This window comes from Hevea brasiliensis, chromosome 1 (genome assembly GCF_030052815.1).
Source record: "Hevea brasiliensis isolate MT/VB/25A 57/8 chromosome 1, ASM3005281v1, whole genome shotgun sequence".
Classification (NCBI taxonomy): Eukaryota; Viridiplantae; Streptophyta; class Magnoliopsida; order Malpighiales; family Euphorbiaceae; genus Hevea; species Hevea brasiliensis.
The window spans coordinates 24,969,395-25,021,009 of NC_079493.1; the positions used below are offsets into that span (position 1 = coordinate 24,969,395).

Consider the following 51,615-nt stretch of genomic DNA (forward strand, 5'->3'; position numbering starts at 1 on the left):
CACGCCATGAACAAAAATTAATAACAATTACATGAAGGTAAAGTAGAAATCAAGAAAACAAAGCATAATGGGTTAAATAAGCCAAGGCCACAACGATGAATGACCGAAACGGGAAATGACTGTGAGACTAGTCGCTACTCTATTTTCGAATGGGACCTTATGGCACCTCAGGCTTAAGAATTATTGCGAAACTAGTGGAAAAAAGATAGAAAATAATGGCGGGAGAAAATAAAATGTTTTTGTAGTTTCAGTCACTCATATCTGATTCTGATATGATAGATTGTGACAAGTCTGTTGCAATGCTGTTTTGCAATATATTTGTGTGACTGCCTGAAGCTGCAGGTCAACCTTTGGGTTGCTTGCCAAATGGAGAAAATGGAGAACTTTTCATGAGGTCACCCATTCTAGGATTTATCTCAAGCGAGTACGCTTAACTCTGAAGTTCTTTCAACTCTCCAGGCCATTTCACCAAAAGGCGCCGCTAGTGATTAGTTTCTTCATTTTATAAATCATTACTTTTTGAACCCAAGACTATCTCCATGCTTTGCCGATGTGTGATTTGCTTAAGGGACCTTTCTCCCACCCTTTCGGGACTCAGCGTCCTCGCTGAGGTTTGCCCCACCATCGCTCAAGAGGATATGCGAGCAGCTCTGATACCAATAAAACATGTTACACCTTACCCCTCCATAACGCATAACATAATCCCGTAGTATATCTAATAGATTACCGAACTTCGCCTACCGATAGACTATTAAATATCCTACTAGGGATTTTAAAATAATTTCCTTTCATTTCTAAATTTGTAATTATGGATAATTATGTACATAAGAGACAAATAAAAATAAAAAAAAATGAAAAGGAAATTTTAATTTAGTGACTTATGACATCACGCAAGCATAAAAAAAATAATGAAATACTACCAAATTAAAATTTAACAAAACACTTAAATGATATATATATGAAATTAATTAAAAGGAATTAGTGTCATCTTCCTCATTCCTTAGGAATGGCCGAACCATCTCTAGCTTTTAAAATTTGGACAATTTCTCGATTTGTGCATATCATCCTTGCGCAGGAGCCATACTAATCTTCTCTGTATCGTTTCAATTTTTTATATTAACTAAAAATTTGATTTATGATTTGACTTCAATTAAAGGTTTTTAATATCTGTTAAAAATTACCCACCACTTTAAAAATGAAAGAAAATTGTTTTAAAATTTCTAATAGTATATTTAATAGGCTATCAGTAGGCGAAATTCGGTAATCTATTAGGTATATTACGGGATCATGTTATGCCTTACGAAGGGTAAAGTGTGACATTGTTATTATAAATATCCAATAAAGAGTTATCAAAAACAAACTAATTGTCTATTTTGCTTACATTTACTTGGTCAATCTGATAATTAATGTCACATTTAACATATGCGAATTACTCTAAAGAATTTTAACAAATATTCTCACAAGCTTTTAATTGTTGTGAGAGTACGAATAAAGAAACTAGCTAGGCAGCCAAGTTGCAAACAGTAGCAGAGTCCATGGAAGAAGGAATGAACATGCATTCACTTTGAAACACAAGTAGCCCTAGAAAGGGAGAAATGAAAATAGCTAGATATATATAAATATTATGCATGCAAGGTGGTCTACCCAACATGAGGACGACTTTGACTTGGAGGAAAAGTGCTTTCAATGATCACATCACTTGGATTTGCATTAGATTTTATATGTTCTTCTCCATAATCTCAATACTTTTGGTTGTGATTCAAGGATTTTAATTGATTATACACCTTTAATGGTCCTAGAGGTCAATAAAACGGATAAAAAAGTACCTTTAATTTGAAATAAATAAATAAAGAAATAAAAGATAAACCCCACATGTTTTGCTGTGCACTTGCATGCTAATTATTCCGCACTTTATTTATTTATTTCTTTTGTATGTATGCAAGGGTTCTAGATATGGGTGGAAATAGGTTCTGCTATTTTGTTCCATTTCATGTAGTTGTTAATTTCATTGAAAAGATTAAAATATATACGTAATGTTGTTTTTAAAATAAAATTTGAAATGTTTTTGACTTCTAATTAAGAGGTTGTCCAGTTTAACTTATAGAAATCAATTTATTACTAATTTAAGATTATAAACATTTAAAAGTTTTGGTAATTACATATTTGATTAACGAGTTTAAAAGTAATTGATAAGTAATTAATATGTTTAGTAAAAAATAACTTATAAATAAATATATTATTAAAAAAATATTAAAAAAAATTTATGATAAAATTTTTAAAATTAAACGAGAAATGAAAAAAATTTATGATAAAATATTCTTATTAAATTATCTTATAAGTACATGGTTTATGAGAACCAAAATGAAAAGTTTAGCTTATAGATTCAACTTATAAACTCAAAAATTATTATAAGACTTATTTTTATAATTTATAAGTTGATTTGACTAGTTTATAAGTTAAGACAGATAACCGCTGAAATAGCCTATTAACAGCAATCCATTTCAGCCGAAACAAAATATATATTTTGATAATTTTGTTTGAAGATTAAATTTAGAATTTTAATACTTTTAATGAATTCTATAAACTAAAGAAGCAGGGTTTGGAATTTAATCCCAGAACTTCTTTGTGCTCAAGTGATTAATTTAACTTTAGGCCTTGATTTGCTAAATCAATGACTGGTTGGATATTATTGCATGTGGAATCCAAGACTTCATAGGTCCACAACATAAATCGAACATCTTTATTATGAAAGACATAATTAAAAATCATGGATTTTTATTTAGCAGTTTGGTAATATGGACTCTCTCTCTCTCGCAAAGAGCGAGAGCAGTCACCAAGGTGAAGCACAAGGACTCTTCATGGCAAGTGGGAAAGATCTCTCAGGCTGCTAAGATCTCTTTACGAGATAGTGTTTTGAAAGTATTGGATGAAGACAGGAATATGGTGGAATTGAGTGATTTGGACGGGAATAGTCCATCTGTATAAAAAGAGTGTTAAGAGCCATTGGTGATGTTCTGGGGAAGGTCATCAAGATATAATGTATCCTTTTAAAAAACTTACAATTTAACAATCAATTAGCAATCGATTGATAAATTTTGAGTCATTAAAAAAGACTCTACTTAACAATTGATTTTAGTAATCGATTTATAAATTGTAATTGATTTGTTAAATTTTTAATAAATACTTATTTTATTAAAAAAATCAAAATCACAAATGGATTACCAATAACAATCAATTTTTGTCTATTATAAATATCGGATGCAATTTTTTTTTTTTAATGAGATTGATTAAATCAATCTATAAGTATTAGTTTTGGGTCTAATTACATGATCAGGATCAAATTAAATATTTACTACTTTTATTATATATAAAAATAAGATTTTATTAATAAAAGAAAGTGAAGTGAAATGAAATCACTCAATTTAATTATCATTTATCATTAATCTAATACTTATACTTTTATTATAAATCAACATAAAAAATAAGATTTGTTGTTAAAACAAGTTGCCTATTTTTGTCATGGATTTTTACTAACGAGACACACTTATTAAATATATAGGTTCACATATTTATATATTTAATGTATAATAGACCGAATTTAAACAAGAATTTTTCTTTTATTATTTACTTTATTATTAGAAAAAATGGCTTCATCGATCAAAACACAATATGTATAATGAGACCCGCATATTAAATATATAGATTCACATATTTGTATTTTTTATTTATAATAGACCGAAATTAAATAAAAATTTCTCTTTTATTGTTTACTTTATTATTAGAAAAAATGGTTTCATTAATAAAATATTTACCCTGTACAATAAAATATTAAATATTTTATATAATATTATCAATTAATTACACAATTTTTTTCTTACATTGCAATCAAAGGTTAGGTCAAAAAATTAACTCTCACATTTATCGACTCCAAACAACACGTCCGGTTAAGTTCTTTCTATTTCATTGCCCAAATTAAAGTCTATCTATGTCTCCTTGACCATGGAGATCCATCTTCTTCTTCTTCTTCTTCTTCTTCTTTTTATTTTTTATTCTATTTTATAATATCAATATATGTTTTGCTTGCTTTATTTTTTATATTTCAAAAATATTTAAATTGGCATCCTAACCTTCTTTAATTAGTTAATATATACTTATAAAGTGGAGATAGCATATTTTAACTTAATCTGTTTGTCCGACTCAAAATCATTCATAATTCATTTTAACTAGCATATATTTAAAATATTCAAAAAAAAAAATTAAAGATTTAAATAAGGATTAATATGATAACTCATATAACTCGAGCTGAAGTAGACTATTTTGAATTGAGTAATGCTATTTACTCTCACAATAACATGTCTCAACTGTGTTCCAATAATTATATATATAATCCTAAAAATTTAAAATTTAAAATTTTAAACCCTAAACTCTAAACTCTAAATTTTAAACGATAAACCCTAAACCCTAAAATTTTAGAATTAGGCTTAGATTTTTAGAATTTAAGTTTTTAGGGTTTAAAGTTTAGATTTTTGGGATTTAGAGTTTAGATTTTTAGAGTTTAAATTTAGAATTTTGGGTCTAGATTTTAGAGTTTATGTTAGGGTTTAAATTTTTAAAATTTAAGTTTTTAGGATTTAGAATTTAGATTTTTAGGATTTTGAGTTTAAAATCTTAGAATTTAAATTTTTAGAATTAGTTGAGATACAACTGTAACATGTTATTGTTGGAACAAATTTTAATTAAAAAATACAAGAATAAAGTTATTTTTTAAAAAACTAATTTACATGTTGAATTGAAATGATTTCCAACTCACAAATCAATTTAAAAATCATTTCTATATAATGATAAGTAAGAAATGTAAAATAATCCGCCTTCCTAAATGACTCCAAATTAGTTTGAAAATTATTTCTAAGTTATGCAACATCACTGTTTCTATCCTGACCATGAAAGCTCATAATCAAAAGGTAAGAAATTAAATTAAATTAAATTAATTAAACATCGATCAATATTTAATTATCAAGTTCATCTTTTTACTATGACTATATATATTGTCAAGATCCAACATTGGCTTGAAATAGGGGTAATATGCTCTTTATATAGCCTTGGACACTCCTCCCCCTTGAACTGACTTTTGAGTTTGAGCTAAGCTCAGTTCATTTTCTTAAAATAGTATCCGAGCCTCCCCAATCAATGTTTGAGCCTCTCTCATAAGTATTTCACACTCTAAGTATTCAATCTTGGCATGAGGGAGGTGTGCTAAGATCACACATTGGTTTATAACAGAGTAACGTGCCCTTTATATGGTTTTGAATACTCCTTCCCCTTTGAGTTAGGTTTTGGGGGGTGAGTTAGACCTGACTCATTTTCTTAAAATATAATAAATTAAATTTGCATGATGAGCTAACTTTTATTTTTCAAACAATTACCCATGTAATTTCACTAAAATCATTTTTTTATTACATGAAAACCTTTAAAGCATTATTATATTTAATAATTTTAAACTTGTTATTTTGAGAAATGTTGTATTTATATAATTCAATAATTATTGCATGTAATATATTAACCATCTATTGTATCTATTAATTTGTTTGCTTATGATTAGCTATTATAATTACAAGTGTTGAGATAATATTTTTTTTGCAATGAAAATTGTGAAGACTCAATTTTGAAATTAAATTAAAGATCAATTGTTAATGATTATTTGATTATATATATATATTAAAAAATGTGATTAATTTCTAATTTTCTTTCATTAGATAATTTATTATTATATAAAATATTTTATTTTTTTTAATTAAATAAAATAAATTTTTATTTGACCCATTGATCCAATTCTTTTGTTCTATCCTTAAGCATATCAAAAAGCTGTATGGCCTTTTCTTATATTTATACAAGAATGCAGGCATATGCAAGGGATACTAGAATTAAAAAAAAATTATTTTGCTCAATTCAATGAAATAAGTATTATGCATTATAATAAACTATTCATTGAAAAAAAAAATTAATACATATAAGTTTTTAACATATAAAAGTAATTGAATAGAAAAATAAAATAATTTCATAAAATAGTAAATTTTTTTATAATATTAAATTTATAATTATCCTCGATAAATTTTTCATTTTCTACAAACGTTGTATGATAATTAATATTTCATCCTTCCACTTTTATTTGTCAAATTTATTTGTTATTTAAGTGTTTATATAATAATTAAAAAATAATTAAATCACTTAAATATAATAAAATATTTTTTAATTTAATTAAATTGCCCTTTACATCGCCTAATTAAAAGATACATGTGGTAAAATATTTTTTAAAAATTTATAAAAATAATTATTATATTTATTAAAAATAAAAGTAAAATTAAAAAAAAAATTAATTAATATTTCTTAATCTTTTCAAAATAACATATACTTTTAGATAAAATAATTTTTAAAAAACAACATATAAAAGTAGACGGAATAAATAATTAATAATTTTATTAATAAATTAAATAATTTTTTTAGTAATAAAATTTAATTATATATTTCATTATTGTATAATAAAACATTTGTAAATTTATATATAATATTACAGCTTTACATGTAATTCACATAGCTCTATTTAAATGTAGGTGTAAATTTGCTTAAAATGGCTTCTTTCATGAGGAAAGGAGTTTATAATTGGAAATTAGGAATAGAAAAATAAATAAATTAATTATAATTATTCAATAAAACAATTAAATTCTAACTCGAAATGTGATTATTACAAGAAAATACTTCAAAAGTTAAATTCTCTCCCTATATCTCCTCTCTCCAATGTTTCTTTCTTGAACTTATTGGTCAAAAATGGTCTGGGACAGAGTAACGTGCTCCTTATATAGTATTTGACACTTTTCTCCCTTGAATTAGCTTTTAGAATGAGTTAGACTCGGCTCACTTTCTTAAAAATAGGCTATCTTTTTTCCTTATCTTGTCTCGTCTGTATTATATATTTATTTTATTTATCTCTTTTCAACATATTTTTAGTATAATTATTTTATTGTGATGTTAAATTAATAATATATGTTTATATTATATGCATATAAGTATTTTTATATTTTAATAAAATTATTAAAATTTATAAAATAAAATATAATTTCTTTTTTAAAAAGAGAAATTTATTTACTTAAAAATTACTTAATTTAAAAAAATATATTTTTTGTTATTTTTTTTATTATCCTACACATTTTTTGTAAAATAAATGGACCTATATCTAATTATTTTAACAAGTTGAAATTTAAAGAGTGATGCTACTTGGCTAAACAAAAATATGTTTGAATTGTCTCAACTAACCTTCAAAATTTAAATCTTAATATTTAAAACTCAAAACCCTAAAAATTTAAATTCTAAAACTTAAAAACTTAAATTTTAAATAGAATTTAAATTTTAAAAATTTAAACTTCTAAACCCTAAACTAAACTGTAATCTTTAAATTCTAAATCCTAATAAACTAAACCCTAAATTTTTAAAACAAAAAATTTAAATCTTAAAAATCAAAATTTTAAAAATTTAAATCTAATTATAGAATTTTAGAGTTTATGGTTTAAATAAAATTGTTGGGACACAGACGTATTATTATTGGCCAAGCAGTATTACTCCAATTTAAATAATTTATTTAAGTTGATAAGACTCAATTATTAAACTTTTTCTCCAGGGTTGAAGTGGGCCTTCACAAATAAATAAATAAAATAAAATTTTAATTCCGTCCCCCCAAAACCCAAATGAGTCTCGCCATTTTGAGAAGTCCTTCCTTTCCAACAGCCATCGGGCGATTCAAATGTAACAAAATGTCAATTACCGGATTCTCTTCCAAAAAAAAGATTTCCGCTTTGGACCCAATTCCAGGTTACACTCAAGCAACGATCTTTTATGCTCATTCCTTTCCAAAAAAAAAAAAAAAATTGTCAAAATTTCATCTTTCTTGTTCAAATTTCAGATTCTGATGAAGTCTCTCAGCCAGAAACTCGTGTTTTTGTGAGGAAAAAGAGAATGAAAAAGACTCTGGAGGTTGCAGTAAAGCAGCCTAGAGTAGAACCTAAGAAGGAGAAAGTATGATTTCTTTTTTCCTTAAATGTTTTCATATGGGTGTGTACTGTGTATCTTTTTAATATCTGAGCCTCATTTCTTGCAAGTTACTTTTAAAAAAATAAAAAAAATAAAAATGGGTTTCATCTTTAAGTTTCCCCATACATTCAATGTAGCACATTACCTGGGTTGTTGATATTGTCCTTCAATGCTTATCTCTTTTGAATGCTTACTGAGTGTTGATTAATGTTGAAGAAATTTTAACTGTGGATTAATGTTGAATTTTGGGCTTTTGTTGTTTAACTGATCTATTCTTGAATCATTTGGAAAAGAAAAGAATTGTCATGAATGAGTCTTTCACGCAATAATGTAACTTCACATTTTTCTGAGTGGGAAAGACAATACCTTCATTTGTTATTATCTTTTTCCTTTTGACAAACAATGCGTTTAATTTACATTTTACTGATTGTAATATGTAGTGTAATTGTGTTTGCTTGAATTGTTGCCGCATGGATAAATAGATGCATGCTTGAGCATTTAAATTTTAAATCTGTTAATTACTTTATACGGTGCCAAAAAGAAAGTAGCTTAACCATGTTAGATTTTTGGCTTTAGATTGGACTTATAATTTTCATTTTCTTGATTGTTGTTCTTTTGCCTTATATAAAAACTTTCAGAATGTTGCTCCAGTTTTTTATGCTCTTTAAAAACTTTGCTATTGTTTGGACTTCATATTTGTAGCTAGATCTTCAGTGGTACATGACTATGAACTTCAACTAAGGCTTTTTTTTTTTTTTAAATAATCCAATTATAGAATGGTCGATGTATATAAAACTGTAGAAGTTGACATCATGATTGATATTATTGGTTTAATTTGTTTTGGTAGTTGATTAAAGGGAACAAAATATTTGCCTTTTCTCTATGCAGCTACCTGACATTGAAGATTTTGCATATGAGAAGGCAGATAGATCTGCACACTCAGGTAAGTTGCTTCACTAGCAATGTTATCTTAGCATGAATAACACCTCAAGACAATTAACTTCTTATGATACCTTTTAGGACAGGCATCTGCTCTTTATCAGGTGAAAGCTTTTAATTTAGTAATGGATCTGAAGCCCCAATATTTGTCCCTATGTATTTTGTGATAAGAAATTTCAAACAGTGATTGAAACTGGTTCAGCATATTTAGCATCCAACCTCTTCATAAAAGGGGAATAAATTAGTTACTGGAATTTTGATGATATGCTATTCACAAATTGATTCATCAATGTCATTGTGTTAGCATTTTGTAGATATGCTTCGCCAATTAGGTATAGTTCTACAGCCAAGGCTCTCCGTTTCAACCTTGAAGTTTCATATGACTGATTTGCATTTCTGATGGATAATTGAAAACCTTTTATGAAAAAGTAACTGCAGTTTCTCTGCATGTTATGTGAATTTTGGTTTCTGATAAGCTAAATAGTATATTTGGCACATTAGATGATGAAGAGATATTTGAAGGTGCCCACTGAAAATGAAATATACAGGAGTTAGGACAGAATGTGGTGGTGTGCAAAGCCTGGCTTTTCCTTAAATCCTTGCTTTTTACCTTCCTTTGCAGCCAATTTTTCAGTTGATCAAGAATAATTTAATCAGAAAGGAACGATAAGGAATTACAGTTGAAGAGCATCAAAATAAGGGGTTTATTATCTATGCTATGAATGTGATGGTTATTTCAGAATGCTATCTCTCTCTCTCTCTCTCTCTCTCTCTCACACACACACACACACACACACACACACACACACACACACACAAACAAACACATGCAAAATAAAAAAGGAGAAAATGTGCTATAGCATCTCTTGGCCCTGTAAAAATAGTCCAATTTTGGTTGTTTTGCTGTCATAAAATATTTTGCCGTGGATAATGGTCAAAGCTTAGTTATTGTGGAAGTTCCACTTTTAACTTTTATCATTAAACTATCAATGTGAACTACATATTAAAAACTTGATCATCAATAAAAAAAAATTGTAAAAAATCTAATGAACAAAATTGGATAATATAATGTTTCAAATGGATGTGAAACTATGAATATATTTGAGGTAGATAGTAATATCCATTTTCTTTACTTCTCATTAACCATCGTCCAAAGCTTGAATTTAGACTTCTTTTTAATTTTTTTTTTTATTGCAAATGGTTTTGCAGGGAAGTCAAAACTCATCGCAGATGTGCTTCCTATGAATACTGAAATTGCTTCTACTATTAGACCAATAGGTATGTCCGTATGTGGAAGTTTATTGACTCAAATTGGTTTCAAACTTAGCAGATATAAGAGAGGAAGTTAAGAAGAGCCACCGGTTGAGCCAAATTCTTATAGCTTGAGCTGATGACAAATGGCAACCAAAACTTGCCTTGACTGGGGATGACCTAGTACATAGGATTTGGGGTGTAGAGTTTATGGAAGTTACTTCCTTGGATTAGTGCTATTTGGCTTCAAAACTGTATCTACTAAAATACTTCAATCAAACCATATATCTACATCTCTGTGTGTATGTACTTGTGGATACGTACACATTTTTGTTGTCTATCAAAAATAATTTTTGCTAACCAGATAGAGTAATATTTCAGTGGGTGCAGCAATCAGTTGAATGAGGCATTCTTTTATTTTTATTTTTTTAAATTTTTTTAATCAGTCCGTATATGGTTTCTGTTGTCTTTGCCATTCAAGGGTCATGTTGGTTGACATTATAAGTTGCCAAGTGGAGAATTTTCAACTGTTATTCATAGATCTGATCCTAAGATGAGTCAAGATGTTGATGCCAACATTCCACTTGATGGATAAGTAGAGACGGTGTTTCTTTATCCTCATGGCGTTTGTCTTCTAATACATTTTATTTGAAGTAGATGAACCCCCTGCCAACTGGGAAATAGTCCTTGAAGGGATTCGCAAAATGAGGTCCTCGGAAGATGCACCAGTAGACACAATGGGATGTGAAAAAGCTGGATCTTTTCTTCCTCCAAAGGTATGCCCTTTAACAATTCAGTGATGGCTTAGTGAATAGAACAGATATACAATAGATTGTTAGTAGAATGTCTTTGTTAGACATTGATGCAATCTTTAGCAAGAATGTATTTTTCTTTTCTTTCTTCACTTTGATAAATAATTTGGTGCTTCTTTCCTTCATAAATTTTCTTAGCTTACAGCTTTTTCTATGTTAATATAGTTTTGCATAGATAAAGTTATTTGGATTGTTAAAAGTCCCATTGGGAGGCATATTGTAGCTATAGTATTGAAACTCTGCACATTTTGGTCGTACAGATTGCCTGTTACCTAGTTTAGAAGCTCGTTAAGTATTGCTAGTATGGTAAACTTACATATCTACATGCATGAACTGTCTTGGTGGGTGCCTCCTGAATTTATAACTCAATTTTGCTGAAGGAGGTGGCATGACTGTTCTTTTTGGGAGATCTTTCATTTTACAGCAGTTTAGAGTTTTCATTTATTGAAAGACCCTCTTTCCTCAGTAAAGCTCTTCCTTCTTTATGGGCTTTCTGTTTTAATATACTATTGATTGGAATAAGTCTTTCTGTGATCATCTGAATGTCATATGAAAAGATCGTAGTACTCATGATCATTGGAGGAAATGAAAAATAACCTAGTTTGACATAAGATCTGCATTAGGAAAATTCCATGTATTTTCTGTTGGATATCTAGTTCTTGTGTTTTGTAAGGTTAGTGGTTTTTTTTTTTTGGCCAATCATTATCATCCAACTTGTCTGTTGAGAATTTAGCTCAAATATTGTAATTGTCAATTTCATGTCTTTCCAAGGCCATCTGCTGGTTTTGCTTTCTGGCAGCTTGTTAATATCATAAGTTCTTACTATGATATTTTAATCCCATGCATCAAATTCCTTTTAATTTTTTTTTTCTCATTTTATTTAGGAAAGAAGATTTGCTGTGTTGGCATCTTCACTTCTGTCAAGCCAAACCAAGGATCATGTAACGCATGGCAAGTTCTTACTGATAATATTATATCACCATTCACCAAAATGCTTTAGTAGACTTGGTTTTATGTTCCTATTTCCTACCTATAATTTATATCATAAAACTCTATCAGGTTGTGGTTGATATGTGTTATGACATCAAGATAGATTTACTATGCATATGATTACCATCATGCATGAATCCTAAATTTAGTTATAAAAACACTAAAACTATTATTACACAAGCTGTCGTGGGAAGTATAGAAATGAAATAAAGACCACATGCTGAGGCCTATAAATTCAAAGCTAGGACAACTGATTTGTGAAGAATTTTGTTCACATGCATGACTTGGCTAGCTGGCAAGCAATTGAGTATTCATCTAGAAATTTACTTGATGAACTCTAGGTGATGGGATACTCAAATTTTGCTTGAATATGACCATGGACTAAACTAACTCTTGGAATGATAAAAAAGAAAATGTAGGTAGAACCTTTAGAATAAATCAAGGATTGGGGAGGAGAACTCACCAATTTCCGAGATACTTTCGTCCTTCTAATACAAAGGCTTGCCTTATCTATAGAGTGTGTTTATTTGTTCTAGTCCTTTCTTTTTGGTTTTATAAGACCCCCCTTTCACTCAGAAAGGTCTTTTTGGAGCACAGGAGCTATTCAGCGTCTTCATCAAAATGGTCTGCTTACTGCTGATGCCATCGATGTAGCCGATGAAACAACAATTAAGGACTTGATTTACCCTGTATGTTTTCTCGAGAAACACATCAACGAATGGTGAAAAGCTATCTTGTTTTACCTGAGACATTTAATTTCCAAATAATTATGACCATTATAATAGGCTTTTCTTTGTAGTCATATATTCCTGCTGCAGTGGTTAATTAAACTTGTATTATGATTCTATTTTTAGGTTGGCTTTTATACCAGAAAAGCTAGTAATTTGAAGAAAATTGCAAAAATTTGTCTCATTAAGTATGATGGAGACATACCTAGCTCTTTGGAGGACTTGCTAGCACTTCCAGGGATAGGTCCTAAGATGGCTCATTTGGTAGGGCTTGATTGCATTCTTGATTACAATAATATTGTTGGCTTAGTTTCTAAAGGTACTGGTTAGTACTTCTTTTAGGTTATGAATATTGCATGGAACAATGTTCAAGGAATATGTGTAGATACCCATGTGCATCGCATTTGCAATCGGCTTGGATGGGTGTCTCGGCCAAGCACAAACCAGGTATTTTCCCTTGTATTGTCTCATGATGGAATTCCAAACACATATACCACAGTTTTTCATTATTTGTTTCTTTTCTCACATAGTTTTTGAAATATTTGACTCATAGAAATTTTGGTAATTACCCAATTTTGTATTTGTTGCCATGAAATCAACACTGAATAGCTCCAAATTAAATTGTTCAAGAATCCAATAGAGCACAAATTTAGTTGGAGGGCTCAATAACAAAAACTCAAAAAGTTCTAGGGCTTTGTAATGGATTACTAGATTTTGCCTAAATTATATCCTAGGTTTGTGTCATATCATCAGCAAGAGGACATGGACCACTCTCAAAAGAGAGATGGTGGTGGAATGAGGAAGTACAAAAGGCAGTGAAGAGAAAGAGGGAATGGTATAAGAAATTACCTAAGTGTGATAATAATGAGGCATATGAACAGTACAAGATAGCAAAAAAAGAGGCAAAAAAGGCAGTTAGTCAAGCAAGAGCGCAGGCCTTTGAAAAGTCATATGAGAAACTTGAAACTAAAGAAGAGGAGAAAGATATTTATAGATTAGCAAGGAGTAGAGAAAAGAAATGTCAAGATATCAATCAAGTTAGGTACATTAAGGATAAAGAAGGAGGAAAAGTATTGGTGAAAGATGAGGACATTAAAGAAAGATGGGAAAATTATTTTGATGATCTCTTTAACAATAGTCAAAGTGGTAATAGCGTGAATATAGACTACAGAGCAATAGAAAAGAATGTGAATTATACTAGAAGGATTAGATCTTTAGAAGTAAAGGAAGCACTTAAAAGAATGAAAGTGGGTAAAGCTTGTGGACCCGATGGAATACCAATTGAAGTATGGAAGTGTTTGGGAGATATGGGAGTGACATGATTAACTAAATTGTTTAATAAGATTCTAAACTCAAAGAAAATGCCTGATGAATGGAGAAGGAGTATTTTAGTACCTATTTTTAAAAATAAGGGAGACATACAGAGTTGCTTAAATTATAGGAGAATTAAACTCATGAGCCATACTATGAAGTTGTGGGAGAGAGTTGTGGAACATTGACTACGTCATGACACTTCTATCTATCCCAATCAATTTGGCTTTATGCCTGGTCGTTCAACTATAGAAGCGATATTTCTCATTAGAAGCTTGATGGAGAAATATAGAGATATGAAGAAAGATCTACACATGGTTTTTATCGATTTGGAGAAGGCTTATGATAATGTTCCAAGAGATGTCTTATGGAGAGTGTTAGAACAAAAGAGGGTATCTATTAGGTACATACAAGTATTAAAAGATATGTATGAAGGAGCAACTACTATTGTGCGCAGAGTGGGAGGGGACACGAGATTTTCCTATTTCAATTAGATTACGCCAAGGTTCAGCTGTAAGCCTTTACCTTTTTACATTAGTTTAAGATGAATTGACGAAACATATACAAGAGAGTATCCCTTGGTGCATGATGTTTGCAGATGATATAGTTTTAATAGATGAGGCGCGAGAATGAGTAAATAGAAAGCTAGAACATTGGAGAAGTACTCTAGAGTCAAAGGGTTTTAAGTTAAGTAGAACGAAAACAGAATACATGCATTGCAAGTTCGGTGAAGGCCAAATTGATAGAGAAGGAAATAGTTTGGATGGAGTGGTATTGTCTCAAAGTAATTACTTTAAATATCTCGGCTCGATCCTTCAAATAGACGGGGGATGTGAGGAGGATGTTAGTCATAGGATTAAAGCCGGATAGTTGAAGTCGAGAAGTGTAACGAGAGTTTTATGTAATCGTAAGATTTCCAAAAAGTTGAAAGGAAAATTTTACCGTACAGCCATACGACCGGCCATGTTATATGGTAGTGAGTGTTGGGCACTGAAGGAGTCGTATGTGTGTAAGATAAGAGTTGCGGAGATGAGAATGTTAAGGTGGATGAGTAGTCATACTAGACTAGATAAAATCCGTAATGAGAGTATTAGAGAAAATGTAGGAGTGGTGCCAATTAAGGATAAGTTAAGAGAAGAGAGATTGAGGTAGTTTGGTCATGTGAAGCGTAGACATACGGAGGCTCCAGTTAGACAAGTAGAGCTTATTAGGTTAGAGGATAGAAAGAAAAGAAAGGGTAGACTTAAACTGATTTGGAGGAGAATAGTACAACATGATCTAGAAGCATTACACATTTCTGAGGATTTAACCCAAAATCGTTTAGAATAGAGAAAGAGAATCAATATAGCCGACCCCAAATTCTTGGGATAAAGGCTTAGTTAAGTTGAGTTGAGCTAAATATTCTGCAATTATCTTGATGCAAAATGGCCAAAAGTAGGCTAGGATGATAGGACTCTGGAAGGATTAGATAGATAATAACTCTTTGACCCAAAAGGGAATTTAATAGATGCTTGAATTTCTACTTTTGTACAAAATGCATTTAGATAGGTGGGAATCTGAAAGGGGGAATTTGAATTTGATATATAAGTTTAAATGTATATATTGTATGTTTTTATTTTTGATTGTGTAAATTTGTTGAATAAAAATTTGACTTCATGAATTGGATGAAATTTGTTTGAATATGAATATAAAGTACGTGCAAAAAAGGTTTCGTTTTAAATGCACTAAGATTTAATTTAAGCATTTTTTTCCTCTTAATTTAAGCATTTTTTTCCTCTTCTAATTTAGCTATTAAAATTATACATTTTGAATTAAAAATGCAATAAATTTTTGGATTTCAAACTATCCTATCCAAAAGCAACCTTATTTAATTTCGAATGGTAAACTTAGGGATTGCTCATGATCCTGAGTTCTTAAATTCAGGATTCAATAACATGGAAGTTAATGTTTCAAGATTGACCACTTTCATGATTCATTTGTTTTATGAGTTTCCTTTTTCTGTGTTTATGTTCACAAGGGGCATTATGTCAGTTTGCTTGTCTCTTTGTTAGAAAACTTCAACTCCTGAGGAAACAAGAGCATCTTTGCAACTATGGCTTCCAAAGGAAGAGTGGGTTCCAATAAACCCTCTTTTGGTATGTATAGAACTTCCAGATACGCATGAATACACACTACAGAAGTGCATATATATGCAAAGGTTATGCATGAGCAATAACGAAATTTTTACATAGCAAATTCTGCACAATGCCAAACTTCCTCGAGTTTTTGGCTTGTGTACTTTACTCTTTCAATCTTCTGCAGCTCTGCATATCTGTAATGTAAATCGGCAAACTTGCTAATGTCAACTGAAGGTCCTTTGTTGCTTGCAATTGAACAGGTTGGATTTGGACAGACAATTTGTACTCCACTCAGACCTCGCTGTGAATTGTGCAGCATAAGCGAGTTCTGCCCATCTGCGTTTAAGGAGACCTCAAGTCCAACATCCAAGAAGAAGCTGTAAATCATAATTAGTTCCTGGGAGGGAACTTGGTTACTCATTTATCCCTCCAGCATATCTTGTGCATGCTTTGTAATGGCTAATGGAGTAGAGTTTTAAGGTTCACTTTGTGGTATGTCATAGATTGTTTATGCAGCATTTGAGGAGGATGGGTTCCTGGGGAGAACAATGCGATTCTGGAAGGGATTATTCATTTTGGTAAAGATCAAATAGGTGCGATCTTGGAAATGTCAAGTAGGATTCGAAATTATGTATCTTTAGGATGTAACTAAACTAAAAAACAAAATTGAAAATATCTATTTCTCATTAGGATGAAAGAGAACTTTTTCTCATGCATACGTGCATAGAAAATGTCATTAGTTGTATCAACACTTGACCAGATTCAAAAGTTGACATCTCCATGCTCGAATGAGATCATGTGCACTTCTGTTATTCATTAACATTTTCATCTCCCTGACATCTCCGGCCAAAATCTGCCCTGGAGGGCGACACTTCACAACAAATGATAAATGCATCATTTCATCACTTAAAATTGGTAGACTCAAAGATGAACTTAAATGTCTACCCTACCTGCATGATTGACCATCAGTATAAAAGTAACAACTACAGTACAAGATTTACTCAATTTTGAAGTGTCATCTTACAGTGAATTGACTGTCGAAAATACACGCTTGTATGCTCAAAGTTGAATTAAATAGGGTTTTATCACAATACAAATTACAAGAAATGAATATTCAGAACCGTGTCCTCACATCTGCAAATCTATTCCTTGAAAACTAATCAACCCAAGAAGCCACAATGATGCTTAACCCAATAATTAGTTAGGCTGACACTGGCAGCTTGCTCTTGCGAAAGCTCCAATAGTTAACTCGCAGTGGATCGACATGCTCCAAGACAGAACATACTGCTTTAGCCAAGTCAGTCTCTGGTGGATCTGCATTTGATGTCCTCAGAGCATTAACAGCATCTCTAAACTCTTGGTTTGCTTGAAAACCATGGCAGAGAAGATCCAAGAGCATGCTCAGAGCAAATACATGGTTGGTTTTGCCATTCAAAACCTTCAAACATACAGAAGAGACTTGAAGATCATTAAGCAAAGATTGGGTGTCCCCTTTGTACAGGCCTCGAAGATATCTCCATGAGCTCTCATTCTCAGGGTTAGCTAAAATGGCCTCAACTGTATATTTCACTTCAGACTCTCTCATGGTTTTTAGGCCTCCAAGGAAGGGAGATCGAGTTATAACAAAATATCTCTGTTACAATACAAATACACAAATTTCTTAGCTAAAAAGGAAATGAGAAGAAAATTTGAAGTAGAATCAAATATGGAAGTGCATAAAAGGTATAATGTGCATGACAACAGGAGTTGGTCCTGATAAATTTGTCGTATTCAAAATAAGTAAGCCAATCATATGAGTAGTACATGATTATGACGTTCTATTTATGAGATTAAGTGACAGACGGAACATCTTGTCATTGTCATAATGTTGTTAATACATAAATAGCACGTGCTAGAATGTTTAATGCATTATCCTTGCCTGATTCCAAGCAGAGTTGTTAAACACATCATCTTCAAGAAGCTGCCCACAGTAGTCAAGTTCATCTTCCCATCCTCCTAAAGCCTGCAGTACCCACTGCACAAAGGCAGGGGCAAATGCAACAATTCATATAAAATAATAAAAGGTGATAAACCCAAAACAATGAAATAAAGAAATAAAAAGGGTAAAATTTCATATAAACGAGAACAATGCATTCAGCATACAGGGAGTAATAGAAGCACAACCAACCTGCCTGTGGGACCAGGCATGATAATTTTTAGCATCAAGGGAAAGAATCTTCCTGGTAAACTGAAGTTCCTTAGCTGTAGCATAAGTCCCTAATTTCTCAGAAACCCACCGCCTATGATGCCTGCAAAACATCTATCATTAGGATTAAAATTATCTTACTGGCATGTTAATGATAACAAATCAGAACATGTAAATTCAGATATGGCATGAAAGTTAGCTAAATAAAAACAACTACACTAGACTTCAAATGATAACACCTAAAATAAATACCAAACAAAAATGTATAGGAACTAGAACAAGATCCATTAATAATTGACCTACAGAAGTAAAAAAGGTATTACCAGTTAAGTTTCCTATTATCTACCCCTTAAATGAGTTAGACTTTGGAATCTAAGGCATCGTTCTTAGACTCGTAACAGAAGAATTATAGGAAACCTCGTTTATTCCATTAATCTACGTTCCTTAATTTTATTAAAAAAGCCTTCTACTTCACGGAAAGCAGACACCTTCACCGAACAGACATCTTGTTAAGCAATAAGCATCAATAAGTTACACTACCATTTGTTTCAACTCTACAAAAAGAAATACATAGAAGTTTCTAAACACAAAAAATATCCTGGGAACTGACAGAAACTAAACAGCAAGAGGGTGGATAAAAGTGCCAATGCAGCACATCTATGTATCACACAATAAACAGACACTCCGTTCACAATGCTTAACACTTAACAAGTTTCATTAGCGAATTCATGCTCAAGTTCAGCGTAGCAGTTACTAGCCTAAAAGGAGTACAAGCAGAGGTCAGTATGTGTGCAATTCCCTGGAAGAAAGCTGTACAAGGTGTAATCGGAATCCAGTTGCTGCCTTTTCTAACTAAACAAAACAAAATTAAGAGCTTTCCTGATCCATAATTTGGGTCATTAAAGATGCTCTTTTGATCCGTCAAAAGAACTTCACTAAGTTCAACCCTTCCTCTTCTCATTAATCATTATCAACAACTTGCAATCATATAAGCAAAATCTCCTCACCATATCTGATAGTTTTTGCTGTTTTTCTTAGCAATCCGTTCAACGTAATCCAGCTCTTCATCCAAGTCTGCATTGAGTGCCTCAAGTACTAGACGCCTGAAATGCCAAACCTTCCCCCCAAAAAGTGGTGGAATCAATTCAAATTCAATTGAGTGCTTCAACAGATAGATTGATGGATAACAAAATTGATTAAAAAGAAGAAAAAGGAAAAGTGGGTTACAGTGTAATTGCCGGGATTAAGGAGGATGACTAGGTGGGTGAGCTGGAGGGCGCGAGGGGATCGCTCGTCAGAGAGATAGAGAGCGCGGAAGTAGTTCATTGCCTCCTCAAACTCTGGCTTGTAAGCTATGGGCACCACCGGATTGGGACCGTCGTCTTGGGGGACGGGAACGACGTCCGACCACTCCGGTCTCTGGCTCAGTGGCACCATCTCCTCCGGCCGCAGGTCGTCGTCGGAGTCCATCGCTTGCCTCTTCCACTCTTGCTCTGTTCGGGATCAGGATACTTGAGACTTGGGAGCGTATCAGCAACGCTGCCAAAAGGCGAGAAATAGAAATATAAAAAGAAAATTCTAGAAGTAATTCAATTCATTAACTTAAAAAAAAAAATTGGGGAGGAAATTATAATTCATTAGCTTTAAGTGAATTCTTTTGCAATTAATTATAAATATAAAAATCGTTGTAAATAATTTTATTTTTTTATATATAATTTTTTAGGAAATTAGAAAACAACTGGCTTTTTATTTAGATAAAATAGGTAGTAGATTTTTTATGTTAAGAAAGGAAATTTAATGATTATTTTATTTTTAATAAAATAAAATTTTTTTTGTAAAGAATAGTTATTAGACTAATTAATAATAATTTGTTTAGTAATAAAAATTAATAAATATAAATAAATAAAATTAAAAAATACAATAATTAGGCATAAAAAACAAACAAAAATATTATACGTTAAAGTGAATATTCAATTAATTGAACTAAATTTTCAAGTAATTTTATTATTAATAAATTCTAAAATTATTAAATAAATTAAATCTAAATTAAAAAATAAAATTAATTGAAATAAAAATATTTGATCTATTATTGATTATTATTAAATTAAAAAAAATTAAAAAATTATTAATTATTTAATAAAATATATTAATATTTTTTTATTTATAAAAAATAATAAATATGTTTTTATATTAATAAGATAATAATTATAAACAAAATATTATTAATAAAATTATAATTAATATATTAATTAATAAAAATTTAATTATTTCAATTACCAAATAAAAAATAAAAAAATTTTATTATTATTAATAAAACTTAAATTAAATTAAATTTACTCTTATTAAAATAATTAAATTTTATTTATTAATTTAATTATTTAATTATAATCGAATAACACACATCCCCAATTATATTTCAAGTAAAAAGGATAATATAGGGATATGATAATTTTTTTTTTCATAATTTAAGTGATACATGACTTATTTGTAAATCAATTTTCATATATTAATTTCTTTTGAATGTATATCAATATTTATATATCTATTTTCACAATTTAATATATTAAAATTATAATTAATTTAATAAATAATTCAAAAAAAAATTAAAAACTTTTATATAAAACCTTTATAAATAAAATTATATTTAAATTTAATTTTAAATAGTTCTCCATATTAATATTCTATATTATTTTTTTAAATATTTTCAACTGAAATTATATAATAAAAAATAAAAGTCTTCTCTTTTCATAAAATAAATTTTATTATATTTATTTTTATTGTTTATAAAATGACAATTCCGTTTACACTTTAATATAATTAATTAATAAAAAATAATGAATAATTTACATGCTTAAGTAAATTAAAAATAAATTATTCATTATAATTTTGATCAAAATTTGATTTATAACAAATATTATTTTAAAATATTATAGTCTAAAATGTAACAAAATTTTATATTTTTTGATAAAAAATTTCCAAATATTATTATTTTTTTAATTAAAATTGCATTCTAAATATTTTTTTCAATAAATTTTATTTATTTGGGGTTGTGCTTTTTAGCAATTAGCTACCTCGGCTTTACCACGCACAACTTTCAGGTGAGAAGAGAGGAGGGAAAATGACGGTAGCAGCAGGAATCGGATACGCCCTGCTTGCTTTAGGACCTTCTCTTTCACTCTTCATCTCTGTTATCTCCAAGAAGCCGTTCTTGATCCTCACTGTTCTCTCCAGGTTCATAATTTACTAACGCACCACCGATTTTCACTTTAATATCTCTTCTTTTACTCTGTTATATGATTCATTTCTTTTCTTATCAACATAAACTAAAAAAATTTGTCAAATTGAAAGGAAATTTCAAGAAAAGATTTTTTTTTGGGTACATTGTATTTTGGGGTAATTTGACTTTTAAAAGAGGATTGAATTTTTAGTTGCTAGGGTTTTCTGATTCTTGTGGGTGCAATTCCACTCAAGTTTATGTAAAATTTTCTTTTTGGGTGAGACTGATTGGGGCTAGCTACATCACATACTGCTAGCCTCTATCAATCTCGTATATAAAAACTGAAATGGGCATTGTTTAATTTCCTTTTTTTAATTCATTTCAATTTGTTTTTGCTGGCCTCTCATGGGTTTCTGCAATCAATTCATGTAGTACTCTGTTATGGCTTGTAAGTCTCATTGTGCTTTCGGGAGTTTGGAGGGCATTTCTTCCTCTAAAATCAACAGTATGGTGGCCATACGCATTACTTATAGTTTCATCAGTAAGTTTCCAGGAAGGGCTTCGGATTCTTTTTTGGAAAGTTTACAAGTAAGTTTATATCCTTGTACCTTTTCCTAGTCTGGTTTTTGTTATCCTTGTATGTGATGATGCCCTCAATACGTGTTTAATTACATTCATAGGTTAGAGCATTGGTTCCGTGTTGGTATAGCGGAAATCATTTTTGTAATGGGATGTGAATGTGATGCATGTGCTTGTTCCATGTATGTTATGTTTACGGATGAGGCTATCTTCCTGGTGAAACATATGCTTTTAGTGAAATTTGCTAACATACTGTGAGCTTTTGTACTTTATGTTCATAATGTATTTGTGAAGGATGATATTGGATGAATCATGAGGTTATTGGGTTCTACGAGTAATATTCATGATTTGCGTTTAATTGAGAAATCAATTTGACCAACTCAACTCAACTTAACTAAGCCTTTATCCCAAAAATTAAATTATTGGGGTAGGCTATATGAATTCTTTTTCTTCACTCTAAATGATTTTGGGTTAAATCCCTGAAAATGTGTAATGCTTCTAGGCCCTGTTATACTACTCTCCTCCAAGTCAATTTAGGTCTACCCCTTCTTTTCTTTCTATACTCTAACCCAATGTGCTCTACTTGTTTAACTGGAGTCTCCATATGTCTCCGCTTCACATGGCCAAACTACTTTAATCTCCCTTCTCTCAACTTATCCTCAATTGGCACCACTCTTATCTTTTCTCTAATACTCTCATTGCGGACTTTATCTAGTCTAGTATGGCCGCTCATCCACCTTAACATTTTCATCTCCGCAACTCTCATCTTAGACACATACGACTCTTTCAAAGCCCAACACTTACTACCATATAACATGGCCGGTCATATGGCTGTGCGGTAAATTTTTTTTTTCAACTTATTGGTAATCTTGCGATCACATAGAATTCCTGTGGCACATCTCCACTTCAACCATCTGGCTTTAACCCTATGACTAACATCCTTCTCACATCCTCCATCTACTTGAAGGATTGAGCCGAGATATTTAAAGTGATTACTTCGGGGCAATATCACTCTATCCAAACTAACTCCTTCCCTATCGCCAGTTCGGTCTTCAATGAACTTGCAATGCATGTATTCTGTTTTCGTTCTACTTAACTTAAAGCCCTTTGATTCTAGAGTATTTTTCTAAAACTCTAGCTTTCTATTGACTCATTCTCACTGCTCATCTATCAGAACTATATTATTCGCAAATATCATACACAAAGGGATACTCTCTTGTATATATTTCATCAATTCATCTAGAACTAATGTAAAAAGATAAGGGCTCACAATTTGAGCCTTGATGTAATCCAACTGAGATAGGAAAATCTCTTGTGTTCCCTCCCACTGTGCGCACAATAGTAGTTGCTCCTTCATACATATCTTTTAACACTCGTATGTACTTAATAGATACCCTTTTTTGTTCTAACACTCTCTATAAGACATCTATTGGAACATTATCATAAGCTTTCTCCAAATCGATAAAAACATATGTGGATCTTTATTCATATATTTATATTTCTCCATAAGGTTCTAATGAGAAAGATCGCTTTCATAGTTGAACGACCGGGCATAGAGCCAAATTAATTGGGAGAGATAGAAGTGTCATGACGTAGTCAATGTTCTACAACTCTCTCCTATAACTTCATAGCATGACTCATGAGTTTAATTTCCCTATAGTTTGAGCAACTCTGTATGTCTCCCTTACTTTTAAAAATAGGTACTAAAATACTCCCCCTCTATTCCTCAGGCATTTTCTTTGAGTTTAAAATCGGATTAAACAATTTAGTTAACTATGCCATTCTTACATCTCCCAAACACTTTCATATTTCAATTTGTATTTCATCGGGTCCACAGGCTTTATCCACTTTCATTCTCATAAGTGCTTCTTTTACTTCTGAAGATCTAATCCTTCTAGTGTAATACACATTCTTTTCTATTGCTCTGTAGTCTATATTCACGCTATTACCACTTTGATTATCATTAAAGAGATCATTAAAATAATTTTTTCATCTTTCTTTAATGTGCTCATTTTTCACCAACACTTTTCTTTCTTTATCCTTGATGCACCTAATTTGATTGAGATCTTGACATTTTTTTTCTCTCTTCCTTGTTAATTTATAAATATTTTTCTTCTCTTCTTTAATTTCAAGTTTCTCATATAACTTTTCAAAGGTCTGCACTCTTGCTTAACTAACCGCCTTTTTTGCCTCTTTCTTTGCTACCTTGTACTGTTCATAAGCCTCATTATTATCACATTTAGGTAATTTTTTATACCATTCCCTCTTTCTCTTCACTGTCTTTTGTGCTTCCTCATTTCATCACAATCTCTCTTTTGAGGGTGGTCTTTGTCCTCTAGACTCTCCAAATACTTTTTCTAACTACTTCTCTAATCTTTGATGCCATATGTATCCACATACTATTGGCCTCCACATCCAGATTTCATGCTTCAGACTCGATAAGCTCATTTTTGAATTTCACTTGTTTTACTCCTTTGAACTCCCACCTCTTTGTTCGAGGTATAATATTTTTTATAGCCTTACTTGAACTGTTCCTAAACTTGACATTCGGGACTACTAACTAATGTTGACTTGTTAAAGCTTCTCTCAGAATAACCTTGCAATTCTTGCATAGAGCTCTATTTATCTTCCTGGTTAAGAAGAAGTCAATTTGGCTTCTACGTTGTCCACTTTTGACAGTCACTAAATGCGACTCTCTTTTTATAAAGTAGATATTTGCTGGTATTAAGTCGTACGCCATGACAAAATCCAGGATGCTTTTCCCCTCCTAATTTCGGCTACCAAAACCAAAACCTCCAAGAACATTCTCATAACCTTGCCTATCACTTCCTACATGTCTATTCAAATCTCCACTGATTAAAACATTCTCTTCATTCGGTATGCTCTGCATTAGATTATTCATATTTTCTTAAAACCTTTGTTAACTTTCACTATCTAGTCCTATTTGTGGGGCATAAGTACTAACTATATTTATTGTTTCTCTTTCTACTAATAGTTTTACTAGTATAATTCTATCTCCTACTCTTTTCACAGTTATTACGGTATTTTTCAATTTGACCATTCTTTAATAATATAAAAATGAACTTAAGCAAGAAAGAATGAATACCAGTAGCTGCTAGTTCCATTTTGTGGAATTTTGGTCAATAATTTCCAATTTTTTTCTTGCAATTGGCATGCTTGTATAACTTCTTTATCCTCTTCCCTGCCGCCCTGCTGCCCCCCTCCCCCCAAGTGGTAGAGCTTTGATTACATTTTTGGGGGCCGAAACTAAATATTTTGTATGAGCACAATAACATATTATATCTTGTTGTTAAAACTACTATACTCAACTCAACCCAACTAAGCTTTTATCCCAAAAATTTATTGGGGACGGCTATATGGGTTATCGTTCTACACTCTAAACGATTTTGGGTTAAATCATCGGAAATGTGTAATGCTTATAGGTCATGTTGTACTACTTTCTTCCAAGTCAGTTTAGGTATACCTCTTCTTTTCTTTCTGTCCTCTAATCCAATGTGTTCTACTTGTCTAACTGGAACATATGTATGTCTACGATTCGCATGAATAAACCACCTCTATCTCCCTTCTCTACACTTATTCTCAATTAGCGCCACTCCTACCTTTTTCCTAATACTCTTATTGCGGACTTTATCTAGTCTAGTATAGTTACTCGTCCATCTTAACGTTCTCATTTCCGCAACTCTCATCTTAGATACATACGACTCTTTCATAGCCCAACACTCACTACCATATAACATGGCCGGTCGTATGGTTGTGCGGTAAAATTTTCCTTTCAACTTATTGGAAATCTTGCGATCACATAGAACTCCCGTGACACATCTCCACTTCAATTATTTGGCTTTAATCCTATGACTAATATCTTCCTTACATCCCCCATCTACTTGAAGGATTGAACCGAGATATTAAAAGTGATTCCTTTGGGGCAATATCACTCCATTCAAACTAATTTCTTCCCTATCACCAGTTCGGCTTTCACTGAACTTGCAATACATGTATTCTGTCTTCATTCTACTTAATTTAAAATCCTTCGACTCTAGAGTACTTCTCTAAAGTTTTAGCTTTTTATTAACTCATTCTCGCGTCTCATTTATCATAACTATATTATCCGCAAACATCATGCACCAAGGGATACTATCTTATATATGTTTTCTTAATTCATCTAGAACTAATGTAAAAAGGTAAGGGCTCACAGTTGAACCTTGGTGTAATTGAATTGAGATGGAAAAATCTCTCTGTCCCCTCCTACTGTGCGTACAATAGTAGTTGTTCCTTCATACATATCTTTTAACACTTGTATGTACCTAATAGATACCCTCTTTTGTTCTAACATTCTTTGTAAGACATCTCTTGGAACCCTATCACAAGCCTTCTCCAAATCGATAAAAACCATATGTAGATCTTTATTCATATTTCTATATTTCTCCATCAAGGTTCTAATGAGAAAGATCGCTTTCATAGTTAAACGACTGGGCATGAAGCCAAATTGATTGGGAGAGATAGAAGTGTCATGACGTAGTCGATATTCTACAACTCTCTCCCACAATTTCATAGTATGGCTCATGAATTTAATTTTCCTATAGTTTGAGTAACTCTATATATCTCTCTTATTTTTAAAAATAGATACTAAAATACTTCTCTTCAATTCCTCAGGCATTTTCTTTGAGTTTAAAATCTTTTTAAACAATTTAGTTAACCATATCATTCCCACATCTCCGAAAACTTCTACACTTCAATTGGTATTCCATCGAGTCCACAGGCTTTATCCACTTTCATTCTTTTAAGTGCTTCCTTTATTTTTGAAGATCTAATCTTTCTAGTGTAATTCACATTCTTTTCTATTGCTCTGTAGTCTGTATTTACGCTATTACCACTTTGATTATTATTAAAGAGATCATCAAAATAATTTCTCCATCTTTCTTTAATATCCACATTTTTCACTAACACTTTTCCTTCTTTATCCTTAATGCACCTAACTTGATTGAGATATTGGCATTTCTTTTAACTCCTCTTTGCTAATCTATAAATATCTTTCTCCCTTTTTTTAGTTCTAAGTTTCTCATATAACTTTTCAAAGGCCTGTGCTTGTGCTGGACTAACTGCCTTTTTTGCCTCTTTCTTTACTATCTTGTACTATTCATAAACCTCATTATTATCACACCTAGGTAATTTCTTATACCATTCTCTCTTTCTCTTCACTGCCTTTTGTACTTCCTCATTCCATTATCATCTCTCTTTTGAGGGTGGTCCATGTCCTCTAGGCTCTCCAAGTACTTTTCTAGTTACTTCTCTAATCTTTGATGCTATCTGTATCCACATACTATTGGCCTCTACGTCCAGCTTCCATGCTTCGAACTCGAGAAGCTCATTTTTGAATTTCACTTGCTTTACTCCTTTGAACTCCCACCACTTTGTTCGAGCTACAATATTTCTTCTAGCCTTACTTGTAATGTTCCTAAACTTGACATTCAAGACCATTAACTGATGTTGACTTGTCAAAGCCTTTCCCGGAATAACCTTGTAATCCTTGCATAGAGCTTTATTTGTCTTCCTGGTTAAGAGGAAGTCAATTTGGCTTCTATGTTGTCTACTTTTGAAAGTCACTAAATGTGACTTCCTTTTTATAAAGTAGGTATTTGCTTGTATTAAGTCGTATACTCAACTCAACTCAACTCAACTAAGCCTTTATTCCAAAAATTTGGGGTCGGCTATATGGATTCGCTTTCTCCACTCTGAACGATTTTGGGTTAAATCCTCAGAAATGTGTAATGCTTCTAGGTCATGTTGTACTACTCTCCTCCAAGTCAATTTAGGTCTACCCCTTTTTTTCTTTCTATCCTCTAACCTAATGTGCTCTATTTGTCTAATTGGACCCTCCGTATGTCTACGCTTCACATGACCAAACCACCTCAATCTCCCTTCTCTCAACTTATCTTCAATTGGCACCACTCCTACCTTTTCTCTAATACTCTCATTACAGACTTTATCTAGTCTAGTATGGCCACTTATCCACCTTAACATTCTCATCTCTGCAACTCTTATCTTAGATGCATACGACTCTTTCAGTGCCCAACACTCACAACCATATAATATAGCCGGTCGTATGGCTGTACGGTAAAATTTTCCTTTCAATTTATTGGGAATCTTACGATCATATAAAACTTCCATGGCACGTCTCTACTTCAACCATCCGGCTTTAATCCTATGACTAACATCCTCCTCACATCCCCCGTCTACTTGAAGGACTGAGTCTAGATATTTAAAGTGATTACTTTGGGACAGTACTACTCCATTCAAACTAAAACCAAAACCTCCATGAACATTCTATCACTTCCTACATGTTCATTCAAATATCCACCGATGAAAACATTTTTTTCAGTCGGTATGTTTTGCATTAGATCATTCATATCTTCCAAAAATCTTTGTTTACTCTCACTATCTAGTCCTATTTGTGGGGCATAAGCACTAACTGTATTTATTGTTTCTCCTTTTAGTACTAACTTTAGTAGTATAATTCTATCTCTTACTATTTTCACAACTATTATGGCATCTTTCAATATCCTGTCTATGATCACACCCACTCCGTTCTTGTTCCTCTCCTTTCTGGTAAATCATAGTTTATAATTTGAATTATCCACTTTCTTGCTTTTCTCTCCTACTCATTTAGTCTTATGAATACAAACAATATTCACCCTTCTCTTTTCCAAGGTATCCACAAGCTCCATTAATTTTCCTGTAAGTGATCCAACATTCCAAGTACCAATCCTGATTCTACTTCTATCTTGTTTCTTCCTAATTGATTTCCTTCTATGATATCTTCTGTTGTTCTCTATGTCTATCTTGTGTTCTGTTCCACTATCTGTTCTATTATCTGTTCTATGGACTAGCTTCTTTACTCACACCTGTCCATGATGTGGGAACCCTTGCTCATTTAATACCACATCTGGGCACCGGCATGGCGCGTCGCTTTCGGTGAACGCTCTACATCCTTGCATATTTCTCACTATACCTGGGCTTCGATGTAGCACGTCGTAAGTAGATGACACCTCAAGATTTATATCATAAGAATCCATATCATGAGGTGTGGTGAAATTTTTACGCTGGTTGTCACCTACCGCAACCCTCCTTCTTTATCTGGGTTTGGAATCAGCTAAGCATAAATTATTTAGGCGGAGTTTGTTAAAACTACTATATTTAAAAATAAATTTTTTGTCCAATAAAATTAAGTTCAAATAAAAGGTAAGTACACAAGGTAAGTACACAAATTTAATTGAGCATGTGCAATTAAATTGAAGTTTAAAAGATTTTTTATTTATTATTTTCAAATATTTACAGTTTATAAGTAAAAATTAATTAAAAATGCATAGGATTTAATATACAACAATTTAATAATAACATCATTGTTTTATAATTTTAGTGCATTCACACTCCAATTTTCTTAAATTATCTATATGTTCTTTCTTAATCAACCATGTTAGAATATGCATAACATTGCCATTTCATCAATTAAATGGAATGCCTATAAGAAATTTGAATAAACACACTGTCATTTTATTACGTGTAAATATGATTAATTTATCTTACTTTTCTTTAAAATTGTGCACAATAAAATCGTATGGGTGCCAATGAATAAATTTCTAAGACAAATTTATACCTTTTATATTTATGTACTATATATTATTTTTATTTATTTATTTATTCCGCCTCTGCCCCCCTTCCTTATGTCATTAAAAACATTAACCCTCTCATTTAACCTCAATATAGTATTTATAATATAAATACCTATGGATCAATGTGTGTTTTAACTTAAATTTTAGAATCCTCCATAGATACTCTAGTCTGTGATGTCTCCTACATAATTTTCTGACTTTTGTAACATCATTTTATTGTGGACTCATATAGGCGGTTGGAAGACATATTGGATGCTTTTGCTGATAGGGTCTCCAAACCACGCTTATTTCTGACAGATAAGATGCTGATTGCTTTAGGTAAGTTCTGAGGGACTATCAAGTTCATTTTATTTGCCAATTTCTATAGCCCTACAACTTCCCTATGAAATTGAAGCTTTGAACTTCCCCTTTTCCCCTTAGCCTGCAAAGAGGACAGCTGTGGACTCTTAAGTTGATGACATTTGCTGTTCTATATTTGAGAGAATGCAAATTGTTAAGTTCAACCATATCAGAAACGGAAAAAAGAAGTAAAACACTCTAATTAAAAGTGTGGCTTTCTGCAAATATTGGTTTATTTGTATCATGTATAGTAGAGTAGTTCCTCAACAATATGTCTTACCTTTAGCTACTCCCTACAGTATGAGGAGTGTCAATTGATGTGTCATAACAGAATTTTAGGTTTTATTGACTGACCTGTCTTGAATAGAATTTGAATTAATGTTCATAAACATTATCAAGCTTTTGTTGGGCCAGGATCTCACCAATTCTGACCTCATGGTGAATTTCAACTTAAAGTGTATAGTTAGTTGGATGACGATCAAACAAAGAGTTGGGAATATTCTCATACTGTTATGATATATCATATACAAGTGCCACATGCGTGGGGTGCTTTTTTTTACAAAGTACTAATTCAATAAAGATCATTATGCCTATTCTGTCTCTATATCTTTTTTTGATTGTTTGATGTGTGAGCTATTGTTGCTTAATCAATTGTGCAGCTGGTGGTTTAGGTCATGGTGTAGCCCATGCTGTGTTTTTCTGTCTTAGCCTTTTAACACCAGCATTTGGCCCAGCGACATTCTTTGTTGATAGTTGTTCACAGATTCCATTTTTTCTTGTTTCTGGTAAGTTTCTAATAAAAATATGTTGTGTACATTTTATTTGCTTTGGACGATATGAAATTAGATTAAGCACATCATGCAATCTATTAATTTATTTATTTATTATGTGACTAAGTTGATTAGGAATGGTTAAGAGGTTATTGATGTGGGGTTTCTGATGAATTAAGTTTGATTTGAGTCTCCAGTAGTGTGCAAATATGTTAAAAACTAATTTGGATTTATGTTGATTTTCTCTAACTATTTTAGTCTTATATTGCAGCTATTATTGCGCTTGCATTCGTTACAATTCACACTTTCTCAATGGTCATCGCATTTAATGGGTATGCAGAAGGGAACAGAATAGACCAATTTTTTGTCCCCATAGTTCATCTTGTTGCAGGATTGGTGGTAAAAGCATAAAGCTCTTTTCTTCTTCTTTACATATTCATTCCATTTATTATGTATAAATTTATCCTGATTTATATTTGCTACAATCTTGGCAAGTTGAAATTAGAAAACAAATAATTTTCTAAACAGCAATACAGTAGCACCAGTTGTGTTATATATTGCATAGGCTTGGCAATCCAACCATTGGACCTTAACATTGGAAAGTTTTGAACTTTGGATCATTGGAGTTGATTTTGGAATGTGATTTTTGTGGGCTACAATTTTGTCCAGAGTGTGGAATGTGATTGGTAGGGATTTATGTAATTCAAAAATCTAAAACTCTTAAATGAATCGTTACCAGTTTTTTTATTTTTATTTTTATTTTTTAGCAACAAGATAATTGAGAGGGTTATGTTATTAAACAACTAAAATGATACATGAAAACAGAGTGTGGAATCAATTAAAAATAGTTTGAACAAGGGAAGTGTACGTTGGAAGTCTCAGTTGGAGATTTGGAGTTGGTATTGCAAGCTAAAAATTTTTTTGAAGCTGGGCAAGTGAGAGAGAGAGAGAGAGAGAAAAAGATTGCTTGAATCATTTCATTTGGGAAGGCTCCTTAGGATATTCTATCATGCATTTTGATTATGATTCGTGAGTAATTGCTTATGCTTGCATTCATTGGGATTGGACTACATATTGTTTAATTTTTTTTTTTTAATCCTCAATGCATAATTACGTGATGTTATTTGTAGTTGCTGCTTGAATTACTCTTAACTTCTCTTATTAACATTTGTAGACACTGGCCAATTTTGCATATGGGGGTTGCATTGTTGGGATTCCTCTTCTTTATCTCATGGCACTATTAACCTTATTGCATTGTGGGAAAATGGTGTGGAGAAGATTAACAGAAAATGGAAGCACGCAGTGATTAATGGTGAACATATGTTTGTAAAGTCTCATCATCTTTATTCCAGTCAATAGTGTGAATTCCTCCTGTGGAATTGTACAATCAAGAGCACCGAAGACTTTACTTTGCAGATGAAAGACGTGTTTTGTTTATGTTGCGAGTACACTGCAGGATCCAAGTACGTACGTTATTCAAGCTTTATCATTACAAAAACCCAGATGCTCCTGAGACTCATTCAAAGATGATGTTTTGTAATAGATTATGCAGCTCAAGTTCTAATATGAATTCCTATTTCAGCTTGAAATCCTTAACTTGCTTTGTGGGAAGATAATTTATATTGCAATCGAATTGTGTAACATGGTGCCTTACACATCCTACTCTAAGCACAATGATCGACTCTTTCTTCCTCATCAGAAGAGCTAGAAAGCATGTCTTCCTTCTTTATTTCTATAGTTATCCAACTCAATCCAATATAGAAACATGATTTTACTTGTAAAACAACTACTTCCTTTTGAATTAATTTTGTTTAATTAAACCATGAAAAACAAAAAAAGAACTTAAAATAAGGTCAAGAAAAAGAGAGAAAAAACATCAAACAAGTGGGAGTAACATGTGAGAACAAGGACGCGAACATGGTGTCATGAATAATATACAATTAGGTAAATCTTCACTCTCTCCATAGTTAGTAAACCTGGGTTGAATCGAATAATCAAATTAGTGAATTAATTTTTAAATTGATCAGATTTATAATTAAATCAAATAAGAAATAATTATAAATCAAATAAGAAATAATTCAGTGTAATATGTCAACTTAATAGTTAAATCAATAAAGTGTTATGACTCAGTTAATTCGATCAGTTTAATTATTTAATAATTTTTTAAATTTTATTTTAAATAATTAAAATATAATTAATTAATTATATTTATTTATATTATAAATATTATATTTGATTAATTTTAAATTATTCATCAGTTGAATCACTATCTTACCGACTCCGTTCGTTGAGTCAACATTTAAACCGTATTTAATACAATGTTCTTCACATATATTATTGCATATTCAAATTTATATATAAAAAAATCAATGAAAAATAAGAAACAAGTAAATAATTGGGTACAAACAACATGATTTGAACCTTAGATTTACTGAAAGTTTTGATTTACAAACAAAAATGTACAGACTCTTACAAAGATTTTTTTTTTCCTTTTAAAAGAAAAAAAGAATTACACAAGGCAGCAAAATTAGATGCCTACTGGGTAAACATTTAAATTCTGATTCCATTATTATGCAAGAAAATTAAAAAAAATTAGGACGCTTGTGATCTGTAATATACAAATACAGTATTTAGAGCAAAATAGAATCTGTAATTCTGAAGTTGATGTTCACTTGAGAAAGAACTTCCAAACATCTCTCTCAGTCATCTCCTTCACTAAATGGGCTCCAAAAATGCCCTCTTCATCTACCAGACCTTTCAGGTGTCTTGCTCCATTATTGAAACCAACATAATTTCTCTTTGTTGCCAAGTATAATACTCCATATGGGGGCCTCAAGCACTAGTTTTTCCAAAAATAAATAAGTAAATAAAATTAAAAATAACACAATATTAATAATCCAAATTTTGATTTATAAAACATCGTTCGCAGGCAGTCATCTATCTATATCTATCATGCATGTAAATTTTCAACTTAATCAGATACTAACAAGGGTAATATCTAAATGTTTCTTAAAATCAAAGTTTTTACATTATAAGCAGAAGATCAGGATCAAAATTGTTTGACAAAATAAAATACTAACTAGACAATAGCATCAAATCCAGAGATTGATTTTAGGTAAGTTCAACCATAAAAGATAGCAAAGGGTAGGGATAAAAATTGCAGGCATCAACAGAGCTCAGCTGCACACACAAGTGAGCTCCCCATTCCAGCATTTGTCAGTATGCTACTGACACCATCATTAATGTATTATTAAAATGTAAAACCTAACAATTTATTTGTTCATTGTATCATTGGTCTGTTATTGTCACAGCAACTTCACTGAACTTGCATAACTTTTCATCAAGTTCTGAAAGCTTAGTCATCAGGAAATCAACCAACTACATACAGTATTTTCAATGATTCACAAATTCATGACAAATTTGCCTCAAAATGTGAATGAAGTCCAAGTTTATCCTTCTGAGACTTATCCCAAATAAAGAAATTTATTTTCCCTCTGCTCTCTCAAATTCCATGTTATATGTCTTGTCACCTTAGTCAATGAATTGCTAATGCAGATGGTGCTTTCCATATAAACAAAACAAAAGGATCATGCATCAGGAAGCCAACCAACTAACCTTTTTAATGAGAGCATATAGCTTCTTCAAAGAGGTCACTGAGTAGGGGATATCTGTCATCAGAATAACATCATACCCGCCTTCACCATGATCTATCTCACTAGCCCTCTCCCATGCACGGCTTCCAGAAAGCTTTCTTGATCGCCTTGAGGAAGTTTCCTGAACTATGATGCTACCATCAACGCTACTACATCCATCCATGAAATCCTCCTCAGAGAAGCTCAGGCTCATCCCTGTTGTCACTTCAAAGGCATCATTCCTCACAACAGATAAGACTGATGGAAGTTCTTCCCAGTCTCCAGCATAGAAATGCACTGATGGGGAAAGAGGATATCTTGATGGAGTAAGAGGGCTCTCTGGCTGTCGGCTCTGGCTGTCCCGAGCTTGCTCAAGATTAGCAAGGACATTTGGTATAGTTGTGCACCTTATGGTTTCTGCATTCAGGTCTTGGAAGTGAACCACACAAGCTCCCTGTGAAACAGCTAGTTAGCTTCAACTGACACAATTTCAATTAAGTTATCATAAAAAGTCTTTGAGAAAAGATAAAAGAAGCTGGAGAAAAAAAAATCAGTCTCATTCAATTCATTGGTCTGTACTCTACAAGGATAGGAATAACTTTCAAATCACACAATTCAAGCTTAAAAAAGGCCTGACCTACTCAGATTTAAAGGGATTGCAGAAGGGAATATCAGATAGTTTTATTTGAATTATATGTGTTGCACAAGTGCTTTCAAATACGAAACAGGATCTGAACCATATTAGCTATCTATATCAGAAATTGGGATGGTCATATGGCTTTCCATCTTAAGAGGAACTTAGTAAAACAAGTGGTTTACAGGCAAATAGTACTTGATATTCAAGACAATATGGAAATCTCCATATTTCAACAAATATTCAAGACAACGAGTTGCCCCCACAAAAAATAAAAAGCTTTGAATTTTCTAGTAGTCACAAGCTAGTTAAAGTTAACAAGCCAGATACAACAAGAAATAAGCCACTGTATTCACATTTTTTGACATAATAATAACTTAAGAATTAATGCACAATAGGAGGAATGTTGTGATATGGTCAATGGCATATACCTTGAGGCAAGCAAAAATTCCTGGGAGACCATAGCCACAACCAAGCTGTAAAAATACAAATAAAAAAGATCAACTGTCAGCTGATATTGTTCATTACTTCAAATTATAAAAGCGTTATCATAGTTGCATGATATCAAGAAAAGCTATTAGGTCCTAAATATCCTCAGGAAAGGAAAGTAATAACAGTACTTTATTGTTCAATAATGAATGGTGAACGCTAATAAGAAAATTTAAGGAAGTTCAGAGGCACAACTAGGACATTGGTCTGAATCCAAAAGGTATTCAACAAAGAAAACACTTAAATATAACTTTCTAATGGAAGGCACCAACAAGCAATTTTTTGAAATTGGATCTAGATAACAAATAATAAATTCTGAATTAGGTTTAATCCAGGCAATGCCAGCCAATTTCATTTAGTCTATTATAATACCACAAAAAAAAAAAGAAATCAAAGAACATAGAAACAAGTGCAGGCTCCAACAAAGTTTTTATTTTCCAGTTAGATTAAGGTAAATAAAGTATTTCAATCTGGTTTAAGGAGTAAGGCTACATACATTAACCCTCCCCACATCCCACAAAGGTGGGATGCTTTGTGCACTAGGTTATCCTTTCTTTTTTTTTTTTTTTACTCTAGACAAAGCCAGCCAATTCTTCTTTATGTCATACAATGCCACCAAAAGAACCTATTTCTCATAGCATCTTTCCAATTAAAATATCATGTTCACGATAAGATGATATCTCATGCTATTTAACATATTACCAAATACAGGCTTTTGCTAATGGTTAAAAATGTCTATCTGTGCGCACACACATGCATGTGTGTTATGGCAAGTTGAGTAACTTATTAGGGCCTCTCTAGACCATGAATGCAACCAGGAAGACCTTAAAACATAAGGTCAAAGCATAGATAAATCACATAGCAAAATTTTTTCATTAACTTAATTACCTCAAGTACCCTCTTGCCTCTAAAACTCAGTTGTCCATCGCGAATCTCATGCTTAAGGACATTTACAAGATCAATAGAGTTGTCCCAAGATTTCACAGACCCTGCAAAACCAGAAGGGTCTAGCATCAGCACCTGATCCAATAAATTCAATTTTTGTACACTGAAGTATATCATTGAGTAGTGTATACTAAATATTCATACATATGATAACTGAAAAACTGAAATGAACAATTTCATTTTGGAGTGCTTGCTGGAAATCTGATATACTTACCATCAGGCTTTGCAGATATCATTTCAGAACCAGTGAACCCAATAATATCAGCAACACTAATTCTTCCCTGTAAGAAAGATTCAAGTGCATAAACCACAAGAGATTATAACAGGGTGAAAGAATTTTTTTTGAAGCTATCAATTGCGACATTCCTGGATTTGCTATGGCATACGACCTAATACTAGCAAATACCTACTTTATAAAAAGAGAGTCACATTTAGTAACTTTCAAAAGTGGGTAACATAGAAGCTAAATCGACTTTCTCTTAACCAGGAAGACAAATAGAGCTCTATGCAAGGATTACAAGGTCATTCCAGGAGAGGCTTTAGCAAGTCAGCATTGGTAGACTCTTATCTTAATAAGCGAGACATACAGAGTTACTCAAACTATGGAGGAATTAAACTCATGAGTCATGCTATGAAGTTGTGGGAGAGAGTTGTGAAGCATCGACTACGTCATGATACTTCTATCTCTCTCAATCAATTTGGCTTCATGCCCGGTCGTTCAATTATGGAAGCGATCTTTCTCATTAGAAGCTTGATGGAGAAATATAGAGATGTGAAGAAAGATCTACACATGGTTTTTATTGATTTGGAGAAGGCTTATGATAGTGTTCCAAGAGATGTCTTATAGAGTGTGTTAGAACAAAAGAGGGTATCTATTAGGTACATACCAGTGTTGAAAGATATATACGAAGGAGCAACTACTATTGTGTGCACAGTGAGAGGGGACACGAGATTTTCCGATTTCAATTGGATTACACCAAGGATCAGCTATAAGCCCTTACCTTTTTACATTAGTTTTAGATGAATTGACGAAACATATACAAGAGAGTATTCCTTAGTGCATAATGTTTACGGATGATATTGTTCTGATAGATGAGACGCGAGAAGGAGTCAATAGAAAGCTAAAGCTTTGGAGAAATACTCTAGAGTCAAATGGCTTTAAGTTAAGTAGAACGAAGACAAAATACATTGCAAGTTCAGTGAAGGCCAAACTGGTGATAGGGAAGGAGTTAGTTTGGATGGAGTGGTACTGTCCCAAAATAATCACTTTAAATATCTCGGCTCAATCCTTCAAGAAGATAGGGAATGTGAGGAGGATGTTAATCATAGGATTAAAGCCGGATGGTTGAAGTGGAGACGTGTCATGGGAGTTTTATGTGATCGCAAGATTCCCAACAAGTTGGAAGGAAAATTTTACCGTACAGCCATATAACCGGCTATGTTATATGGTAGTGAGTGTTGGGCACTGAAGGAGTCGTATGCGTCTAAGATATGAGTTGCAGAGATGAGAATGTTAAGGTGGATGAGTGGCCATACTAGACTAGATAAAGTCCGTAATGAGAGTATTAGATAAAAGGTAGGAGTGGTGCCAATTGAGGTAAGTTGAGAGAAGGGAGATTGAAGTGGTTTGGTCATGTGAAGCGTAGACATACGGAAACTCCAGTTAGACAAGTAGAGCACATTAGGTTAGAGGATAGAAAGAAAAAAAAGGAGTAGACCTAAATTGACTTGGAGGAAAGTAGTACAATATGACCTAGAAGCATTATAAATTTTTTAGGATTTAACCCAAAATCGTTTAAAGTGGAGAAAGTGAATCCATATAGCCGATCGCAAATTTTTGGGATAAAAATTTAGTTGAGTTGAGTTGAGTTTATCAATTGCGACATTCAGAAGTTATACAACATGGGTTTTATAACAACTAAACCGCAAAAGGATGGTCACCTAATCAGAAATAAATTCCCATTAGCATTAGTATTTGGCGAAAAGGACAATCAATTGCTACATATAAAAGAAAACACCAAAAGAGGATTTCACATACCTTGAACACATTAAGCCCTTGCATTTCTACATTATCCTCAGCATACTTATAAGGGTGCGCCATCTGCAGAGCAGAAAATAGGAAGCACATCAATTAAGGACAAATCCTAAATTCCCACTCCCCACCAAAAAAGTCAAATCAAAACAACCTTGTAAAATGGTAAGACTTAGCTTCCATTTCTTTTATCAGACGATACACTCAGAATTAGGGGAGGGAGGATTGATACTTGAATATAAGAAGAGGAAGTCTACCTTTGAGGGGAGAATCTCAACTGCATGAGAAGGGAGATGCACATCTCTATCTGAGACATTGGTGATGCTGTGACTGGCTCGGTCATGAGGCAACCAGCCAGGTAAACACTGTGAAAGCAATGATGGTGCACGCATTGTGCCTTATTTCTTAAAAAAGAGTTATTGAGCAAGAACACAACCTGCAAATGACACCATTTCATACCATCAATCTACTAAGTAATCTGAGCTATGGTACCATGTACAGAATTCATAGAAATTCAAAACATCAACCATTCAACATCATTCAGTAGACTAACAAGAAAGATGGGAGATGGGGGCAAAAACAAGAAAGGAAATAGATTATTCAGAACCATATAAGAAAGAGGTATCACGTATGCAATCCCAGCCCAATACAGTAAACACGAGAATATAACTAAATATGTACCTTACAAACAATTGAAATCCTCATAATTTGAATAATTAATAAACTATTGGAAAAGGCATATTAAAAACCCTGTAGTTCTCACATATAGCAGGCCAAGCAAAATAACATCACATACATTCAAGAAACAAAAACAATAGATGAGTTAGATATAAATAATCAGCAAGATTAACGAAAATCAATTACAAAAAGCAAAGAAATGGGATAATCTGCACGTAAACAATGTCTATCAATGCCAGAATTTCAAGGCTCCATTAAAATTGAACACTATGAAAATCTAAATGGAAAAAAAAAAAAAAAAAAAAAAACCCTCTCTTCTTGAATTTCCTTCAAGAGCAAAATCAGAAACTGCAGCAATTTGCATATGCATTACAAACTTAAATCACTCATTAAAACAAAAACTCACCCAGAAAGAAGAAGAGAAAGGATAGTGATTTATGAGCAAGAATTTCACTATGGAAAAATTGATTGCCACAAATAACCCTTTTATATTACAAGGTGTACAAACTAAAGAAGATCAAGGAAAATCTGCAATTTCAGAGAAAACAGCGTTTACATTTAGAGTAAAAAAAATCACTCTTCACCACCAAAAATAGGGGACACAAAGAAGCTTCTGATTCAGGCCTCAGAACTGCAACATCTTCTTTCCCATAATGCCCTTCGGTATTTCCCATAATAACGGGATTGCCGCTACTGTTCTCCTGGCTTCTGCAGTGACAGTTTGGTAGATATTAGCAAGAGAGAGGGCATTTGTTCAAGAAGGGCCATTTTATTAATTCTATTTTTGCTAAATTCCACAATTAATAGATTTTGTTTTCTCACTCTCCTGCCTTAATTTGTCAAATATTGAATATATATATATATGTAAACAAAAATATAGTTATTATAAATTTATAATATATTGTGATACATGCTTCAATATTATATGGATAGTGAAAAAAAATCTCAATTCAAAAAATGGAAAAAATTATATATATTTATAATATATTTAAATTTTATTGATATTCGAATTTAAAATCTTATTAATCTAAATATATTTTATATAATTAAATTAAATATTAATAGTAAATTATATATCTTTAATATTTTTGAAAATTAATGATAGTGATTATATATTTAAGATGTGAATTTTGACATTATATTTTTTTTAGGGATAGTAATGAGTAGAGTTTTTGCGAGTATATAACTTGATTGAATTCTAGTAAGATAGATTAAAAATTAATTTGAATTTGAGAAATAATACCAGTGATGAGTTTATGATGAATATGAGTTTTGTATATTAGATATCCATTATCCGAAATTATTTATATAAACACTTAATTAAATATAAAATATATGTTTTTTATAATAATATTTATAAATTTTTTATTTTAAATAAAATAGAATTTGAATATTTTATGAAATTATTAAATTTTTAAAATATAAATTATCAATAAAAAATAATTTTTAGATAATTTTTTAATTAAAATATATAAAATTACGGACCTCAGATCCTTATCAAGCTATGCAATCTTGCTTTTAAATACATGTTCGAGCAAATGCAAAAAAAAAAAAAAAAAAAAATTTTTTTTTCCGTTTTAAAGTCAAGACTTGACTCAATCTTTGAGTCAATGCGTTATCCGATGAGGGGACAAGAAAACTAGGAGTGCATGGAGAAGCTGACGATGTCATGAGATCAGAGGATAAATTTTAATTGAATTTAAAATTATTTAAATTTTAAAAATATTAATTAAATTCAAATTAAGATAGTATACTTTCATGGGTACTCTGTGTATTGGAATCCTTATTATTATTATTTTTTATTTAGCATTCCTATTAAAATCTTATCCATTTAAATGTTGAATTTAATTGACTATTCCATCTATATGGTATTATAGTGATTATCAAAATACTAGGCATACCTTTATTTACTCTATATGAAAAAAATAATTAATTTTAAAAGGAAAGAAAAAAAAAATTCACTTCACTCTTTTTTTAGCTGCTAAACTTAAAATTTTTATAATTTAAAAATAATTTTCATATTATTAATAAATTCACTTTTTAAATTTAAAAAATATATTTTATATTTAATTAATAAATAAATTGAAACATTTTGACCTATCAGATTTAATTCAATGATATAGAAGTCGTTTTAAAAATTATGAATAAGTTTTAATACCAAATTTGAATCAAATGTATAAAACAATAAAACCTTTTCCATTTTTTTTCATAAATGTAATTTTATTTTATTTTTTTCTCATTCACACTCCTTAATATGTAGAGTTAATAACAAATCAAAATGAATGATCAAAGAGACTGATGAACGCCTTTTTTTTTTTTAATTGTATTGCTTTTTTTTTTTTTCCATTTTATGTATTACTCTAGGTAGATTTTTTTTAATAAAATATTATTGAATTAATATAATTTAATATAACTAAAATTAAAACAATATAATTCACAATTTTTATCTCTATGTTAGAAACTTGAAATTATTATTATTATGTACTAGAAAATTGTTCTATATAAATTATTTTAAGTGCGCACTTAAATTCCTTTTTTAAAAATTTTGATAATAGTTAAATAAAATATTAGATATTTTCAATAATTTTCTCAAATAGTTTATTTGTTTCTATTGTGAAGGTTTTTTCCACTCTCTTTGTTAGATGAGTCATTTTCTAATTAAATTAGATTTTTTTTTAGAAAAAATTTATTTAGACATACTTTATCATGAATTTAAGATATAAATATATGGTTCACTTAAAATTAATTATAACACCTCTAATTTTTAAATAATTATTTTATATGTAAATACTACTATTTATATTAAATATTATGGAAATTTATTTGAAATTTTCTAAGTTTGATTTTCTTAAAATAATAAATTTTATTAATTTTGAGAAATTAATTTAAAGACCACGTGACAAATTTTAAAATATATTTAGACTCCACAAATTTTTTTTTAGTTTTTTGTAATTTTTTTCAAAATTTTTTAGCCTCATTTTGATCTTAGGGCAGAGTAAAAAAATTTAATTTTATGTATTTTGAATCGAACTGATCAAATCGAACCAGATCAGATCGAACCGATCAAATTGGATCGGTTCCTCTTCTTTTTCTTACTCCTTCTCCCACACTCTCGATGTCCCTCCTCTCTCTCCCTTTTCTCTCTCCTCCTCCCTCCTCCTTACAGACCACCGCCTCCCCTCCCCTCCCCTCCCCAGCCCGCAAGTGACCTCCCAGCCCCCTTCCCCGCCGCCAGCCGCCCTCCAGATTGCTAAAAAAACTCGCCAAAATCCTCCCCCTTCACTGCACAATGCTTCAACTTCCAAGGCCAAATCCAGCCACCAATCAGACTGGGTCTTGTCCTAAACACTTTCTACTCTTCAAGAGCTTTCCATAGATACCAAGATCATAAATTTTTATTGATTGGATTGTCTAATTTTAGCCCAAGAAGTTTTAGCCCATTTTGACTTTTGGCTAAATTTCTCCGAAACTAAAAACCCCACGAAAATTCGGAGAGTATTGGCTTGCTCCACTCGATGAGAGCTTCGCGACAATATAAATTTTAAAATTTTTCAACACCGAAAATCCGGTGAGTCCCACGGACTTCATAGTGTTTTTAGACTTTAAACGAGCTTATTTAATTTGTAAAAATTATATTCTAACCCCTGGTAGTATGGGCTTTTTGCAAGTACCTTCGTTTCGCGAAAATTTGACTAGCGCCCGGATCTACAATTTCGGGTTGCCGAGCCGTAATCATCAGTATTTGTGGTCTCCTCCCACCATTCCAGATGCCTGATGGCATTCCAAGAATCGGAATTGGCGTAGGTAAACCTGAACCTTATGTTTTTTCATTTACCTAGTGCCGAGTTTATAATAAAAATCCGTAAAATATTCGTGGTTAGCTAGAAAATTATAATTCCTTTTGCATTAGCTTTATAATATTGTTAAGGACTGTGGAGAAAAATTTTAGAGCTAGTTTGAATGATTTTTATGAAACGTTAGTTTTATGGATAAAAATATAATTTTTCAATTTTGTGAGTATTGTCTGTTTTGGAGGGCTCAGGAGAGGCCATATGATCTTGATGGGATATAGATTGAGATATATTATTTAGAAGTGTTATTTGAGTCCTTTTGCAAGTTGGGTAGGTCTTAAGTACAGGACAAATTCTGTCGAATTTTTGGTAAAACCTAGGCTGTCTTTGACTCTTTTAAAATTTTGTTTTAAGTAAATATTCATCAGCTTGTAATGTAATTGTTTAGGTCAGCTGAGCCAGCCTTCCTCCTTCGCGCCAGCCACCACAGTAACTTGTAAAATACTGTGAGTAGATATTGATTTTACTTATAATTTTAATATTATTATACATTCAAGGCATGTTCATGGATCACTTATAGATATATGTACATAATTATTGGCTAGGCATGTCTTGTATTGCATTTGTATTTGATGATGTTATTGTGGTTGTTGCTTTATGACGATTTGGAGTCATGTGTGTGAGTTGGTGTGCATGTAGTGTCTATATGGATATGAGTAAGACGGGTAGATACTGCTGAAGCTTGACTCAATGGGACCCGATCCTTATTATGGATAAGTCAGGGTAGGCATGGCTCGAGTTAATCTAACTGGCCCCTGCATTTGGATATTAAGAGAAAATCCGACTTTAAGTTGATATTGCTGGCACATGTTAGAACTAAGAGAGCTGTATAGGGGATCAACTCCTATATATATATGTGTGAGCATGGATTTGACATATAGGTGTGTGAGTGCTCCAAATTGCCTTTGGTGTGTTATGACTTGACTTGTTTAAATTGTGTGAAGATGTTATATTTCATTCTTAGAGATGCACTAGATTTAGATAGTTATAGAAATTGAATGTAAAATTAATGTCTTACTTTATGAGTCGAATGTTCACTCCTGTTCACTATTTTTTTAAGGCTACAGGAGGGCTTTTCTTTGTGACTTACCTGCTTTCTTCCTCTCAAGTCTACTAGTCACTGTATTTATATTTATTTTATGTTATTGATTTAAACTCTAGAACTCTGTATGTGCTAAAAATATTGTATTAATTTGGGACAGTAAAAGATTATTAATTGAGGTTGTAAACTTAATATTATACATGTATGGTTGAATAGGATATATATATATTTTGGATGAGGGAGTTGGGCTCTCATTTGATTAAACTGATTGATTATGGGTTGTGAGGGTGAGCTGAGCTCCCCATATATATATATATATATATATATATATATATATATATATATATATATATATATATATATATTATGATCACAGGTCGAGTGAGCTAAAAAAAACTTTCCGTTAAATAATCCAGTTTATAGTCGGACTCTGTCCTATTGATTTCTTAAAAATGGGCTTGGATATGGGCTTTAAGGTTGGGCTAGAGAATAGTTAGGCTTACTACGGGTGTAACGGCCAGGCTCCAACCACTAGAGGAATTGTCCGCTTTGGCTGTAAGCCTCATGGTTTTGTCCTATAGGTGGAATAGAGAACTTCCCAGGAGGTTATACATCCTAGGATTTATTTCAAGTGAGCACGCTTAACCCTGGAGTTCTTTCAACTCTCCAGACCATTCCACCAAAAGGTGCCTCTAGTGATTAGTTCCCCCATTTTATATATCATTACTTTCCACTCCCATTCCAATGTGGGATGTGTTTCCCATATTTCAGGGAGCTTTTCGCCCCATTCAACGAAATCACTGGGGCATTGCCTTAGGGCCTTGTGGTATTGAGCTTTTTAACAGGTGAAATTCGTCAAAATTGTGAATAATTTAGAGGAAATTTTGTCAGTTTCTCTGAATAATTAATTGAATTTATATTAACAAAATTTAAATATGATTACTAAAAAATGTAATAAGATAAGTTAAGGCGCTCCGGCACTGAGCGTGACATGCCTTACTAGGCTACACTGTAGACGGGTAAGGGGTGTCACAATGGGCTTTGAGGCCTTATGCTGACCCAAGTCGTAATGTTGGTCCAGCCCAGAATTTAGGTCGTGACATTAATAATAATAAAAAATTCATTCAATTTTTTCTTTTTTTAAAAAATAATTGTGTAAAAATAGATGTACATTAAATTAAAAAAAAAAGACAAATTGAAAAGATTTTCTCCATATATTTATGTGAAATTTTAAATCAATTGAAATAAAAAAAATATTGCTAAGATTATATTCCAAGGAAACATTAACCCTTGTCTGTAATGCTATTTTTTGTCTTATTTTTATTTTCCTATTTACAAAAATAACAGCTTTCTCCTTCTCTAATCTCTTTTATTATTATTATTATTATTTTTTATTCTCTATCAATTAACTTTATCTTCTTATTATTATTTTTGTGGGAAAAGCTATATAATTATTTTGAACATAAATGATATGTTTCAAAAATAAAGTAGACATATTATGAAGAAAATTTTATCAAGTCACTAATTTACACCATTGTAAAAAAGAATTATTTTATCCAATCATATATTTACAACTCCAAGAACTTAATAGCCATTTTAATGGGATGAATACCAAATTATTTTTTTGTATAGCATGCCAAATTATTTTCCTTTAATTTTTATTCTATTCTTATTACATATAGAAATTTTGTATACATTATTATATTTTTTTCATTATTTTATTATTCCATATAATTTTTTTTTTAATTTGAATAACAAAATCTTTTGATCCAACTGATTCAATTTTTCAGTTCCACTTCTCATCTCACATATTTTATATGCAAATTCATATGAGATCAATAAAAAGTATGTATAATAATTAATTAGGTATAATTTAGTAACATTTAATTCAGTAATATTAGAATAGTCTCTTTAATTATAAAATATGAAATTTGAGCCCTAATTAAAATCAAATATATAAAAAGAATGCGTAACATTCTAATAATATTTATAATATTAAAACTATTTTTATTTTCAATAATTTATTAATCGATTTCTCATTTAGATAATTATATATTAATTTACCTGTGTGGAGCTAATACAGATGCTATATTTATCTTAAAATTTTGTTATTTTCAGATAATTAATGAAAATTAATAAAAAAATTAAATGGATAAATTTTCAGTTTGATGAAATTAAAATATAAAAATTAAATAATTAATTTTTAAAAATTAGAGAACATATATATTAATTTTGATATAATTAATAGATGAAACAGTAATTTAATTAAAAGATAGAAAAGGGATTTCGATGGCATTTTAGTGATATCGTAAAAAATGAAGGGGCATAGGATAGTAGAATCAAAATTGGTTAGCCTTCATGAAAAGTGCATGTACGACGCAGCATCAACGAAGCTGGCCACCACGGATAACAGGTGTGGCCGTTGTTGGTGGTGGAAATTGATTTTTCATTTTTCTTAATTACTACCGCCTCCGTTCCAGTTAAAGTAATTTTTAAGGTCTTCTCATAAAGATTAAAAAAATATTAAATAACTTTATTTTTATAAAAAAATTATTTATAATTAATTAAAGTATATTTACATTTAATTAAAATAAAGAAACATATAATAAAAATAAATACATTGAAAATAATAATAAATAAAATTAAAATTAAAAAATAATTAATATTTCTTTTATTTTTTAAGAAAATAAATGAAATAAGATAAAATTATTTTTTTAACTTTTAAAATATCACTTAAAATGAGACTACATGAAAATTGGTATAATTTACAAACATTAAATTTATATAAGAATGAATTCACAAATTATTAAATTAAATATTTATATATAAATTCATGCACTCAATAAATAAAATTTAATAAATTTTACATGATTATTAAATTTATTTAATAAATATTAAACTCATTCTCATATAAGTTTGAGTTTATATTAGATGTATTTATTTTATTTTATTAATATAAGTGAGAACTCAAGTGGTAATTAAGGAATTATTTAATTCATGATATGGATATTAAGGTAAGGTGAATTAGTTATTTATGATAATCAATTCTTCACTTATTTTTCAATATATATATATATATATATATATATATATATATATATATATATATATATATATATATATATTACAAAAATTAAATTTACAAATTTTTTATTCTATAAAATAATATTTCGCATTTAATAGTTATTTACTAAGAAATAATTATTTTATTCCATGCCATTCATAAATTAAAAAAAAAGCCTAATATGTGTTAATATATTTTAATTTGATACACTTTGACTGATATAAATATATATTTAGATTCTGTCTGTTTCATGAGAAAATATTTTTTATATTTTTTACCGTTTGAGGTATTCGGGAAAATAGGTTAATAGTCAAAGAAAAAATTAAGCCATTTTATAGAAAAATGACTTAAAAATAAAGTCAATTTTCATTTTTCTAAATTTTTATAATATCATTAAAATATGAAAATATTTATATATACATAATGTAAAAACATATTATTTGTTTAACATTGCAATGAAAAATATTTTTTAAAAAATATTTTTTATATATAAATTATTTTTTATAAAATAAATAAAATCTTAATTTTCATTTGAGAATATAATTAGGAGGTTAAAAAGTTGATTTAAAAAAGAAATTTTAAATAGTGCAAAAAAAATAATTTTAAAAATATTATTCATATAATTATTTTAATTTTTTATTTTAAAATATGTTAAATAACTTTAAATTAATTTTTAATATTTTTAATTTAATATATTTAAATAAATATTTTTCTTAAAAATAATTTCGATTATAATAGCAAATCAATTCTTTTTTTTTTTAAATTATTATCATTCATAAAATGTTAAATAACTCGTGGATAGAGATATATAATATAGTCTAGAGTACAATGATGTCTCTTTTTGGTTAACAAAAATACAAAGATCATAATCTATTTTAAAATTTTTAATAACATCCCTATAATCAATAATTATTCTTATTAATAAGAGAATTTATGGCTTAAAATTTGACAATTCATTGAATAAAATAGTTGAATTGATATTTAATTTCTTGTACATATCTTAGAAAATAACAAGTGATGAAATTTTTTTTTTGGTCAATAATTAATTTGGCAATTCAAAACCATGTGAAATTTTGACCAAATAATGGAAGAAGATTTCTTCTTTGATTTGATAAAAAAAAATAAATTAAATAAATTCAACTTTTTTTTAAAAAAATTGTTGTGGATGAAATTTTAGAATGTATTTGGCTTTGTAGAATAATAATAAATTAAAAAAAATAATAATGCAAAGGAATTAATTAATGATCTCAAAGATCAATTCAATTTTGTAGAATTTTCTAGAAATAATAGGCACACATTTTTGACATTTTTGTTAGAGATGGACCCACAAAAGTCAATTTTCCATATCAAATTAACTTATTTTTCTATTGATTACAACACATATTAGAATTTGTTCATGCATGCATTGACTTTGAGTAAGATTTGAATAGATTTGCCATGAAATAAGGAGGTTGGAGGTAATGTGATTGGGAAAGGGAAAGGGAAAGGGAAAGGGTAGTGGAGATGAAATGTTCCATAGAAATATTTTGAATATTCTATAATTTAAATTTTGAAATATAATAAATATCATATCTAATAGACTATAAAAAGTGAATTTTGATATATTAAATTATTATTATATTTTTAGCTATTGAATTATTATTATTAAAGTGAATTAGTAAGAAGATTGGATAATGAATTTAAATTTATTAAATAAATAATATATTTTTAGCTATTGAATTAAGTCAGATTAAATATTTTAGGGATTAACTTAATTTTTAATAAAAAAAATAGAGAAATTAAATTATAAATTATCTAAATATTTTTATTGTTTAAATATTTTAAATGGTAGATAATATTTAAATATCGTATATAATATTTTAAATTGTAAAATGTGATGTGATAGTGATAGGCTAATTTGACAACCACGTGTTAAGCGTTATGACTACAAAAATTGATCTTGATAGCATGTCTTCATTGATTAAAGGTGTATATAACTTAGGCTTCGTTGGATGATACACAATCCAATATTGTTGGCCACAAAATTGTGTGGTGTTAATGAAAAGTAAGGTATCTGTTGAGCCAATTTGTAAGAAAGTAATAATACTTTAATAAATATTAAAATTAATAATAATACTTTATTATAATTAATATTATTATATATTTTACAAATAATTATTAAAATAAATTTAAGTTAAATTTTAATATGTAAATACTTTTTAAAAAAAATTCAGATTTTTAATTAAACTTTCAACTAATAATATTTAATTATTTATAAGAAAGTAAAATTAAAATTTTATAATAAAAAATTTATTCATATCAATAAAAAATAAATAATATATTAAATTACAAGTGGATAAAATAAAAAAAAAATTTAATTATATTTGCAATAGTTGTAGGTTGATAATTATTAATTATTTTAAATTAATAATAATCTAAATTAGTAAAATAAAATCATTTTATATCATTTTCAATTTGGTTATATATATATATATATACATATTGTAAAGAGTGACCCTTGGACACAGGTTCAACACCCAGCTCCAGCGTTCTCATCCCTCTAATTTTTTTTTTGTTGGGTAGCTTAGCCAGTTGTAACTGGAAAACCGGCGGGTCACCAGTTTGCTGGTTACCTGGCCAGTTAATCCGATTCACACTGATTTTTATAAATAAGGGTTTATTAATTTAATCGAACCAGACTAGAATTCAGTTCCTGGTTAACCTAGTCCGGCAAGCCATTCCAATCCAGTTCTAATAACCATGGGGTTTTAAACGAGCTAATTATTTTCTCAAAGCTAATTTAGATGCAAAAGGTTTTTAATTTGCTAACCACTTTGTTATTGTTTACTAACAAAATTTTAGTTTGCTACTATTTACAAGCAAAATGTTAGTTTGCTGGTCATTCGGGATCCTACATCGATTGTAGAGTGTGTATGTGTTGTGCTTATATGAGATGAAGGGTCTTGGTAAAATTGTTATGGTTTTATTAAGACGCCGAGTCCTATGCCTAAGCATTAGGTACGTGTATTGACAAAAGAAAAAAAGAAAACTTTGGAGTGAAAACAAAAAAAGTAAGGCGAGTGTATCTCGGTGTAGCTTTGGTTGAGGTCCACGAGTGAGTCGGGCGTGTCCATAGACTGGTCCTTCAGGATCATATATCAATTATAGAGTGTGCGTGCATTGCGCTTATATAGGATGAGGGTCTTGGTAAGTCTTATTGATGTAAAGGCTTTGTCTCTTGTTCATTTAAAAGAGCATTTAATAAAGTGAAAATTCAAAATGAGTGAATGTCAGCTTGTTAAGCGAACCACTTTAAAAATGTCTTGTATTCATATCTTTAAACTCTTATCTCTTTATGCAATTTACTGTGCTATATTGCTCATTGTTGAACATATTGGGTTTTCTACTTAGTTGATTGAAAAATATAACTAATTATTTAATAAAATAAATATTGTAATTTAATTGTTCTTTTATTTTTAAATGAAAAACTATTGAGTTGTAATACTTTACGTTGTATTAAGTTTTGGATGTAAAGGGCATGGGGCAGTGAGGTTGAAGACAACTTGTATGTTATAATCTTTATCATTTTGTTCTATAATAAATCTCTAACTCTGCTTTTACCTTTCAACCTTGAATATAAACCTTGAATATATATATATATATATATATATATATATATATATATATATATATATATATATATATATATATATATATATATATATATATATATCAGCTAATTCCTACACGAAGAAGATTTGGAGCATACACATCTATTGAAAAGCAAGGAATTGGAATGAAGCATAATCATTTGAACTGAATATTTGATGGAAATAGGGAAAACATAAGATAAACCAAATAATTAACAAATAAATCTCAGATTGGGCTAGAGCTAGACTTTGGCAATTGGACCACTTCAGATTTGATACTGAAAATATCATCTGAATTGCAATTGGACCACTTCAGATTTGATACTGAAAATATCATCTGAATTGCACATTTAATTAGCTATGATTAGTAATTCTGTTACACAGTTGTTTTTGCTTCTTTGCTTCCACTCCAATAACTTTGATGCTGTTGAACCTGAGCTGAATTCTAGTCTTCTCCTACAACCCTCTTTGGAATCCATTTTCTTGACATGGAATTTTGATCCAATTAATCTGGAAGAGGTCCCTTGAAGAGTTCCAGGTACTGTCATACACTTACAAGGAGATATTGAAAATCACTTCCAAGTTTCCTCACAATTCCAATTAAGTTTCCATTA

At 30.6% G+C, this 51,615-nt stretch overlaps 4 protein-coding genes and 1 non-coding gene across 6 annotated transcripts; 2 read left to right on the forward strand and 3 right to left on the reverse strand.

Moving 5' to 3' along the window:
• Window positions 1-1,029: 1,029 nt before the first annotated feature.
• LOC131169643 (U6 spliceosomal RNA) lies at window positions 1,030-1,133 on the reverse strand. The gene has a single exon (XR_009140534.1). It is a non-coding gene; the product is annotated as a U6 spliceosomal RNA (small nuclear RNA).
• A 6,569-nt stretch (window positions 1,134-7,702) lies between these two features.
• Window positions 7,703-16,972, forward strand: LOC110645009 (endonuclease III homolog 1, chloroplastic). Of its 2 annotated transcripts, none has more exons than XM_021798000.2 (11): window positions 7,703-7,860; window positions 7,952-8,064; window positions 8,968-9,022; window positions 10,228-10,296; window positions 10,927-11,045; window positions 11,966-12,032; window positions 12,669-12,760; window positions 12,926-13,063; window positions 13,142-13,246; window positions 16,162-16,245; window positions 16,488-16,972. In XM_021798000.2, exons 1-11 carry the CDS (start codon window positions 7,737-7,739, stop codon window positions 16,608-16,610), a joined length of 1,089 nt encoding a protein of 362 aa, XP_021653692.2. In that variant the 5' UTR covers window positions 7,703-7,736; the 3' UTR covers window positions 16,611-16,972. The 2 variants fall into 2 exon arrangements, with proteins under 2 accessions (XP_021653692.2, XP_021653693.2); XM_021798001.2 differs by having other exon boundaries at window positions 16,142-16,245; window positions 16,488-16,712.
• Window positions 16,973-17,198: 226 nt separating this feature from the next.
• LOC110645010 (protein farnesyltransferase/geranylgeranyltransferase type-1 subunit alpha) lies at window positions 17,199-19,967 on the reverse strand. The gene is made up of 5 exons (XM_021798003.2): window positions 19,640-19,967; window positions 19,420-19,529; window positions 18,395-18,515; window positions 18,146-18,241; window positions 17,199-17,860 (listed from the first exon to the last, which is right to left on the reverse strand). Exons 1-5 carry the CDS (start codon window positions 19,880-19,882, stop codon window positions 17,429-17,431), a joined length of 1,002 nt encoding a protein of 333 aa, XP_021653695.2. The 5' UTR covers window positions 19,883-19,967; the 3' UTR covers window positions 17,199-17,428.
• A 1,494-nt stretch (window positions 19,968-21,461) lies between these two features.
• LOC110645011 (gamma-secretase subunit APH1-like) lies at window positions 21,462-32,660 on the forward strand. The gene is made up of 6 exons (XM_021798004.2): window positions 21,462-21,643; window positions 22,062-22,217; window positions 30,129-30,214; window positions 30,895-31,020; window positions 31,277-31,404; window positions 32,180-32,660. The coding sequence occupies exons 1-6, from the start codon at window positions 21,531-21,533 to the stop codon at window positions 32,309-32,311; spliced, it is 741 nt and encodes a 246-aa protein (XP_021653696.2). The 5' UTR covers window positions 21,462-21,530; the 3' UTR covers window positions 32,312-32,660.
• Window positions 32,661-33,405: 745 nt separating this feature from the next.
• On the reverse strand, window positions 33,406-39,990 carry LOC110645014 (histidine protein methyltransferase 1). Its single transcript, XM_058144931.1, has 8 exons — window positions 39,822-39,990; window positions 38,995-39,173; window positions 38,744-38,806; window positions 36,920-36,986; window positions 36,649-36,749; window positions 35,703-35,747; window positions 34,621-35,091; window positions 33,406-33,844 (listed from the first exon to the last, which is right to left on the reverse strand). Exons 2-8 carry the CDS (start codon window positions 39,127-39,129, stop codon window positions 33,674-33,676), a joined length of 1,053 nt encoding a protein of 350 aa, XP_058000914.1. The 5' UTR covers window positions 39,130-39,173; window positions 39,822-39,990; the 3' UTR covers window positions 33,406-33,673.
• Between the last annotated feature and the right edge of the window lie 11,625 nt (window positions 39,991-51,615).

What these genes read in the sequence shown, in the direction of transcription:
- LOC110645009 (XM_021798000.2), top strand. Translation starts at nt 7,737, where the DNA reads ATGAGTCTCGCCATTTTGAGAAGTCCTTCCTTTCCAACAGCCATCGGG. An exon ending in AGATAGATCTGCACACTCAG is followed by an intron (nt 9,023 to 10,227) that starts GTAAGTTGCTTC and finishes ATGGTTTTGCAG; the next exon opens with GGAAGTCAAAACTCATCGCA. An exon ending in CAAGGATCATGTAACGCATG is followed by an intron (nt 12,033 to 12,668) that starts GCAAGTTCTTAC and finishes TTTGGAGCACAG; the next exon opens with GAGCTATTCAGCGTCTTCAT.
- LOC110645014 (XM_058144931.1), bottom strand. Translation starts at nt 39,129, where the DNA reads ATGCGTGCACCATCATTGCTTTCACAGTGTTTACCTGGCTGGTTGCCT. An exon ending in TTGAGATTCTCCCCTCAAAG is followed by an intron (nt 38,807 to 38,994) that starts GTAGACTTCCTC and finishes TCTGCTCTGCAG; the next exon opens with ATGGCGCACCCTTATAAGTA. An exon ending in AAGGGCTTAATGTGTTCAAG is followed by an intron (nt 36,987 to 38,743) that starts GTATGTGAAATC and finishes TCTTTCTTACAG; the next exon opens with GGAAGAATTAGTGTTGCTGA.
- LOC110645011 (XM_021798004.2), top strand. Translation starts at nt 21,531, where the DNA reads ATGACGGTAGCAGCAGGAATCGGATACGCCCTGCTTGCTTTAGGACCT. An exon ending in ATCCTCACTGTTCTCTCCAG is followed by an intron (nt 21,644 to 22,061) that starts GTTCATAATTTA and finishes CAATTCATGTAG; the next exon opens with TACTCTGTTATGGCTTGTAA. An exon ending in CTTTTTTGGAAAGTTTACAA is followed by an intron (nt 22,218 to 30,128) that starts GTAAGTTTATAT and finishes GGACTCATATAG; the next exon opens with GCGGTTGGAAGACATATTGG.
- LOC110645010 (XM_021798003.2), bottom strand. Translation starts at nt 19,882, where the DNA reads ATGGACTCCGACGACGACCTGCGGCCGGAGGAGATGGTGCCACTGAGC. An exon ending in AGCAAAAACTATCAGATATG is followed by an intron (nt 18,516 to 19,419) that starts GTGAGGAGATTT and finishes GATGTTTTGCAG; the next exon opens with GCATCATAGGCGGTGGGTTT. An exon ending in ACAACTCTGCTTGGAATCAG is followed by an intron (nt 17,861 to 18,145) that starts GCAAGGATAATG and finishes GTATTGTAACAG; the next exon opens with AGATATTTTGTTATAACTCG.